Consider the following 69,736-nt stretch of genomic DNA (forward strand, 5'->3'; position numbering starts at 1 on the left):
TTAACTAACTCTGGAGTAAATCTTTCATAGGGCCTGAGTTTCTGGATATCAGCCAGGGGCGTCTGGCTCTGAGAGAGGCCTTGCCCATCCATTCTCTCTGGAAATCCATGCCGGGGAACAATGTGCTGACTCCCAGCCCCTCTTCCTTTGACATGGGGAGGGGAAACTCCCAAGGGGGCAGAAGAAGACACCTGAGACCAAGAGGACAGCTTGGAGCCAATGCTTTATTATGGAAAAGAAGGGTTTGGGGGGAGGGTCTCCAGGGTGGTCCAGGAACAGAAGGAGGCTCTTCAGGGTCAAGGGCGAACAGTAGTCCAATTATGGTGGGTCGTCCCCGTTGCTGATCCTGTAAAAACAACATTCAGATGTGAGCTTTCTGCCCAGAATTGCCTCCGGTGCTTCCCCTGACTCATCTTATAACTAGGGAGACCCAAAGCTGAAATCAGGAGGAAGCAATGGGGGCCACCTCCCCCCCCCCCGGTGTTATGGGGCTCCATCAGTGGACGTTTCAAGTAGAATACAGGATACAGTCTAACAAAATTGGAAGGGACCTCAGAGAACTTCTAGCCCTCAGGGTCCTTCCCTCATCCTCTCTTCCTAGAAGACCTCAAGGCCACCCCTTGGGCATCTTCACAAGAGCTTCCTAACTTGGACAGGGAGCATTTCCTACACTCAGAAACACGAGCTTCTCTTTGCTATGAAGCTTTCAGGTGAAGCTATGGACCTTCCTGCCACCTGTACATGGTGCCAGGCCTGCAGCCCTCTTTTCTTCTGGATCTTTGGCCTGCCACACTTTCTATTATCCTGCTATGCATTTTCTATGGTGGGAAAATGGGAGCGGAGATTGTACGGAGTTAGATGCTATGTAGCCATAACAACATTCTTTCTAGAAAGCCAAGGTCATCCTTTGTCTCTGCACCTCTGCACATGACCGGAACTGGATGGGTGGAAGCTGCCAGTGTGGCAGTGGGAGATTGGATCATGGGTGGGCTTGTGGGTGTGGGGGGCAAGATCTTGACTTTCACTGGGTGGGGAAAACCAGGAAGCTTTCAGATTCGGGTTTTCCCAGATGGGCCAACATGGCTCTCTTCATCAATTGGGACTTTGAGTAACACTTTTGCCTCGGACTCTGATTTAATTTTGGATGCTATTTGGAACCTGGCACATGGACCAGTCATGGCTCCCCAGAGCATGACTGGACAGGGTGAGGAAGGTGTTTTGTCCTGGCCTCTGCTTCTCCTGGAAGTCCTCATTGCCCGGGGTCTTCTGGCTTCCTGACCAGGCTGGCAGGAGGGCCATCTTCTCCAACACAGTGCCCAGCAGCAGATGAACTGGGGGGTGGAGGGGGCAGCACCATTCTACCAATGGTTGTTCAGGAGGAGGAGAAGTCAAGAGACAGTGAGAGTGGGAGGCGGGGGTGGTCAGCCCGAGAGCTTCCACAGAGTGGGGGTGGATACTATTAGGAAGAAGGGCTCTACTAGACCAAACCAAGGTATGCTGGAGCATCAGAGCAAGGTCCTTTTTTTATATCTCCTTTGATGGACAAGAGGAGAGCCTGGAGCTGAAGCGGCCTGAAAGGCCCCAGAGAAACCTGAATGTGCCTAGTCCATGTCGACCCCACACAGCTGTTCCTTTGTTCTAAGCGACAACATACGGCACCTGCCATGCTCCCTATAGACACACTCCACGTTTCTTCTGCAAAATAGAAGACCCCAAGACTGAGAGAATCCTCTGGAATTGGAATCCCAGATCACGCAAGATCCCATCTCTGGACCTTTCAGGAGCGGAACCCCCTCCCTCTGTCCAGATGATACCTGACCTCCTCCCTCTCCCCGCAAAGCACAGCGATTCCCTTTTGGGTCGACCTCTCAGGACCCTGGACCTCTCAGAACCCTGGACTTTATTCCTGGGTTCCTCTCTCTTAACTCAGGAGGCTGGGGGTGCAAATGTCCTTATCCCATTCCCCCCCCCTATTTCAACCCAAGAATTCCACCAGCATGTCAAAGACCCCCTTCTATTGAATCAATTGAAGCCTGTTTGTGAGAACCAGGATATTACATTAAACCATCTTATGCTTAATGGTAAGAGACATCAGTCCTTGTGTCAATGAAGAGACCAGTTCAGGGGTGACACTCAGCAGGTTCTGGAAAACCCGTAGCAGAAATTTTGAGTAGTTCAGAGAACTGGCAAATACCACCTCTGGCTGGCCCCTGCCACGCCCACCAAGCCACGCCCACAGAACTGGTAGTAAAACGAATGTCATCACTGAAATTCCCTACTTACTCCTTCCCTACTTACCAATACAGGTCTTTTGGCATTCATCTTTGGTCTTAAAATTGTTGGCATTGCCCTTGCATCCACCGTAAAAAAAAAACAGGCATTTATTTGAAGCCGGGTTGTAGTAGAAGCGACGTATTATGGCTGTACATGGTCCTTGGACAGGAGGAAGATGACAAAAATCTGTGACAAATGGAAGGGAAGGTGTTATTTCATTGGGTACCACAAACACCTTCAACATATTTCCCCAACCACCAGTATTTGCTCTGGGGGTTGGGGGGGGATGGGGATTGGGGGGTGGAGGGAAGGGAAAGGTTATATTGTAAAACTTATTAAAACTTTAATAAAAGAAACAATATATCCCCAACCTGGGACCCTCCTAGCATGCTCAGATTGCCAGCAGTTAAGAGGATATCTGAGATGTTTCATTGGGTTTCCTTGCTCTGGGATTGGAACCAGTGACTGACTGGATTGTTCCTGTAGCTTAAAAATCCTGATTCTGCAGCCCTTAGTAAGAGAGCTCGGCCTTCCCCTAAAACTGCATCTCTCTTTTCTTGGGTCCCCTCCCATTTCTGTCTCCTTTTCAGCTGACCCCCAACCCCCTCTCCAGAACCTTCCCAGAAGAAGCCCCACCAAGCCAGAGGTTTCAGACTGGGGGTCTCTGGTTTCCCTTCCCTGGGGGAGAACTCTGACCACTTCAGCCCCTCCCTGCCAAGGGTCCCAAGATCATTCAGAAAGCCCTACCTGGCCGTTTCTGGCTGGAGACGGGGGTCAGCTCTGCCCAGAGGGTGAGCAGTCCCAGCAGGAGAAGAAGACCTCCAGAAGACATGCTGAATCCCTCTGCCTCACACTCGGGCTGCTGGCTCTATTTATTCTCCCCGCTGGGAATTTCACACCTCCAGATCCAGGAATCAGGATGGCTTAATGAGCGAGAATCCAAATTATTTCCTCTTTCACAAGATGGGCGAAGAAGAGGTGGGGAATCTGGGAATCTGGGAATGTGGATATATGGCCACTTTGGGGAAGGCTAGGCAGGGCCCTGTTGTCCTGTTCCCTGTTATCACATCTTCCTGAATGTGATCCTTTAGCATTCCTTTTCTATGCAAATAAAATGGGATCCATTGGAAATCAATCAATCAGAATAAAGCTGGAAGGGTCCTTGGAGGCCTTCTAGTCTAACCTCCTGCTCAAGCAGGAGACCTTTTACAATTTCAGTGATGAAGCAGCCATGAGATTTGAAGGAAAACGGTTTCACGGGTTAATTGTTCTCACTGGAGTTTGCTGGGTGTCGTTTTTTCCCCTTTCCTTTTTCCACAGCAGCTCTTTTCCAATCCTCGGGTAGTTTCCCGGTGTGCCAAGATGTTTTAAATAAATGGTGCAAGGATTCTGAGAGAACATCTGCCAGCTGCTCCAGAACTCTGGGTTGTAATCTGTCAGGTCCTCATCATTTATATTCCTCAAGGTCAGACAGGTATTCTCTGACCATTTTCTTGCTTAGTTTAATTTTCGTTTCTAGTCTGTCTTTTGCACTTATGTTTTTGGTAGGTTGAGCTAGAGTTTCATTTTGCATACAGACCAGGGGTGGCTTTCTCCCGGTTCTCACCGGTACGCCAGAACCGGTTCGTGAAATTTAGTGTACCTTTTGGAACCTGTTCCAAAAGGAAGGAAGGAAGGAAGGAAGGAAAGAAGGAATGAATGGAGGGAGAGTGAGAGAAAAAAGAGAGAGGCAAAAATAGAAAAAGAAAGAAAAAAGAAAGAAAAAGGAAGTGGGAGAGAGAGAAGAAAGAAAGAAAGAGGGGGAGAGAGGCAAAAGGAAGGAAGGAAGGAAAGAAAGAGTGAGAGAGAGAAAGAAAAAGAAAGAGAACTTATGATCACAATTGAGCCCAAAATTTTTTTTTTTAATGAATGTTTTTTAATTTTAATTTAAAACAGGTACAGCATCTTTCTTTACATCTGTAGAAAATGTGTCAATCAGTTACAGATAAGTTTTGGTACATCTCCTCCACAGTCAACTAACATAACTCATATTAACTCAAGCATTATTATATATCCATTTTCATTTAACTGTGATTATTATTTAGAAATATTAATAAAAGTAATAATCTTGAACAATACCTGCCCACACCGGTGGGAAAAAAAAGGGCAAATAAAAATAAAAATTAAAATAAAAAATAAAAATAATACAGAAAAAGACAAAAACGACAAGAGACAAGGCAGGAAAACGAAACAAAACACAGGTGTCTATTATGAGAAAAAAAAGAGAAGTATATCAACTGGTTACAACATGCTTTGGTGCTTCTCTTCCATTAGCTCATATTAATTCAAATATCTTAACTCGAATATTTACCATATCAACATCATTATACCTCCAGTTTTAATTACCTATGGTTATTTAACATCCTTCATCCTTAGCTATGCCAAGAATTAATCCATAACACATGCTGACAATTCATTTACTTATTTGTAAAATCCTCTATTATCATCAAATCCTCATGTCCTATTTTAGCTGGACATCCATAATATTTAATTATATCATATATCATAACATTTTCCCAGTATTGATTAACATTTGATTGTATGTATTTTATTTAATTTTTTTAGTAGTGATAATTATTGTAGTTAATACTCTTTATGTATAATCTAAAAATGTTTTCTCATATCCAATTGTTAGTTATCATATCAACTCCACATTATATACATTACTATCAATATCAATTATTATTCAACTATATCTGTTACAAAAAAGAGCAATTAGGTTTAGCTAGTTTTCAATTGTATTCTTCAATCTATCAGCCAGTTCCAAATTATATATATTACTATCCATATCAGTCATTATTCAGCTATATCTATTACACATTAAGGTAATCAGATTTAGCTAATTTTAAATTGCGTTCTTCCATCTGTCAGCCAGTGTCTCTCCAATAGCAAAATCTTCTCAAACCAATTGCCACACGTTGGATAAATTTACCAAATGTTTTCATAAGCAAATCCAGACAAAGATATCTTCACACCTTTGGACTCTGAATGTCAGTGATGAAATAATAATGTTGTCCCAGGCTTGTAAAATTTTCCAAATTAACTTTAATTCTCAAGGGTGGATTTTCCATTCCTCCTGCACTCTGTCTCTTTAAATGAGTCTTCTTTATAGCTCCCCCCCTCCTTTCTTCCTCTGAGATAGACCAGACACCATTTCTCACATTTTCCATTTGTATTTCAGGAACATTTAGACATTCAACGATCTCAGTTTTTACTTCATATTTTAAAATCAGATGATCCAATTTTCTTTCCAGCCTTTGATAAGAGTCAAAAAGCTGTCTACATGCGGAAAAAAGAATCTGGAATGAAATCTTAGAGGTATTTTGAGATGCCATGATGTGTCGCAGTTAAAAATTGCAAGCTCTTTTTTTTCCACAGACTTCGAAGCACTTTTCTTAGTCTCTTGCAGGCTGTGCAATCTTATCTGATCGTAAACAGAGCCAAGTAATAAAGTAATAAAAGTGTCGAATCGTGATGGGCTAATTAGTAGAAAATAAATTTTACGATCCACTTAGGGAGAGTCAGAGGGGGGAGGATGTCGAGGAGTTTCTTGAAGCATTTAAGAAGTAAAGTAGCCACCAGCCATAAATCCATTTAAAAAAACCAATTCGCCGCTAAATTTTCCTATTCTTTGGTTTCAGTTATCTTAAGCTTTTAACGCGGACAGTCTCTCTTGGATAATAAAATCAGCTTACCAGATGACATCACTTCTACTATTCTTAGGGGCAACCTGCAGTTTCAGTTAGCACGCAGCTAATCCAGAAAGGAATTGGCATGAGGAGTTAATACCCCCCCCCCAGAGACTTGCGGGTGTCTCTGAGGTCCTGGGTCTCTCCTCACCTTCACTGTCGTCTCCGGGACAGCTAGAGTTCAAAGAACCCGTCCAAAAATCCTTCGGTATAGAGGAATTTCAGGAGTAGCCTGAAACTCCATCTTCTCACTGCTAAGCCCCGCCTTCTTCCCAATTGAGCCCAAAATTTTGATTGCTAAGCAAGAGCATTGTTAAGTGACTTTGCTTTCCTGACTTTGACGCTAAAGCGGGACTAGAACTCCCCGTCTCCGGGTGATTGGCCCAAAGTTGCCTTTCATGGCTAAGATGTAACTAGAGTTCCCCATCTCCTAGTGATTGGCCCAAGGCCCATATTTTTCAGTGCCGTTGTAACTTCAAACCGTCGCTAAAGGGGCTGTTGTATGTCGAGGGCTAGGTGGCGAGAAGAGCCGAGGTGATGCAGTGGTTAAATGCAGCACTGCAGGCTACTTCAGCTGACTGCAGTTCTGCAGTTCGGCTGTTCAAATCTCACTGGCTCAGGGTTGACTCAGCCTTCCATCCTTCCGAGGTGGGTGAAATGAGGACCCGGATTGTTGTTGGGGGCAATATGCTGACTCTGTAAACCACTTAGAGAGGGCTGAAAGCCCTATGAAGCGGTATATAAGTCTAACTGCTATTGCTACTGCTATTGCTACTTCAGCTGACTGCAGTTCTGCAGTTCGGTGGTTCTAATCTCACCGGCTCAGGGTTGACTCAGCCTTCCATCCTTCCGAGGTGGGTGAAATGAGGACCCAGATTGTTGGGGGCGATATGCTGACTCTGTAAACCGCTTAGAGAGGGCTGAAAGCCCTATGAAGCGGTATATAAGTCTAACTGCTATTGCTATTGCTATTGTGTGTGTAGTGGAAGTGTTGGGGTGAAGAGAGAGGGAGAGAGGGAGAGGGAGAGAAAGAGAAAGAGAGAGAAAGTCACAGGAAGGCTGAAAGAAAGAAGAGTGCAGAGAAGAGCAACAGAGAGGATCAGGGGACTGGAGGCTAAAACATACGAAGAATGGTTGCAGGAACTGGGCCTGGCTAGTCTAGGGAAGAGAAGGACCAAGGGAGACACGATAGAAGTCTTCCAATATTTGAGGGGCTGCAACAGAGAGGAGGAAGGGGGTCAAGCTATTCTCCAAAGCACCTGAAGGCCAGACAAGGAAGAAGGGATGGAAACTGACCAAGGAGAGATTCAACCTGGAAATAAGGAGGAATTCCCTGACAGTGAGAACCATCAACCCATGGAAGAGAAGTTCCCTTCGGAGGTTGTGGGAGCTTCATCCCTGGAGGCTTTCAAGAAGAGACTGGACTGCCAGTCAGAAGGTGTAGGGTCTCCTGCTTGGGTGGGGGGTTGGACTAGATGACCTCCAAGGTCCCTTCCAACTCTGCTAATCTGTTAAGAATATGAAGGACAGTTGCAGGAACCGGGCCTGGTTAGTCTAGTGAAGAGAAGGACCAAGGGAGATATGATAGCATCTTCCAATATTTGAGGGGCTGCTACAAGGAAGAGGGAGTCAAGCTATTTTCCAAAGCATCTGAGGGCAGGACAAGAAACAACGGATGGACACTAATCAAGGAGGGAAGCAACCTGGACCTAAGGACAAACTTCCTAACAATGAGAACAATTCACCAGCAGAACAGCTTCCCACTAGAAGTGGTGGGTGCTGTCAGCACCTCTCCATTAGATAATTAGGAAAGAAAGACCACGAGTCTCCATGTGTGGAAATCAAGTGTACTTTTACTAATTATAAATGATTAAAGGCATAGCAAAGCGAAGTCTGATTATTTAGGCGCGAAAGCGATTGATATATAGAATAGCCCATTCCCCTCCCCTTGGCATCACAGTTACAGTCCAATCATAATTCTCCCAAGTGTCAGGTGCGAGATAACTTCAAAAGGCATCACGAAGATGGAAGGTCGGTGCCGTTAGTCCTGGCGGGAAACTCCCACGCATTCGTAGTCCGATCAGCAGTTGAACTCCAGAACCTTCCTCCAGCACAATGAGTAACCCCTCCCAAATACCATGCCCTCCCTCCCCATTTCATGGCAGCCGAAGCAACAGCAAAGCAGAGGCTGACAGATGCTTTATCACTGCAAGTTTTTAAGAAAAGACTGGTCAGCCATTTGTCTGAGATGGTATATGGTCTCCTGCTTGAGCAGGGGGCTGGACTAGAAGACCTCCAAGGTCCCTTCCAACTGTATTCTGATTAGCTGAGAAGTCCCAGCTGAACCGTTGGCCTCACCATTATGCCTGGCTTTGTTCACACAAAACCCTTGACCTGCTTTTAATCTGCTCCCTCCCTTCCCTCTCCATGTTCAGGAGATGAAGCTACTGGTGACTTATCAACAGGTGTCAGGCAAAGGAAATTTTGCATGGACAGCTATATTGACATCTGTTTATAATGGACAAATATCTATAATGTTGAATGTTTGAATGTTTATTTCATTTGTATGCCGCCCTTTTCCCCCGAGGGGGACTCAGGGCGGCTCACAACTCAAACAAGGGAAGGGGGATACAGACAATTTGACAACAACACAAAACAGTACATAATTTAAAAAGCGTAACAATCATACCATTCGAGATAGGGGCACGGTTCTTTAGCCCCAGGCCTGTTGGAACAGCCAGGTTTTAAGGGCTTTGCGGAAGGCCTGGAGGGTGGTGAGGGTGCGAATCTCCACGGGGAGTTCGTTCCAGAGGGTCGGAGCAGCCACAGAGAAGGCTCTCCTCCGGGTAGTGGCCAGTCGACACTGGCCAGCGGATGGAATTCGGAGGAGGCCTAGTCTGTGGGATCTAATCGGTCTGGTGGAGGTACAAGCATGAGAATCCCTCATTTATCTAATATCTTTCCTACCATTCTGTTTTCTTTTCCTGTTTTTTTTCTACTACTCTCCTTTCTCTTTTGTTCTGCTTCATGAAATAAAGGCAGAAAACTTTCTGTGAGTTTCCTAATTGTCTCCAGCCAGATCATCCACGTGGAACCATCACAGGTCAGCAGAGTCTCTGTGTCCGTCCCAGAATTAACTCTGGAGTAAGGGACTGAGTAAGGGACTGAGTGGCCTGGAGAGAGGCTTCCCCTGCACATTCTCTCCGGAAAGCCACACTGGGGAATGATGTGCTTCCTCTCGGCCCCTCTTCCTCTGGGATGGGGGGGGGGACACGGGTCAAGGTGGGGAGAGAAACCCCCAAAGGGGCAGAAGAAGACACCTGAGACCAAGATTGCAGCTGGTATCAAAGCTTTATTGCAGAACTGAAGGAATGAGCCCAAGGTGGGGTTTGGGGGGAGGGTCTCCAGGGTGGTCCAGGACAGAAGGAGAATCTTCGGGTCAAGTTGGAACAGTAGATCCAGCGGTGGGATTCAGCGAGGTCGCACCAGTTCGCACAGAACTGGTGGTTAAATTATTTGAATCCCACCACTGAGTAGATCCAATTGTGGTTGGTCTCCCCGTTGCTGATCCTGTAAAAGCAAACATTCAGATGTGAGATTTCTGCCCAGAATTGCCTCCGGTGCTTCCCCCTGCCTCATCCTACAACCACGGAGACCCAAACTCAAACTCAGGAGGAATGACCCCATTGAGAGAGAGACAGCCAGGAAACAATGGGGCAGCCTCCCTCCATGGAGTTTTGGGGCTCCATCCATGGGGGTTTCAATCAAAGGTCAGACAGAATCTTTCCAGGATGCACTGAGGATTTCTGCCCTTGAAGGAGGATGGGCTAGATGACCTCCAGTGCCTTTCTCCAATCCTCTCCTTCCAGGAGACCTCAAGGCCACTGCTTGGAGCACAGAGAAGGACATGAGCTTTCTAACTCTGCCATGGAGCATTTCTTACAGCTAGAAATGTGGGATTGTCACCCTAACCCCCTGGTGAAGCTCTGGACCTTCCTGTCTCCTGAGCTTGGACCAGATTTGGCCTGCCCAAAGGATGAAACTTGGCAAAGATTTCCTGTCCTGGCCTCTCCTTCTCCTGGAAGCCTTCATTGCCCAGGGTCTTCTGGCTTCCTGACCAGGCTGGTAGGAGAAACATCTTCTTCAACACAGTGCCCAGGAGCAGCTGAACTGGAAGGCCACCATTCTACCAATGGAGGTTCAGGAGGAGGAGAAGTCAAGGGAGACTGGGAGGAGGGATGTGGAGGGTCCGTCTCATGGCTCCCACAGTGAGGGGGGAGGGTTAATCTATCAGGAAGAACGGCCCCACCACAGCTAGTTGTTGTTGTTGTTGTTGTTGTTGTTGTTCTTCTTCTTCTTCTTCTTCTTCTTCTTCTTCATCATCATCATCATCATCATCATCATCATCATCATCATCATTCTGTGGTTAATCTTTGGGGCTGGTTGGTAGCTCAACAGCTCGAGTCCTAACCAAGGACCTAGGAACTGTTAAGGTAACGTCGGAGGATATAAGCTGTTCCAAGTAGGGTGGTTTTTTGTAGAATCAGAATGTTCAAGTCTGATAAATTTAAAATTTCCAAATAGCGAGGTAGCCCTTTGGGTATTGCTCCAAGGGCTCCGATTACAATCGGGACAACACACAATTTCTTTTTCCACAGTCGCTCAACTTCAATTTGCAAGTCCCGGTACTTTGTGATATTTTTTTCTTGCTGTTTATCTTCAATCCGTGCATCTCCAGGTATTGCAACGTCAATGAACCATACTTTTTTCTCTTCTTCTTCTTCTTCTTCTTCTTCTTGATGAACCGAGGCCTTGAGGCCGTTATGGACTGGATGAGGGTTAACAAGCTTGTGCTCAACCCAGAAAAGACCGAGTGGCTGTTGTGTTTCCCTCCCAAAGATTCGATCAATATTCCATCACTCAGGCTGGGGGGGTCAAATTCTATACCCCTCAGAGAGGGTTCGCAACTTGGGAGTCCTCCTAGATCCACAGCTATCGTTTGACCACCACTTGACGGCTGTGACTAGGGGGGCATTCGCCCAGGTTCGCCTGGTGCGCCAGTTGCGACCCTACCTGAATCGGGAGGCTCTCACAACAGTCACTCGGGCCCTTGTGACCTCTAGGCTGGAATACTGCAATGTGCTCTACATGGGGCTGCCCTTGAAGAGCATCCGGCGACTTCAGCTAGTCCAGAATGCAGCCGCGCGAGTGATTGTGGGTGCACCGCGGTTCACCCACATAACACCTATCCTCCGCGAGCTGCGCTGGCTACCTGTCGATCTCCGGATGCGCTTCAAGGTGCTATTAGTCACCCATAAAGCCCTGCATGGTAGTGGATCTGGATACTTGAGAGACCGTCTCCTGCCAATCACCTCCCTGCGACCAACTAGATCACACAGATTGGGCCTCCTCCGTATTCCATCGGCCAGCCAGTGTCGGCTGGCAACTACAAGGAGGAGGGCCTTCTCAGTAGTAGCCCCGACCCTTTGGAACGAACTCCCCGTGGAGATTCGTACCCTCACCACCGTCCAGGCCTTCCGCACAGCCCTCAAGAACTGGCTAGCCCGTCAGGCCTGGGGACAAGGATAGTGCCCCTCCCGAATGATGAATGTATGTTGCTTATTGCTTTTATTATATGTGTCTATGTTACTGTTTGTACTCCCCCCCCCCCTGATTTTATGTGAGCCGCCCTGAGTCCCCTCAGGGAAAGGGCGGCCTACAAATGTTAATAAAATCAAAAAAAATCAAAATCACATTCTTCTTCGTCTTCTGCTTCTTCTTCTTCTTCTTCTTCTTCTTCGCCTGCTCCTTCTCCTTCTCCTTCTCCTTCTCCTCCTCCTCCTCCTCCTCCTTCTCCTCCTCCTCCTTCCTTCTCCTCCTCCTCCTCCTCCTCCCCCTCCTTTCCTCCTCTGTTTCTTCTTCTCCTCCTCCTTCTCTCCTCCTCCTCCTCCTCTTCCTCCTCCTCCTCCTCCTCTTCCTCCTCCTTCTCCTTCTCCTTCTCCTTCTTTTCCTTCTCCTTCTCCTTCTCCTGCTCCTCCTCCTCCTTCTTCATCATCATCCCCAGAGAAACACCTTCATGTGCCCAGACCTTGTCTAAGCCTTGGAGACCCCATACAACAGTTTCTTTGCTCTAATCAAACGGCACAAGGACAACATAGAGCACATACCATGCGGCACATAGACAGGATCCTTGCAGGCAGACAGGCAACCGTAATGGCAACACTTCTGCTCCCCAGGACACTTCCAGTCATTTTCACACTTCTTGACACAGGGAGGGGATGGAGGGGCCCTGGGGACACACTCCAGGTTTTTCTGCAAAGGAGAAGACCCCAAGGCTGAGAGATTCCCCTGGAATTGGAGTCCCAGACCAAGTCCCATATCCCACCTCTGGACCTTTCATCTCCACACATCCAGGATGGTACATTGCCAGAATCCCACCTCCTCACCCCCCCTCCCCACAAAGCACAGATGTTTCCCTCTGGGGTCAACCTCTCTGGACCCTGAGGGGAGGGACACTATAATTGGGCCCCCAAATCTTGGCTGGGGGTGGACATGCACAACCCCAGTTTCCACCAAGAGGAAGGAGGAATTGCAGGGAATGGGAGGCAGGGACTTTCTGTGCCGGTTCTGCACACTCCACAGCCCCCTCCCCAAATACAGAGGGGGTAAGAGAGGACCCTCCCCCAAGCAGAGCCTGGACACCAGGGGAGGTCTTTCTTCCTTGGTCCTCTGGAAGATGCCTGAAGTTCTTAAGCTAATGGGGAGGTTGAAGATCTGAGTGGGTCCCTCAGCACAGGCCCCTGGGCTCCCTCGGAAGGGGGCAGGATGGAGCCATCAGGCCAACATCCACATAATTGGGACAAAACTCCCCCCCCTCAAATAATTCCCTACTCAAAAAGAAACAACTAAGCTCAGAGAGCACCAGGGACTACATAGTCTTTCTTTCTTTCTTTCTTTCTTTCTTTCTTTCTTTCTTTCTTTCTTTCTTTCTTCTTTCTTCTTTCTTTTTTCTTTCTTTCTTTGTCAAGGTGGCGCAGTGGTTAAATGCAGCACTGCAGGCTACTGCTAGATCAGCAGGTCAGCGGTTCAAATCTCACCGGCTCAGGGTGACTCAGCCTTCCATCCTTCCGAGGTGGGTATTTAAATGAGGACCCAGATTGTTGGGGGCAATATGCTGACTCTCTGTAAACCGCTTAGAGAGGCCTGAAAGGCCATTGAAGCGGTATATAAGTCTACTGCTATTGCTATTGCTATTGCTTTCTTTCTTTTCTTTCTTTCTTTCTTTCTTCTTCCTTCCTTCTTCCTTCCTTCCTTCCTACTTCTTTCCTTCTTCCTTCTTCCTTCCTCCTTCTTCTTCCTTCCTTTCTTTCTTTCTTCTCCTATTCTCTGCAAACCCCACTCTCTTCTAGCACTGATGTCATTCCCTAGTTGGGTAATAAGCATCTGCAGCAAAATAATCCTCCCCCTCCTCTCCTCTCTCTGCGAACTCCACTGCCTTCTAGTATGATGATGTTGCCTACTTCGGTCATGAAATGTCTGCAAGAAAACAACCCCACTCAGAGAGCGCCAGGGACTGCTCTCCCCTTCTTCTCTTTCTCTTCTCCCCCCTCCTCCCCTCCTCCAAGCTCAGAGAGCACCTGAAATTCCACAGTTCAACCGAGTGACAAAGATTCCCTTCTACGGAATCCATCATAGCTGTTGTGAGAACCAGGATGCTTCATTAACCCACTTATGCTTAACGTTAAGAGAAGCAGGTCTTGTTTACGAAGAGGCCACTCCGCAACTCCTTCTACTCACCAACACAAGTGTTGCGGCATTCAGCTCTGGTCTAAACCTGTTAGCATTGCCCCGGCATCCACCATAAGTAAATTCTTCACATTTGTTTAAAAATGGGTCGTAGTAGAGAGTTGAACATTGGCCGAGCATGGTCCACGGTTAGGACGAAAATAACACAACTCTGTGACAAATGGAAGGGAAGGTGTTATTTCATTAGGTACCACAAACACCTTTACATATTTCCCCAACCTGGGGCCCTCCTAGCATGCTCAGAGTGGAAGCAGTCGGGAGCCATTTGGGACATTTTAATTTGGTTTCCTGCTCTGGGGATTGGATCCGATGGGTGGACTGGACTGTTCCTGTGGCTTAAAATCCTGATTCTGCAGCTGCCTTGAATAAAGACTTCCCTAAAACTGCATCTCTCTTGGGGTCCCCTCCCATTTCTGTCTCCTGTTCAGCTGACCCCCAACCCCCCTCTCCAGAACCTCCCCAGAAGAAGCCCACCAAGCCAGAAGTTCTAGACTGGGGGTCTCTGTTTTCCCTTCCCTGGGGGAGAACTCTGACCACTTCAGCCCTCCCTGCCAAGGGTCCAGAGATCATTCAGAAAGCTCACTTGGAGGGTCCTGGCCGGAGACGGGGGTCAGCTCTGCCCAGAGGGTGAGGAGTCCAGCAGGAGAGAAGACCTCCAGAAGACATGGTGAAGCTCTCTGCCCCACACTCAGACTGCTGGCTCTATTTATGATCCCCACTAAGAATTTCACATCTCCAGATCCAGGAATCAGGATGACTTAATGAGTGAGGATCCGAATTCCTTTCTTTCACAACATGTGTAAAGAAAAGGTGGGGAATCTGGGAATTGGGTTGACTGGCACTTTGGGGAAGGCTAGGCAGGTCCCGTTGTGCTTTTCCAGACCCTTCATGCACACACAAGTGTATAAAGTGTCAGGACTTTATTGAGGTACTCCCAGGCCCAATGTTATTTCCCAAGTCCCCCTTTGCAGCAGATGAGAAGTCCTCTTGAGCTGGTCCTGCTCAGTCTAGGCACACAGTCAGAAGAGTGAAGTCACAACTGCACAAGGTCACACGGACAACATCCGAAATCCAGTCACAGTCAAAGTCCACGCATGGTCACCAAGCCAAGGCTCGAATCCAGAATCCAACAAGCAACTCCCAGGTAGAAATATGTGGTCAAACGAAGCAGAGGTCCAGACTCAGGAAACAGAAGCCATGAAGTAGGGGTACACGCATAGCAGGAAAAAATGGGCCGTTGTTTCCAACATCACCTTGCTCTTCCTCTTCTTCCACTCCTATTTTAATCCCCTTCCCTTTAGCCCTGATGTTACCTCCTTGAGTTGGTACATCTGCAATAGCAATAGCAGTTAGACTTATATACCGCTTCATAGGGCTTTCATCTCTAAGCGGTTTACAGAGTCAGCATATCGCCCCCAACAACAACGGTCCTCATTTCACCCACCTCGGAAGGACGGAAGGCTGAGTCAACCTGAGCCGGGAGATTAGAACCGAACTGCCGAACTAGCAGTCAGCTGAAGTAGCCTTCAGTGCTGCATTTAACCACTGCGCCACCTCGGCTCGCCACTTCGGCAAGAAAAACACCAAGCTGAGGAGGGCATTACCTGAGAGATCCTTCAAGCAACAAATTGAGGAGAGAAGTCTATAAAAACCTTATAAAGGAGGTAAAAAGAAGACTGACACCACAATTGGCAAGAGAGATAAGACTGCTTTGTTACGGGAAAGATACAGGTTGACAATGAAAGTTGATAATAAAAATTAGTTAATTTGGTGATCAATAAGTAGGAATTTAGTAATTTTTAGATTGTTTTAGATTGTTACTAAATGTTTATTCGTTAATAAATAATTAATTATAAACAATAATGAAATGATAATGGCTACAGCTTAATGATATATAGATGTACTGGCAAACTAGTAAAAGAAATTTGGACATAAATTGCAAATTGCAATCGGGAAAAGACCTAAATTTTATTAACCAATTTTATTCACCTCTTGTCATAAAGGTGTAATGTTTTTGGGTTTGACGAGAGGAGGTTGGATATAAATAGTAAATGATTTTTAGCCAACTATAATAACAACAAGGAAATGTCAATGGATACACACCACACCACACACACACACACACACACACACACACACAGGTTTTGGAAAAAGAAACTTGGATACAAACTTTAAACAACGAGTTGAAAAAAAAAAGAAAAAAGGTTTAGAAACTTTATTAATTGACTTTTAATTGATTTTTGAAATAGCTAATGAATTCCATTATGTGGTTGTGTCTTTAAGTATGAATTATTTGAGGTAAAAGCGCATTCAAATAATTGTAGTCAAATGAGAATTGTAGTACATTGATAGTAGATATACAAAGGTTTTTGACTTAAAGTATATAATCTAATATGAACTATAAGTAATGACTGTGGAAGAAATGCATGAAAGTCACCTGTAACTAATCAACACACTTTCTACAAGATGTAATGAAGGATGATTCTTTTTCTGTTTTGTTTAATTAAAATAAAAAAAACTTTTTTTTAAAATGAAGAAAACCACCAAGCTCAGAGAACACTAGGAATCCAACACACACACCCTCCTCCTCCCTCCTCCTCCTCCTCCTCCCAAACCCCATTCCCTTCTAGCTCTGATGAGGTTCCTTAGTGATTCGGATGAGGGAATAAATGGGGAACTCATCAAATTTGCAGATGACACCAAGCTGGCAGGAAGAGCCAACACTCCAGAAGACTTAAGGCTTAAGATACAGAAGGATCTGGACAAATTTGAACATTGGGCATATCTAATAAAATGAAATTCAATGGAGAAAAGAGTCAGGTTCTACATTTAGGCAAGAAAAACGAAATGCACAGGTACAGAATAGGTGGTGCCTTGCTCAATAGTAGTAACTGTGAGGGGGATCTTGGAGTCCTAGTGGACAACCATTTAAATAGGAGCCAGCCGTGTGCAGCAGCTGCCAAAAAAGCCAACCCAGTTCTAGGCTACATAAACAGAGGGAGAGAGAATCAAGATCTCGTGAAGGGTTGATACCACTTTATAATCCCTTGGAAAGGCCACACTTGGAATCCTGCATCCAGTATTGGTCACCCGATGTAAAAAGATGTGGAGACTCTGGAAAGAGTGCAGAGAAGAGCAACAAAGAGGACTAGGGGACTGGAGGTTAAAACATATGAAGAACGGTTGCAGGAACTGGGTATGTCTAGTTTAACGAAAAGAAGGACTAGGGGAGACATGATAGCAGTCTTCCAATACCTCAGCAGCTGCCAAAAAAGAGGGAGTCAAACTGTTCTCCAAACCACCTGAAGGAAGGACAAGAAGCAACAGATGGAAACTAATCAAGGAGAGAAGCAACTTAGAAACAAGGAGAAAACTTTCTGGCAGTTAAAACAATTGACCAGTGGAACGACTTGCCTCCAGAGGTTATGAATGCTCCAACACTGGAAGTTTTAAGAAGAACCATTTGTCTGAAGTGGTGTAGGGTTTCCTGTCTAGGCAGAGGATTGGACTAGAAGACCTTCAGGTTCCCTTCCAACTCTGTTATTCTGTTCTGTTCTGTTTGTTCTATTCTATTCTATTCAAAATGTTTGCAAGAAAACAACCAAGCTCAGACAGCATCAATGACCCATAGTTTTCCTCCTCCTCTTCCTCCTCCTCTCCTCCTCCCCCTCCCCCCCTCCTCCCTCCTCTCCATAAACCCCACTCCTTGCAGCAGTGATGAACTACTTGCATAATGAAATGTGTGCAAGGAAACCACCAGGCTCAGAGAGCCCCAAGGACCCAACTCTACAACACGGAGCTACCAATTTTCTCTTCCCCCTTTGCAGGATTTACTCAAAGCGGCAACCCGGCCTCCATCCCCACCTCTGCACTGCAGCTGAGCAGCCCCACCACACCAGTTGCAAAACCCTGCAAGATCCCAGAAGTCGTTGTTATTTGGATGCTGCTTTTAATGTTGGTATCGATGAGACTTCTTGCTTTGCAACGGCTCCTAGGAATCCTCCTGCATTCTCAGACCTTGCCTAATCCACATCCACTCCCTGCAGCTGCGGTTCTCTCCGGGTTGAGAAATCTAGAAGTTTCCGTTGGTTCTTTGACTGCCAGTTGGCAAGGCTAATCAGCAGAGAACCCTGCTCAGCCCAGGGAGCCCCTCCCTCAACGCCCACCTCTTAACCAACCTGGTTAAGGAGGAACAAGGGCAGATCAATGAACAACAGGTAATACCCCAAGCAGGTAGAAGAAGCTGCAGTGTGTCAACCTTTCCTATTCATAGATTTTATTGCACTGATGTCATTACCAAGAATGGCAGTGAAAGGTGATCAATATGCAAACCAAGTTCTCAGAGCACCAAGGATCCACCAGGATATATCAAGGGTGGGGCCACAAAGAGAGAAGAGCAACAAAGAGGATTAGGGGACTGGAGGCTCAAACATATGAAGAACAGTTGCAGGAACTGGGTATGTCTAGTTTAATGAAAAGAAGGACCAGGGAGACAGGATAGAGGTCTTCCAATATCTCAGGGGTTGCCCCAAAGAAGAGGGAGTCAAGCTATTCTCCAAGGCATCTGAGGGCAGAACAAGAAGCAGTGGGTGGAAACTAATCAAGGAGAGAAGCAACTTAGAACTAAGGAGAAACTTCCTGACAGTGAGAACAATTAACCAGTGGAACAACTTGCCTCCAGAAGTTGTGGATGCACCAACACCAGAAGCTTTTAAGGAGAGATTGGACAACCCTTTGTCTAAAGTGGTGTAGGGTTTCCTGCCTGAGCATGGGGTTCAACTAGAAGACCTCCAAGGTTCCTTTCATCTCTGTTATTCTAAGGTTTCTCCTGGGTTCTCTGCTCTTTGATGAAGCGTCTGAATCCTTGGATGGAGGAAATGCAATTGTTTCCGTGGACAGGGAGTCCTCTGGAAGAAGGAAATAAAATCCCAAATTACCTCTGTAGAAATTTAGCACCCAACCCTCTCCTAGAAGAATGAAATATTTTGGGAAATATTTAAAAAGGCAGAATATTATATTTCCCTAAAGGAGAAACATGTTTTTAAAGACAGAAAGCAGCCCCCGAGTCTTCCTTGATAGCCCCAGCAGGACTGGGCCAGTCTATGTACAAGACATGAGACCTTCAGCTCCAGGGTGATGGGGTTAAGACATGGCCCCTCGGGACATCATGGGACCATTTCGCAGAAGACACAGAGCCCCCTGCATTGGAACCTCCTAAGGACATTGCATCAGCTCCAAACTTCAACCAAACCTATCTCAGACAAACCTGACCACACATGGCCCCATGGGAGTCTGAGAACAGCCAATGGAAGACATGTTCCTGCACAGGGACAGGAAGCTCCAGTGCAAAGCCCAAGAGAAGTTTAAAAAGCCACACTCTCTCAACTCCATGGGGTCGGCTACCCAGGATCACATGTGCTCCGTGCTTCTGCTTCATCAATAAACGGACCCTCTCTCCAATCTGCCTCCAGCCTCCATTTTGTCTCCAGTGCCTTTCTCCAGCTTGGAACTGAACCAGATGGATATTTCTTCCCACCCCTCATTACAGGAAGAAATGGGTGGAGCATTAAGAGAGATACAACTTAGAACTAAGGAGAAATTTGGTGACAGTGAGAACAATTAATCAGTGGAACGACTTCAGAAGTGGTGGGTGCTCCATTGCTGGAAGTTTTTTTTAGAGAAGATTGGACAACTATTTGTCTAGAATGGTGTTGCCAGGCCTGCAGTCATATTTTATTGTGGATCTTTGGCCTGCCACACTTTCTATTATTCTGCTATGCATTTTCTATGGTGGGAAAATGGGACTGTGGGGATTGTACGGAGGTAGATGCTATGCAGCCACAACAACATTCTTTCTAGAAAGCCAAGGTCATCCCTTGTCTTTGCACCTCTGCACCTGACCGGAACTGGATGGATGGAAGCTGCCATCATGGTAGTGGGAGATTGGACTATGGGATGGACTTGTGGGTGTGGGGGCAAGATCTTGAACTTTCAACTGGGTGGGGAAAACTGGGAAGCTTTCAGATTCGGGTTTTCCAGGTGGGCCAACATGGCTCACTAATAAATTGGGACTTTGAGGAATCCTTTGCCTTGGATTTTGATTTAATTTTGGATGCTATTTGGAAACCTGACAGGTGTAGGATCTCCTGCGTGGACTAGAAAATGTCTCCTAACAATGAGAACCATTAACCAGTGGAACATCATCTCTCCAGATGTTGGGGGTGCTTCATCCCTGGAGGTTTTTAAGAAGAGATTGGACAGCCATATGCCGGAAATAGTATAGGATCTCCTGCATAAACAGGGGGTTGGACTAGAGGACCTCCAAGGTCCCTTCCAACTCTGATGTTCTATGTTTTCCCAGGATCAGGCAAGAAGCCTCCAACTCTCACTGTCTGGAAGGGCTCTTTGCCACAGCTGCAAACACAGCTGGACCTGTGGGAACACAGCCTTGGATGAATCTGAGCACGAAACCTGGGCAGGTAGTGCCCCCTGCTGACAAAATGAAGGCAGGACTTGAGCAAGCACATCTGGTACATAAAACAGGAGAAATAAAAGTTTTGGCTCTGTTTAAAGTTATATCATCAGGAATGCATAGAGGTATATTAACACTCCAGGAACTGGACTTAGCTCTTCCCTCCACAACAGCCCTGTGAGGGAGGATGGGCTGAGAAAGAAGGCCTCTCTGAAGTCCGTCCAGATACTCCAGGTGGGAGACTTTAAGTACCCAGATGTCAACTGGGAGACAAACTCTGCACCAATGGGGGATTGAACAGATGCCTAACCATTGGAATGGTGGTCCTAACTTCAAATCCCATCATGTTACTCGAAAGATATGAAAGAGAGGGGCATTAATAGGGAGTTGATGGCAATAGATAAGATCCTTTTGAGGACAAATGATAAATTGATAAAGAAGATTTACAAATTTTATTAGAATATAAGTTGGAAGAAGAGCCGGTTGAGGAGACAATGGTAGAATGGGTGATAAACTTTGGCTATAATATACATCTGGATAAATGGCAGGAACTATGGGAAAGGAATAGGAAAACAACGTCGGCAATACCGTATAAAGAAAACTTATATAAAATGTTTTATAGGTGGCATCTCCTACCAGGGAGAATAGCCAAAATGTTTAGAAATTTAGCGCCAAATTGTTGGAAATGTGATTACGACTCAGGCACGTACTGCCATATGCGGTGGTCGTGCCAAAAAACAAAAGAATATTGGTGGAAAATTCAAAGGTGGCTGATAGAGATAAACGAAGAGTAATAGAATTCAAACCAGAACTATTTCCTTTCGGGAATCATAAACGATAAAGATAAAAGGGATAATCATTCAACAACACATATATTACAGCAGCAAGAATGGTCTTTTGCCCAAAACTGGAAAACCAGGGAGATTCCACCAGAAGAGGAAGTAATTAGGAAATTCTGATTTGTGCTGAAATGGATAAATTGACGTGGGAACTGAAGACCAAAGACGAATCAGGATATTATAAGATCTGGGATAAATTTATTGATGGTTGGAACAAAAGGAAAGGCCCAAAATAAGGAACGTGTCAGCGTTCCAGTTTTGGCCACCATGTTATAAAAAAGATGTTGAGACTTTGGAAAAAGTGCAAAGAAGAGCAACAAGTTTGCAGGAATTGTGTGTAGCTAGTCTAGAGAAAAGACGGACATGGGGTGATGTCATAAGAGGGTTCCAGTATTGGGGGGGGCTGCCACAAAGAAGAGGAGGACAACTTATTCTCCAAAGGACCCTGGAATTAAGGAGAAGCTTCCTAACAGCGAGAACAAGACCGAGTGGCTGGTGTGTTTCCCTCCCACTAATGGCCTTGTACTCCATCTTTCAGGCTGGGGGGTGAAATATACGCCCCTCAGACAGGGTTCGCAATTTGGGAGTCCTCCGGGACCCACAGCTGACTTTCGACCACCATTTGTCAGCTGTGACCAGGGGGGCATTTGCCCAGGTCTGCCTGGTGCACCAGTTGCGACCCTACCTGAACCAGGAGGCTCTCACAACAGTCACTCGTGCCCTTGTGACCTCTAGACTGGACTACTGCAATGCGCTCTACATGGGGCAGCCCTTGAAGAGCATTCGGAGACTTCAGCTTGTCCAGAATGCAGCTGCGCGAGCGATTGTGGGTGCACCTCGCTTCACCCACGTTAACCTATCCTCCGCGAGCTGCACTGGCTGCCTATTGGTCTCCGGATACACTTCAAGGTGCTAGTCGTCACTTATAAAGCCCTTCATGGTATTGGACCTGGGTATTGAGAGACCGCCTGCTGCCAATTACCTCCCAAAGACCGATTAGATCCCACACATTAGGCCTCCTCCGAATACCATCCACTGGCCAATGCCGATTGGCTACCACCCAGAGGAGGCCTTCTCTGTGGCTGCTCCGGCCCTCTGGAACGAGCTCCCCGTGGAGATTCGGACCCTCACCACCCTCCAGGCCTTCCGCAAAGCCCTCAAAACCTGGCTGTTCCGACAGGCCTGGGCTGATGAGTTCCCGTCCCCGCTCGAATTGTGTGGCTGTTGATTGTTTTTAAATTGTTGTGTTGTTCGTCCATTGTCTTTTTTCCCTATTTGTATTCCCCCCCCCGCTCCTTTACTTGGTTTGTGAGCCACCCTGAGTCCTCTGGAATAGGCGGCATAGAAATACAATAAAATCAAAATCAATCAATCAAATCAACAATTCACCAGTGGAAGAGATCGCATTCAAAGGTTGTGGCTGCTTTGTCACTGGATGGTTTAAAAGAGAGAGCGGACATCCATTTGCTGGATGATGTAGGGTTGGAATAGAAAACCTCTCCAGGGGGTGGGGGGGGGGGTAGAAGACCTCCAAAGTCCTTCCAGCTCTGTTTTGATTAGCTGAGAGGTCCCAGCCTCCCGTTGCGCCTTCCTTCACAAAACCCTGATCCTGCTTCAATCCCCTCCCTCCTCCCTCCCTCTCTCCATGTTCAGGAGATGAAGCTACTGGTGACTTACCAACAGGTGGCAGGGAAAGGACATTTTGCATGGAGAGCTACAATGACATCTGTTTATAATGGACAAATATCTGCAAGCATGAGAATCCCTCACTTCTCTAATATTTCTCCACCGTTCTCTTTTATTTTCCTGGTTTTGTTTTCTGCTGGAACCACAACAGGTCAGCAGAGTCTCCCTGTCTATCCTAGGCTTACTCTGTAGTAAACCCTGTGTAGTGACTGAGTGTCAGGGGTTTCTGGCTCAGAGAGAGGCATTCCCTGCGCATCTCTCTGGAAAGCCACAATGGGGAATGATGCGCTTCCTCTTGGCCCCTCTTCCTCTGGCATGAGGGGGGACCCGGGTCAAGGTGGGCAGGAAAACCCCCAAAGGGGCAGAAAAAGACACCTGAGACAGAGGGATGGAAGGACCAATGCTTTATTGCAGAAACCGAAGGAATGAGCCCAGGGGGGTTTGTGGGGAGGGTCTCCAGGGTGGTCCAGGCCAGAAGGAGGCTCTTCAGGTCAGGTTCAACAGTAGTTCCAATTGTGGTTGGTCTCCCTGTTGCTGATCCTGTAAAAACAAACATTGAGATGTGAGCTTTCTGCCCAGAAGGGCCTCCGGTGCTTCCCCCTGCCTCATCTTACAACCACGGAGACCCAAACTCAAAATCAGGAGGAATGCCTGATTGGGAGAGAAGGGAAGCGATGGGGGAATCTCCCCCTGTGGAGTTACCCCGCCTCGTCACTGGGGGTTTTCAAGCACAGGTGGGATAGAATCTCTCCAGGATGCTCTGAGGATTTCTGCACTGGAAGGAGGGTGGACTAGATGACCTCCAGCTTCCCCACCCCATCCTCTAGGAGGCCAGAAGGCCAGGGCTTGGAGCCCAGACAAGGGCACGCTCACTTGAGCTTTCTGCACTTGGAAAGGGGGAATTCTTACAGTCAGAAACCGGAGCTTATCTTTGGCTGCCCAGATGAAGCTCTCGACCTTCCTGTCCCCTGAGCTGGGACCATTCCTGGCCTGCCCAGAGGACGAGCTGACCAAAGTGGGCAGAGATGTTCTGTCCCGGCCTCTCCCCCTCCTGGGAGTCCTCACTGCCTTGGTCCTTTGCAAGGCTGCCAGGAGAAACATCTCCCCAACACAGAGCCCACCAGCAGCAGCTGAACTGGGAAGCCTTCTTCCAATGGAGCTTCAGGAGTAGGAGGAGTCAAGAGACGGTGGGAGGGGGATGTGGAGTGGCAGCCAGATGGGCTCCCACAGAGTGGGCTGGGGTGGGTGCCTACCAGGAAGAAGGGCCCCACCACAGCTAGCCCTGTTTCAGCATCCGGGCAACTTCCTGTTTTTAACATCAGGTCCACCTTTGATGGACATCAGGAGAGCCTGAAAAGACCCCAGAGGGACCTTCAAGTGCCCAGACCAATGTCGACCCCACACAGCCCTTCCTTTATTTATTATTTATTTATTTATTTATTATTTATTTATTTATTATTATTTATTTATTATCAAAATTTGCTCTAAGCAAACGGCACAAGGAAGAACATTCGGCACTTACCATGCGTCACATAGAGAACATCCTTGCACTCAGTCGCGCAACCGTAACGGCAACACTTCTGCGCCCCGGGACAGGCCCCAGTCGTTTCGACACTTCTCATGACAAGGACGTTTTGGGCGCCCCGGGGGACACATCCCTGGTTTTTCTGCAAAGGAGGAGACCCCCAAGGCTGAGAGATTCCCCTGGAATTGGAGTCCCAGATCAGCAAGATCCCATCACTCAGTCCTTCAGGACCCAAAACGTCTCCACACATCCAGGAAGGTAGGTTGCCAGAATCCCACCTCCTCATGCCCCCTCCCCCAAGGCACAGACGTTCCCTCTGGGGTCAACCTCTCTGGACCCTGAGGGGAGGGATGCTATAATTGGGGCCCCCCTCTCTAGGCTGGGGTGGACACACACAACCCAGTTTCCACCAAAGAGGAAGGAGGAATGCTGGGAATGGGGAGGCAGGGACTTTCTGTGCTAGTTCTGCACACCCGCACAGCCCCCTCCCCAAACACAGAGGGGACAAGAGAGGACCCTCCCCCAAGCAGATCCTGGACAACCAGGGAGATCTTCTCTGCTCAAGAAGATTTCCCTACTCAAAAAGACCACACCCCCACCAAGACTTGCAGGGGAAGCTGAAGTATCTAAACAGGGAGCAAACCCCAGGCTTAGCTGCACTGATGATGTCCCCTAGTTGGGGTCTGGAACGTCTGCAACAAAATAGCCATCCTCCTTCCCCTCTCCCTCCCCATCCTCCTCTCTGCGAACTCCACCACCTCCTAGTACTGATGACGCTCCCTAGTTGGGTCATAAAACAGTCAGCAAGAAAACCACCCAGCTCAGAGAGCATCAGAAATTGGAGAATTCAACCTGAGGACAGATTTCTTTCTACGGAATCCATCATAGCCTGTGGTGAGAACCAGGATGCTTCATTAACCCATCTCATGCTTCAGTGAAGAGGCCACTCCGCTACTCCCTTCCCTACTCACCAACACAGGCGTAGCGGCATTGATCTCTGGTCCTAAACCTGTTAGCATTGCCCCGGCATCCACCGTAAATAAACTCCTGGCAGTCATTGAAAGTCGAGTTGTAGTAGAAGTGAGGCATATAAGCTAGACATGGTCCGCTGTCAGCAGGAAGATAACACAACTCTGTGGCAAATGGAAAGGGGAGGGGGGTGTCATTCGATTAGACAGCACAAGAGTCTCTAAGGATCTTCCCCAACCTGGAGCCCTCCTAGCAGGCTCAGATTGGAAGCGCAAGAGCCATTTGGGACGTTTTAATTGGGTTCCTGCTCTGGGGATTGGATCTGATGGGTGGACTGGACTGTTCCTGTGGCTTAAATTCCTGATTCTGCAGCTGCCTTGAGTAAAAAGAGCTCGGACCTCGACTAAAACTGCATCTCTCTTTCTTGGGGACCCCTCCCATTTCTGTCTCCTGTTCAGTTGACCCCCCAGGCCCCCTCTCCAGAACCTCCCCAGAAGAAGCCCCACCAAGCCAGAGGTTCCAGACTGGGGGTCTCTGGTTTTCCTTTCCTGGGGGGAGAACTCTGACCACTTCAGCCCCTCCCTGCCAAGGGTCTCAAGATCATTCAGAAAGCCCTACCTAGCCGGCCCTGGCTGGAGATGGGGGTCAGCTCTGCCCAGAGGGTGAGGAGTCCCAGCAGGAGAAGAAGACCTCCAGAAGACATGGTGAAGCTCTCTGCCCCACACTCGGGCTGCTGGCTCTATTTATTCTCCCCGCTGGGAATTTCACATCCAGGAAGCAGGATGGCTTAATGCAGAGAGAATTTGAATCTTTTCTCTTTCATAACTTGGTGACGAAGAGGTGACAACATTCAGAGTTGCGTTGCATTGGGTTTGCCAGGCAGGTTCCTGTTGTGTTCCAGTCCCTCCCATCACCACGCGAGGAACTCCAAGACCCTGGAGGTTTTAAAGAAGAGATTGGGCAAACATGTGCCTGAAATAGTATAGGATCTCCTGCATAAACAGGGGCATAGAATCAAAATCATGGGATGTATTAGTACCGCTTTATAAAGCCTCAGTAAGGCCACACCTGGAATACGGCATCCAGTTTGGCCACCATATTATAAAAAAGCTAAGGAGACAATGTAGAATGGGTGATAACTTTGGCTATAATATACATCTGGATAAATGGCATGGACTATGGGAAAGGATCAGGAAAATAACATTGGCAATACCGTATAAAGAAAACTGATATAAAATGTTTTATAGGTGGCATCTCCACTCGTGAGAATAGCCAAAATGTTTAGAAATGTAGCGCCAATTGTTGGAAATGTGATTATGAATCCGGCACATATTACCATACGTGGTGGTCAGGCCAAAAAACAAAAGGATATTGGCGGAAAATTCAAGGGTGGCTGATAGAGATAACCGAAGAGTAAATAGAATTCAAACAGAACTATTTCCTTTCGGGAATCATGAACAATAAACATAACAAGGGGGTAATCTATATAACAACACATATTATTACAGCAGCAAGAATGGTCCTTTGCCAAAACAGGAAAACCAGAGACATTCCACCAGAAGAGGAAGTGATTAGGAAAATTCTGATTTGTGCTGAAATGGATAAATTGACATGAGAATTGAAGAACAAAGAGGAGTCAGGATATTATAAGATCTGGGATAAATTTTATCAATGGTTGGAACAAAAAGGAAAGGCCCAAAATAAGCAACACGTCAGCGTACCAAACTAACTATAAATCTAAACTAAGATTTAACCAATGATAGGATATTGAATATTGAGGGATATGATCTGGTATATGGTTGGCACGCCTACCTGTTATTCAACAAAAACTGGACAAGAATTTTAAAAGTCATATTTTAAGAAGTGCTTTACTGCGGGTCTGGAAAAATACCAATATAAATTAAATGACGAGATACCCATGTGGGCAATTCCTAGACATGCAATTGAAAATATGAATATAGCACAAAAACAGGATAGAACTACTTATAGACAGCTCCTCATCTTGGAAGGGGGGCACTACAACTAAAATCTTTAGAGGTATTGAAAGAGGAGAAGGTAGTTCAAATATGGTTCCAATATGGGCAATTACAGGCCAGGTGGAAAATAGATCAAAAAATTGGTTTTGTCCAAGTTGAGGATAACCTATTTAAACAATAAGAGATCAAAGCTTAATGCATATAAAGAGGATATATAATGTAATAATACAGATGGATTCGGAAACAGAACTAGTTAAAGATTGTATGGTAAAATGGGCTCAAAATATTGAAGAACCCAATGGCATGAGGGGGGGACCCGGGTCAAGGTGGGGAGGGACACCCCCAAAGGGGCAGAAAAAGACACCTGAGACAGAGGGATGGAAGGACCAAAGCTTTATTGCAGAACCGAAGGAATGAGCCCAGGGTGGGGTTTGGGGGGGAGGGTCTCCAGGGTGGTCCAGGACAGAAGGAGGCTCTTCAGGTCAGGGTTCAACAGTAGTTGCAATTGTGGTTGGTCTCCCCGTTGCTGATCCTGTAAAAACAAACATTCAGATGTGAGCTTTCTGCCCAGAATTGCCTCCGGTGATTCCCCCTGCCTCATCTTACAACCACGGAGACCCAAACTCAAATTCAGGAGGAATGGCCTGATTGGGAGAGAAGGGAAGCGATGGGGGAGCCTCCCCCTGTGGAGTTACCCCGCCTCATCACTGGGGGTTTTCAAGCACAGGTGGGATAGAGTCTCTCCAGGATGCTCTGAGGATTTCTGCACTGGAAGGAGGGTGGACTAGATGACCTCCAGCTTCCCCCACCCCATCCTCTAGGAGGCCAGAAGGCCAGGGCTTGGAGCCCAGACAAGGGCACGCTCACCTGAGCGCTCTGACTTGGAGAGGGGGAATTTCTACAGTCAGAAATCGGAGCTTATCTTTGGCTGCCCAGATGAAGCTCTCGACCTTCCTGTCCCCTGAGCTGGGACCAGTCCTGGCCTGCCCAGAGGACGAGCTGGACCAAAGTGGGCAAAGGTGTTCTGTCCCGGCCTCTCCTCCTCCTGGGAGTCCTCACTGCCTTGGGCCTTTGCAAGGCTGCCAGGAGAAACATCTTCGCCAACACAGAGCCCACCAGCAGCAGCTGAACTGGGAAGCCTTCTTCCAATGGAGCTTCAGGAGGAGGAGGAGTCAAGAGACGGTGGGAGGGGATGTGGAGGGGCAGGCAGAGGGCCCCCCACAGAGTGGGGCTGGGGTGGGGTGCCTACCAGGAAGAAGGGCCCCACCACAACTAGCCCTGTTTCAGCATCCGAGCACCTTCCTGTTTTTAACATCAGGTCCACCTTTGATGGACACCAGGAGAGCCTGAAAGCCCCCAGAGGGACCTTCAAGTGTCCAGACCATGTCTGACCCCACACAGCCCTTCCTTCCTTCCTTCCTTCCTTCCTTCCTTCCTTCCTTCCTTCCTTCCTTTATTAATTAATTATCAAAATTTGCTCTAAGCAAACGGCACAAGGAAGAACATTTGGTACTTACCATGCGTCACATAGAGAATATCCTTGCACTCAGTCACGCAAACCGTAACGGCAACACTTCTGCGCCCTGGGACAGCCCCAGTCGTTTCGACACTTCTCACGACAAGGACGTTGTGGAGGGCCCCGGGGACACATCCCTGGTTTTTCTGCAAAGGAGGAGACCCCCAAGGCTGAGAGATTCCCCTGGAATTGGAGTCCCAGATCAAGCAAGATCCCATCACTGAGTCCTTCAGGACCCAAAACATCTCCATACATCCAGGATGGTATGTTGTCAGAATCCCACCCCCTCACCCCCCCTCCCCACAAGGCACAGACGTTTCCCTCTGGGGTCAACCTCTCAGGACCCTGAGGGGAGGGACGCTATAATTGGGCCCCCCTCTCTAGGCTGGGGGTGGACACACACAACCCCAGTTCCCACCAAAGAGGAAGGAGGAATTGCAGAGAATGGGAGGCAGGGACTTCCTGTGCTGGTTCTGCACACCCCCACAGCCCCCTCCCCAAATACAGAGGGTGTAAGAGGGGACCCTTCCCCAAGCAGAGCCTGGACAACCAGGGAGATCTTCCCTGCTCAGAATATTTCCCTACTCAAAAAGACCACACCCCCACCAAGACTTGCAGGGGAAGCTGAAGTATCTAAACAGGGAGCAAACCCCAGGCTCAGCTGCACTGAAGATGTTCCCTAGTTGGGTCATGGAACGTCTGCAACAAAATAGCCATCCTCCTTCCCCTCTCCCTCCCCATCCTCCTCTCTGCGAACTCCACCGCCTCCTAGTCCTGATGACGCTCCCTAGTTGGGTCATAAAACAGTCAGCAAGGAAACCACCCAGCTCAGAGAGCATCAGAAATTGGAGAATTCAACTTGAGGGACAGATTTCTTTCTACGGAATCCATCATAGCCTGTGGTGAGAACCAGGATGCTCCATTAACCCATCTCATGCTTCAGTGAAGAGGCCACTCCGCTACTCCTTCCCTACTCACCCACACAGGTGTAGTGGCATTGATCCTTGGTCGCAAAGTTGTTGGCATTGCCCCGGCATCCACCATAGTCAAACTGTTGGCATTCATTTGCAGTGAAGTTGTAGAAGTAGGCGTACGTAAGGGCTAAGCATGGTCCTCCGTCAGCAGGAAGATAACACAACTCTGTGGCAAATGGAAAGGGGAGGGGGTGTCATTCGATTAGACAGCACAAGAGTCTCTAAGGATCTTCCCCAACCTGGGGCCTTCCTAGCAGGCTCAGAGTGGAAGCACAAGAGCCATTTGGGACGTTTTAATTGGGTTTCCTGCTCTGGGGATTGGATCCGATGGGTGGACTGGACTGTTCCTGTGGCTTAAATTCCTGATTCTGCAGCTGCCTTGAGTAAAGACTTCCCCTAAAACTGCATCTCTCTTTCTTGGGGTCCCCTCCCATTTCTGTCTCCTGTTCAGCTGACCCCCAACCCCCCTCTCCAGAACCTCCCCAGAAGAAGCCCCACCAAGCCAGAAGTTCTAGACTGGGGGTCTCTGTTTTCCCTTCCCTGGGGGAGAACTCTGACCACTTCAGCCCCTCCCTGCCAAGGGTCCAGAGATCATTCGGAAAGCTCACTTGGACGGCCCTGGCTGGAGACGGGGGTCAGCTCTGCCCAGAGGGTGAGGAGTCCCAGCAGGAGAAGAAGACCTCCAGAAGACATGGTGAAGCTCTCTGCCCCACACTCAGACTGCTGGCTCTATTTATTCTCCCCGCTGGGAATTTCGCATCCAGGAAGCAGGATGGCTTAATGCAGAGAGAATTTGAATTCTTTTCTCTTTCATAAGTTGGTTGACGAAGAGGTGACAACATTCAGAGTTGCGTTGCATTGGGTTTGCCAGGCAGGTTCCTGTTGTGTTCCAGTCCCTCCCATCACACGCGAGGCACCCCAAGACCCTGGAGGTTTTAAAGAAGAGATTGGGCAAACATGTCCCTGAAATAGTATAGGATCTCCTGCATAAACAGGGGCATAGAATCAAAATCATGGGACGTATTAGTACCGCTTCATTAGTTCAGCCTCAGGAAGGCCACACCTGGAATACGGCATCCAGTTTTGGCCACCATATTATAAAAAGCTAAGGAGACAATGGTAGAATGGGCGATAAACTTTGGCTATAATATACATCTGGATAAATGGCAAGAACTATGGGAAAGGATCAGGAAAACAACGTCGGCAATACCGTATAAAGAAAACTTATATAAAATGTTTTATAGGTGGCATCTCCTACCAGGGAGAATAGCCAAAATGTTTAGAAATTTAGCACCAAATTGTTGGAAATGTGATTATGATCCGGCACATATTACCATACGTGGTGGTCAGGCCAAAAAACAAAAGAATATTGGTGGCTGATAGAGATAACCGAAGAGTAAATAGAATTCAAACCAGAACTATTTCCTTTCGGGAATCATGAACGATAAACATAACAAGGGGGTAATCTATATAACAATACATATTATTACAGCAGCAACAGAGGTGGGTTCCTACCAGTTCGCACCTATTCGGTAGAACCGGTTCGTCAAATCTACCCAACCGGTTAGAAGAGGTTCCACCAGTGGACCCGGAAAGCAGGCCACACCTACAGAAGAGGTTCTAACATTTTTTGAAACCCACCACTGGTCCTTGGATATGATTATTCTGCACTGTCATGCTCCTATTTACAAAACTCAGTGCCTCTGTGAAAGGCAAGGATGACTACTGCGTTTGTGGGGCAATCGGAACATTGCGTGTGTTGAAGTTGTTTTAACGCAAACCAAAGATGCCTTTTGAAAAACAAGTTTACATCATATTCTTATGCGTGCCAGTGCTGTGTGTGAAGTAATTTAAGGTAGTTCTGACAAGTGTCATCGGCATCTTCATATCCAGTTACATGGGTGGCAAGCCACTCCCACAAAGGAGGCCACACCCACAGAGTAGGTTCGAACAATTTTTGAAACCCACCATTGAGCAGCAAGAATGGTCTTTGGCCCAAAACTGGAAAACCAGAGACATTCCACCAGAAGAGGAAGTGATTAGGAAAATTCTGATTTGTGCTGAAATGGATAAATTGACGTGGAAATTGAAGAACAAAGAGGAGTCAGAATATTATAAGATCTGGGATAAATTTTATCAATGGTTGGAACAAAAAGCAGAGACCCAAAATAAGCCACGTTTCAGCGTTCCAAATAAACTAAGATTAATAGAACGGAGATTTGAATTATGTATAAAATCACAACCAATGTTCCCTCTAATTTTTTTTTCAGTGTGAGTGGAAAAGTATAGTGTTTGAGCGGTACATTTTCATGCCTGAGCACCTGAATTTTTTTCACTTATGTCACCTAAGACAACAACAAAATTATTTGAAACTCAAAGTTGTGTTTATTCAAGGGACCCGCTTAATTAAAAGTGTTCTATAATATCAGTATGACTTATAATACTGCAAGTCTGCAATATTAAAATACTTGTATAGGGGATCCCCTGGATCCCCCTGAAGAGATCAAATCACAACCAGTATGCCACCTTCTTGGTATATTGTTTTTATTTTCATTGAGTTTTTAAAAATGAGCATTATTTCATCCTTTTTCTTTATTTTTGATTGGTATCTGCAATTTGTTTTAATTCTGTTCATACATATAATATAAATGAAAAACCCAGCTCTCTTAAAAAATATTTTAAGTTCTTTCTGGTGCTCTCTTTTAGAATTGGCCAACTAATATTTCTGTTCCCCCAACTAATGCCAGGCAGAGTTAACTGAAAAAGTAATTTTTCATGAAGGGACATTTTCCTAGTATTTATGAATAATAATTCATATTTATATCTGCTAGGTTCAGCAGAGGATGACCAATTATTCTAAAGCTATTATTGTTGCTTGTATCTCCTAATTTCAATATTTTTCTTGACACTCAGTATATCTTGCAACTATTTGCATTTGGCAAATAAATAGGGTAAGTGATTATGCTTTTTAAAGGCATTTAGGTAATGGATAATAATTAGTATTTTGCACGTTGTGCGCAAAAGTATTGCAAGAGTATTCCATACTGGGGGAGACATTCCCCAAAACACAGCAGGAACAAAAAAGATAACATTCCCTCCCCCTCTCCTAAAAATCTTTCAACTGGAAAGTTCACAATAATTACATGCGCTAACCTCTTAAAGGAGCCGTTGCAAATACCCATTTTTTTACCGTTTTACTGAAATGTGAAAACTCAAGATAAATGTTTTTAATTCATTGCTAAGGAGGGGGCAGGGGGTGTTTATTGTTTACTACTTTATTGAGGGCTCCAAACCGTCACCCTCTGTTTTGCAAAAAGCATGATCTCACACCCACTAAAATCTCCCCCTCCGCCTCAGTTCATTATCCCTTTCCGCAGCCACTTTTCCTCCTCCCTCCCCAAGATTCACCCACCAACACCAAGAGGAACAGGGAAAGAGGCGCCTTCTCTGCCCGCTGCCCCATACCACTGTGCCCCGAAAGCCAGCCGGAACCCCCCAAAGCGGCCAGTTAATGAGCTTCCCCACTTCAGTCAAGTGAAGCCTCTGCCAGGAGGAGGTGGACGCAATCCAATCCGAATGGGAGCCAACACCCGTCACTCATTCCCTGCTGGCTTTAGATTTTCCTGGGAACCGGCAATTGTGAGCAAGAGAGGGCGGGAGACGCCTGCTTTCTCTCCCCGCCGCCTAAATCCGGCAGCGCAACCAACCACAGACCAAAATTTTCCCCACCTCTGCCCCGAGAGTGAAGAGGTATAACGTCTGTGACAGAAATCAGCCTGGGTGCTTCGCAGCTTGGAGCAGAATCGGCAGGGACTCCAGCCGTCAGGCAAAGGAAGCCCAGGAGCGCAAAAGTTAGCGCCGGGAGCGGAGAGTGGCCTCTAATCTAACTGGAAGTGTAGCATTGAAAATCATGCGCGGCACTTGGAAACTGCTGCGCGGTGTTTCCATATTATGTGCGCGGCCGCGCAAGCGCGCACCTTAGAGGGAACACTGATCACAACAGTGAAAATGTATAAGAGAAGAACAAAGCAACATGGATGGAAATACAATATCCTTATATTGGCAAATACCGAGTAGGCCAATTGTAAATAAGGACGGTGGTTATAATATTTAACTTTATATTCTAAGGCGTTTGGCAAAGACATCGCCAGGACGGTTACGCTGTGTCCAATGTTTTAATGTGGGTTTAATAAAAGAAACTGTTTAAATTAAAAAAAATAAAGGATTCCTAACCTACTTAGCTGACAACTTTGTCACCAAAAAGATAGAGGAGGGAACTAGAAGTAAAGCTCTACTGGACCTAATTGTTACTACTACAACCAGCAGTCAGCATGGGTTTGTTAAAAAGAGATCATGCTACACCAATCTTATTCCATTCTTTGACCAAGTGATGGAATTAGTAGACCAGAAAAGTGCTGTGTATCTAGTATACTTAGACTTCAGCAAGGCGACATTTGACACAGTGGACCACAACCTACTTCTTGGTAAGCGAGGAAAAAAGGGGGATAGATAGCACTAAATGAGATGGATTCGTAACTGGCTGACAAACCGTACTCAATGAGTAGTCCTTAATGGGTCTACATCTACATGGAGGGAAGGAAGCAGTGGGGTACCAAGAGGTTCCATCTTAGCCCAGGACTCTTCAACATCTTCATCAATGGCTCAGATGAGGGAATAGAGGGGGAACTCATCAAATTTTCAGATGACAGGCAGGAATAGCCAACACCCCTGAAGACAAGCTTGGGATCCAAAAAGATCTTGACAGAGTTGGACCTTGGAATCCTGCCGAGGTGGCGCAGTGGTTAAATGCAGCACTGCAGGCCACTTCAGCTGAGTGCAGTTCTGCAGTTCGGCTGTTCAAATCTCACCGGCTCAGGGTTGACTCAGCCTTCCATCCTTCCGAGGTGGGTGAAATGAGGACCCGGATTGTTGTTGGGGGCAATATGCTGACTCTGTAAACCGCTTAGAGAGGGCTGAAAGCCCTATGAAGCGGCATATAAGTCTAACTGCTATTGCTATTACCCAACAGCATAAGATTTAATGTGGAGAAACGCAAGGTTTCAGGGAGGAAGAACCAAAGGCACAAGTAAAAATTAGGTGAAACCTGGCTCAAAAACTGTCGCTGTGAGGGGGACCTTGGGGTCCTAGTGGACGATCCCTTCAACGTGAGCCAGTCGTGTACAGCAGCACCCAAAAAAGCTAATAGGATCCTCGGCTGCACAAACAGAGGCATAGAATCAAAATCATGGGACGTATTGGTACCGCTTCATAAAGCCTCAGTAAGGCCACACTTGGAATACGGCATCCAGTTTTGGCCACCATGTTATAAAAAAGATGTTGAGACTTTGGAAAAAGTGCAAAGAAGAGCAACAGGTTTGCAGGAATTGTGTGTAGCTAGTCTAGAGAAAAGAAGGACATGGGGTGATGTGATAAGAGGGTTCCAGTATTGGGGGGGGGGCTGCCACAAAGAAGAGGGAGGACAACCTATTCTCCAAAGGACCCTGGAATTAAGGAGAAGCTTCCTAACAGCGAGAACAATTCACCAGTGGAAGAGATTGCATTCAGAGGTTGTGGATGCTTCGTCACTGGATGGTTTAAAAGAGAGAGCGGACATCCATTTGTCCTGGATGATGTAGGGTTGGGCTAGAAAACCTCTCGGGGTGGGGGGTAGAAGACCTCCAAAGTCCCTTCCAGCTCTGTTTTGATTAGCTGAGAGGTCCCAGCCGCCCCATTGCGCCTTCCGAGGTGGCGCAGTGGTTAAATGCAGCACTGCAGGCTACTTCAGCTGACTGCAGTTCTGCAGTTCGGCTGTTCAAATCTCACCGGCTCAAGGTTGACTCAGCCTTCCATCCCTCCGAGGTGGGTGAAATGAGGACCCGGATTGTTGTTGGGGGCAATATGCTGACTCTGTAAACCGCTTAGAGAGGGCTGAAAGCCCTATGAAGCGGTATATAAGTCTAACTGCTATTGCTATTGCTATTCCTTCACAAAACCCCTGATCCTGCTTTCAATCTCCTCCCTCCCTCCCTCCCTCCCTCCCTCCCTCCCTCCCTCCCTCTCTCTCCATGTTCAGGAGATGAAGCTACTGGTGACTTACCAACAGGTGGCAGGGAAAGGACATTTTGCATGGAGAGCTATAATGACATCTGTTTATAATGGACAAATATCTGCAAGCATGAGAATCCCTCATTTCTCTAATATTTCTCCACCGTTCTCTTTTATTTTCCTGGTTTTGTTTCCTGCTGGAACCACAACAGGTCAGCAGAGTCTCCCTGTCTATCCTAGGCTTACTCTGTAGTAAACCCTGTGTAGTGACTGAGTGTCAGGGATTTATGGCTCCAAGAGGTGCTTCCTCTGCACATTCTCTCCGGAAAGCCACATTGGGGAATGATGCGCTTCCTCTTGGCCCCTCTTCCTCTGGCATGAGGGGGGGACCCGGGTCAAGGTGGGGAGGAAAACCCCCCAAAGGGGCAGAAGAAGACACCTGAGACCAAGATTGCAGCTGGTATCAAAGCTTTATTGCAGAACCGAAGGAATGAGCCCAGGGTGGGGTTTGGGGGGAGGGTCTCCAGGGTGGTCCAGGGCAGAAGGAGGCTCTTCAGGTCAGGGTTCAACAGTATATCCAGCGGTGGGATTCCGCGAGGTCGCACCAGTTCGCACAAAACTGGTGCTTAAATCATTTGAATCCCAACCCTGAGTAGATCCAGTTATGGTTGGTCTCCCCGTTGCTAATCCTGTAAAAACAAACATTCAGATGTGATCTTTCTGCCCAGAAGGGCCCCCGGTGCTTCCCCCTGCCTCATCTTACAACCACGAAGACCCAAACTCAAGTTCAGGAGGAATGGCCTGATTGGGAGAGAAGGGAAGCGATGGGGGAGCCTCCCCCTGTGGAATTACCCTGCCTCATCACCGGGGGTTTCAAGCACAGGTGGGATAGAATCTTTCTTTCTTTCTTTCTTTCTTTCTTTCTTTCTTTCTTTCTTTCTTTCTTTCTTTCTTTCTTTCTTTCTTTCCTTCCTTCCTTCCTTCCTTCCTTCCTTCTTTCTTTTTCTCTTTCTTTCTCCTTCTCTCTCTCTCTCTCTTCCTTCCTTCCTTCCTTCCTTCCTTCCTTCCTTCCTTCCTTCCTTCCTTCCTTTCTTTCTTTCTCCTCTTCTCTGCAAACCCCACTCTCTTCTAGCACTGATGTCATTCCCTAGTTGGGTAATGAAACATCTGCAGGAAAACCACCAGGCTCAAAGAGCACCAAGGACCCCACAGTTCAGCCCGAGTGACACAGGTTCCCTTCTACGGAATCCATCATAGCCTGTTGTGAGAACCAGGATGCTCCATTAACCCATCTTATGCTTAACGTTAAGAGAAGGTAGTTCTTGTTCTACGAAGAGGCCACTCCGCTACTCCTTCCCTACTCACCAACACAGGTGTTGCGGCATTGACCTCTGGTCCTAAACCTGTTAGCATTGCCCCCGCATCCACCGTAAATAAACACCTGGCAGTTATTGAAAGTCGAGTTGTAGTAGAAGTGAGGCATATAAGCTAGACATGGTCCGCTGTCAGCAGGAAGATAACACGACTCTGTGGCAAATGGAAAGGGGAGGGGGTGTCATTCGATTAGACAGCACAAGAGTCTCTAAGGATCTTCCCCAACCTGGAGCCCTCCTAGCAGGCTCAGATTGGAAGCACAAGAGCCAATTGGGACGTTTTAATTGGGTTTCCTGCTCTGGGGATTGGATCCGATAGATGGACTGGAGTCTTCCTGTGGCTTAAATTCCTGATTCTGCAGCTGCCTTGAGTAAAGACTTCCCCTAAAACTGCATCTCTCTTTCTTTGTCCCCCTCCCATTTCTGTCTCCTGATCAGCTGACCCCCAACCCCCCTCTCCAGAACCTCCCCAGAAGAAGCCCCACCAAGCCAGAGGTTCCAGATTGGGGGTCTCTGGTTTTCCTTTCCTGGGGGGAGAATTCTGGCCACTTCAGCCCCTCCCTGCCAAGATCATTCAGAAAGCCCTACCTGGCCATTTCTGGCTGGAGACGGGGGTCAGCTCTGCCCAGAGGGTGAGGAGTCCCAGCAGGAGAAGAAGACTTCCAGAAGACATGTTGAATCCCTCTGCCTCACACTTGGGCTGCTGGCTCTATTTATTCTCCCCGCTGGGAATTTCGCATCCAGGAAGCAGGATGACTTAATGCAGAGAGAATTTGAATTCTTTTCTCTTTCATAAGTTGGTTGACGAAGAGGTGACAACATTCAGAGTTGCGTTGCATTGAGTTTGCCAGGCAGGTTCCTGTTGTGTTCCAGTCCCTCCCATCACACGTGAGGCACCCCAAGACCCACGCCCTCCTCCCCAGGACCCCACTCCCACCCAATGGGAAGTTCTCTTGAGTCTGGTACTGTCCAGTTCAGGCCCAGGGTCACAAAGTCCAAGAGGGAAGGCAAACATCCACACATTCTGAAGTCCAGGCATGATAACCAAGCCAAGCTATGAGTCTTCTTCCTCCTCCTCCTCCTTCCTCCTCCTCCATCCTCTCCTCCTCCCAAGGTTCTGACTGAGACCCTTCCCGGCTGGAACCTTGGAAGTCCCAAGCCATTTAGCAGGAATAACAAATCCATTTGTTTATCAGGAGCGCCATGTTGGCACGGGCCAAGTCAAGCCAACTCTGACTCCACCCACTCCGCGTCTTGCCTCTCACCCTACTTCCCCCTCCCCCCAAGGTGTCTCCCCAGTCACATTCCCCAACAAAGCAATTTCCCGGCTCGCGGGAAGTCACTCCCTCCAATCGTTGTGGGTCTCCATGGAGATGGCCTTGAGTTTGGTGGCTAGAATGTGTTTTGTTTTGATTGCAGTGTGAATTCCTCACTGAGGCCGCGAGGCACGATTTCCCATCCCCCTGCCTTTGGCAACTCAGGAGCAGGTCAGGAAAGCTTTGCGAGTTGACCACCCCCTCCCTTCTAGCACTGACGTTGTTCCCTAGATGGGTGATGAAACACCCTGCAAGAAAACAACCAAGCTCAGAGAACAAGAAAATGGAATGGCAGAAAAAAAATGGTTAGATACACGAGACCCTCTTATGCATGTAGAATGTATATTTTTTACCCATATGTTATTATAATTGTCCATGAAATATCTCCTTTGCAAGCCTTCTGTTCGTAATTGATCGATAACATCCACAATGGGAAGGAATCAATTTCTCAGCAGATGAAAAAGCTTCCATTTCAGGGTGAAATTCAGCAGGTTCTGGAGAACCGGCAGCGGAAATTTTGAGTAGTTTGGAGAACCAGCAAATGCCACATCAGGCTGGCCCCGCCCCATCTATTCTCTGCCTCCCGAGTCCCAGCTGATTGGGAGGAAATGGGGATTTTGCAGTGACCTTTGCCTTCCACACCCAGCAAGTGACGCCCACAGAACCATTAGTAAAAACATTTGAATTTCACCACTGCTCCATTTCCACCCTCTGACCATCAATTTCCACGGCAGAAGTGGAAAAGAAACCCCTCTTCCAGAGTCCACTGAATGCCCTCCAGGCTGCAGGAGGCAGAAGGACCCTCAGAATTTGCAGCTGGGACCCTGCGTGGGGAGCACGTCCCTCTCAGTATGGCCCTTCCACTCCCTTTTGCCATGGTGCACTTTGTGATGTCAACATGCAAACAGGCTTTGTAACCCAGGATGCTGTTGTGTAAGCCAGGATCCAGGAAGGAGCAGCAGCCCCAGGGCTCACCAGTTCAAGCACAAGAGTCCTCCCTTGATACAGATGACAGGTGTTACCTCATCTGTTGGCCCTTCCTGACATGGGCAAAGCCAAAGGTTTGTTGCGGTTGAGAAAGAAATCTCGACATCCTTCCATTTCCTCTTGTTCCTGCCAGGGATCTTCTCACCTCCTCAAAGCAGGACTTTAGGGTCCATCCATCCAACCCAGCTTGCCATTCCTGCTATTTGGGCATCGTGAAGGCTGTGCAGGGTCTCCTCCTCCTCCTCCTTCTGGGTCTCCTCCCCTTCCCCAGGCCCCCCACTCCCTCCAAATGTGAAGTTCTCTTGAATCTGGTAACGTTCAATTAAGGCCCAGGGTCACAAGTCCAAGGATGAAGGCACAAGTCCACAAATCCACACACACAAAAGCTGAAATCCAGGCACAGTCCAAATATCAATAGCAATAGCAGTTAGACTTATATACAGCTTCATTGGGCTTTCAGCCCTCTCTAAGCGGTTTACAGAGTCAGCATATCGCCCCCAACAACAATCCGGGTCCTCATTTCACCCACCTCGGAAGGATGGAAGGCCGAGTCAACCTTGAGCCGGTGAGATTTGAACAGCCGAACTGCAGAACTGCAGTCAGCTGAAGTGGCCTGCAGTGCTGCACCCTAACCACTGCACCACCTTGACTCTTATTATCAAATCCACGTATGGTATCCAAGCCAATGTCCAGAACCCAACAAGCCACACCGAGGTCCAAATATGCAGTCAAAGGAAGCACGCGAGTGGCATCAGAATAGAATGGAATTCTTTATTGGGCAAGTGTGATTGGACACACAAGGAATTTGTCTTCGGTGCAGACGCTCTCAGTGGACATAAAAAGACAAGATACATTCCTCAAGAATCTTAAGGTATGAAACTTAATGATAATCAAAGGGTACAAATAAGCAATCGGGAAACAATATAAATATAAATAATGATACAAGCAACAGAGTTACAGTTCTGCAGTCATAGGTGGGAGCAGATGGGTGATAGGAACAATGAGAAGACGAATAGTGATAGTGATAGTGATAGTGATAGTGATAGTGATAGTGATAGTGATAGTGATAGTGATGGTAATAGTAATAGTAATGGTAATAGTAATAGAGCCTTAGTGAATAGTTTGACAGTGAGGAGGGAATTCTTTGTTTAGCAGAGAGATGGCATTCGGGTGAAAAACTGTCCTTGTGTCTAGTTGCCTTGGTGTGCCGTGCCCTATAGCCTCGTTTTGAGGGTGGGAGTTGAAATAATTTATGTCCAGGATGCGAGGGGTCTGTAGATATTTTCACGGCCCTCTTTTTGACTCCTGCAGTGTGCAGGTCCAAACCAGACAGTTATGGAGGTGCAAATGACAGACTCAACAATTCCTCTGTAGAACTGTTATCAGCAGCTCCTTGGGCAGTTTGAGCTTCCTGAGTTGGTGCAAAAAGAACATTCTTCGTTGTCCTTTTTTGATGACGTTTTTGATGTTAAGTATCCATTTTAGGTCTTGAGATATTATAGAACCTAAAAATGTGAAGGTCTTCACTGTTGATGCCGTGTTGTCCAGTATTGTATGAGGTGGTAGAATGGGAAGGTTTCTCCTACCACCATTTCTGCAGTTTTGAGTTTGTTCAGTCCCAGATTGTTCTGGTCGCACCACAAAGTTAGTTGTTCAACCTCTGTAGGAGGCTTCATCATTGTCTCAAAGAGACCAGTCACTGTTGTATCATCTGCAAACTTCAGTAGCTTAACAGATGGATAGTTTGAGATGCAGTCATTGGTATATAGAGAGGAGAGAAGTGTGGAGAACGCACATTGCCCTGGGGGGGCTCCTGTGCTCATTGAAGAGGTAACTGATGTGGTGCTGCCTAGCTTCACCTTCTGCTTCCTCTCTGTTAGGAAATGGAAATCAAGGGAATGGAAGACACAGAATGGGAGTGTAAGCAAGAGAGGGATAATGCGCAGTTTTTTCCAACATCCTGTTGGTCTTCCTCCTCCTCTCTGCAATCCCCTCCCTTCTAGCACTGATGACGTTCCTGGTTGGGGTTCAGGAAACAGCTGTTAAGAAAACCACCAAGCTCAGAGAGCACACGGGACCCCACAGTCCTCCTCCTCCTCCTCCTCCTCCTCTCCACAAACCCAACTACCTTCTAGCACTGATGATCCCAGCTAGTTGCGTAATGAAATGTGTGCAAGGAAACCACCAGGCTCAGAGAGCCCCAAGGACCCAACTCTACAACACGGAGCTACCAATGTTCTCCTCCCACTTTGCAGGATTTACTCAAAAGGGGCAACCCGGCCTCCAGCCCCACATCTGCACTGCAGCTGAGCAGCCCCTCCACACCAGTTGCAAAACCCTGCAAGATCCCAGAAGTCGTTGTTATTTGGATGCTGCTTTTAATGTTTGGTATCGATGAGGCTTATTGCTTTGCAACAGCTCCTAGGGATCCTCCTGCATTCTCAGACCTTGCCTAATCCACATCCACCTCTCCCTGCAGCTGCGGTTCTCTCCGGGTTGAGAAATCTAGAAGTTTCCGTTGGTTCTTCTGACTGCCAGTTGGCAAGGCTAATCAGCAGAGAACCCTGCTCAGCCCAGGGAGCCCCTCCCGCAACGCCCACCTGTTAACCAGCCCTGGTTAAGGAGGAACAAGGGCAGATCAATGAAGGAGGAAGAAACAATGCCCCAAGCAGGTAGGAGAAGATGCTGTGTGCCAACCCTTCTTATTCAGAGATCTTACTGCACTGATGGCATTAGCAAGAATGGCAGTGAAAGGTGGATCAATATGCAAAGCATCAGAGCACCCAGGATCCACCGGGAGATACCAAGGGTGGGGCCACCAGGGGTTTCTCCTGGGTCCCCTGCTCCTCAATGAAGCTCTGAATCTTTGGGTGAGGAGGGGGAGTATTTAATCCTTTGGAAGAAATAAATAAAACCCAAAATTGCCTCATTACTAGAATAAATGTGTGGGAGATCATTAAAGAAAGATGGAAGAACTAAGGAGGAATTTCCCGAGAGTGAGAACAATTAACCAGAAATTATGGGTGCTCCATCATTGAACATTTTCAAGACGATTTGAGGGCCGTATGTTTGAAATGGCGTAGGGTCTCCTGCTTGAGCAGGGGGTTGGACTAGAAGACCTCCAAGGTTCCGTGGGAAGTTTATCACCCAGCCCCCTCCCAGAAAAAGGTCTCAAGGGTCTCAAGATCTTTCTGAAAGCTCTCTCGCGGCAGGATAAAATGTGAATTAAAATATAAAACTGAGACGTGGCAGAAAGAAGATATAAAGACCTCCTTTTAAGACGTGTACAAAAACAGGAAATGTCAAAAGCCCAAAACCACAGAGTTCAGCTAAAGTTCTTACAAAGCCACGTAGCCAGTACCTGTAGCCCAAAACAAAAGGAGGAGTAAGACAGTATCTGCTTATAAGGCTTCTTTCCTCAAGATAACCAATAAGAAATGGGTTAAGTGTTTCCATGTTGCGCTGCTTTTGAGAACGTATAAGAATGCGTGCTTCCATGGGAAGAATTGTTCAGAAGTTACATGACTGGCTTTTCTGAACCTGGCTGCCAATAAACTTCTCCTTGATCCTGAGACATCTAAGCCCTGTTATTTTCTGCAACAATTGGGGCGACCACAGCAGGACCTAGAGTGATATTTCGCTGAGGATGGAACGGATCAACCGGTGTCAAATCGAGGCCGTCTCCCCCAACCTTCAGGTGCCACAGAGAGTTTCTCTGTAATGGGGCAGAGGACTCCCCTCGGGCATCCGGTAGACGCCGGTGATCCAAGAACTGGACCGGGATCAGGACAAGTCAATAAATTACCCCGGCTGAGAAAAGAACAGGCAAGTAGATTAAGGCTGGGAGCACCACTCTTTTCATCACAGTAGTCATTGCATCCAAAGTGTTTCCTTCTGTCGTGGGCAGATGTCTGGGTGAGTAAGACCCAGAGGCAAAGAACCGATGCCCACCTCAAGCCATGAGACTTTATATAAGGAGGGGGCCCAGCCCAGCAATTGGCCGACAGTCACCCGATCTTCCATCACAGCTCCAGGGCCCCCCATGAAAGCAAGGACTTCAATATTCGGGGGAAGAGGAGAAGGAGAAGCAGAAAACGGAAGTGCAAGTTTTTGATGTAACAAAATTGTTACATGCACCGCAAACGGAGGAAAGTATTGAGAGATTTCAACAAATTAAAGAATGAAACTCCTTCCAAATTCACAAAAGCGACAAAAAGTCAATAAACATGATAATTTTTTTCACCTTGTGAACTTAGCCAGGGATAAAGTGCCAAAAAAAGAGCGATAATCCAAAAGGGAAAAGAATGATTGTTTATTTTCTCAAATCCCACCATGGTCAGTGCAGAAGACCACCAGAACTCCAGCAGCCTGGCTGATTTGTGGACAGATTACGCTGTCTGTCATCCACCCGAATATGGATGGATGCTCTGTCACCTATCTGTGTCTCAAATTTTCATTTCAATGCAAACTTTTACAAATTCACATTTAAACATATAAATACTGCAAAGAGCTGAGTTCCAACATGCATATTAAGGTCACCACAATGAAGGAAGGAAGGAAGGAAGGAAAGAAGGAAGGAAGGAAGGAAGGAAGAAAGGAAGGGACCTTGAGGTACAGTATATGGGAAAAATGACAACATGGAAGATTGATTCTCTCTCTCTCTCTCTCTCTCTCTCTCTCTCTCTTTCCCTCTCTCCCTCCCTCTCTCTCTCCCTCCCTCTCTCTCCCTCCCCCCCCTCTCTCTCCCTCTCTCCCTCTCTCCCTCTCTCCCTCCCCTCTCTCTCTTCCTCCCTCTCTCTCCCTCCCCCCCTCTCTCCCCCCTCTCCTTCCCTCTCTCTCTCCCTCCCTCCCTCTCTCTCTCTCTCCCTCCCTCCCTCCCCCCTCTCTCTCTTCAATACAACTTTACACCAACCTATGCAAACTTTTCTTCAAAATTTTCTCCAGGATTCTTAAAACAAGGAAGTTTGCCATTTACCTACTGCGTATTAATGCCTCTGGTCGAAAGTTCATATTAGTTGCACAGGAATCTCCGGTGTCAGAAGGCACCATCCCAACATAGAACAAGACCAGCAAGCCAACCCAGGGCCTCTTGAGGACTAGATCCATAGTGACTGAGTGCTCCTTCTAAGCAACAGGTTGACCGAAGGTCAGAAACAAATCCCTGGCTGTATAAAATTGGAATAAGAAGACCAATATTTAGATTCCCGTGGATCGGAGCTGATGGGGCAAATGGAGCCATTTCCCTCAGCCTGAAACTAGAGGTTATCTCAAATAAATAATCATGTTACTATCTCACATTTTCTAAGGGAGGGACGGAATGATTAGCAGAATTATATGGATTGGAGAACTGGAAAGAATATGAATAGAAATACCCTAAATTTATAAATAATCATGATTGATACTGAAATTGTATAAGGAGATATTGAAAAATGGAAGAATGAAGGATGGAACTTTGATTTAACTAAGGAAATATGAACAACAAAATAGGTGGAAAACACGTCTTTGAATATCAGAACGATATGAAAGGGGGGTGGAGTTAAAATAGGGATAGAAAATTGTTGTGGCCCAGCAGGAGCTGTTGGAGCTGCCACCAGACTCCGACAGCGAGGGGCCCTCTGAGTCGGCTTTGGAGAATGTGGAGGACCCTGAACAGGGTTCCGACTCTGAGCAGGGCGCAGAGAGACTCATTGGCCACCAGGTGGCGCCTGAGCCTTGGACCAGTGGGGAGGAGACAAGGGAGAGTGATCAGGACATCAGCAGTGGGGAGGGAGCCAAGGAAGTTGTTCCTAGATGCCCGGCACCGAAGAGCTAATAGGCGTAAAAAACAGATGAGAAATGAATTCCCATGGAAATGTTCCAAGGTAAATATTTTGACTGACATCTTGAAACTGAGCGACAATCTTCAGTGCCAGAAGATTCATGTGATTCTTCTGCGTGATCTGCCAAAGCAACATCTTCGCCTAAAACAGATCGGTGGTCCACCAAGACTCAGAATCACAGAGCAAAGGGGAAGGGGAGAGCTGGTACATTCAGATGACTCGTCTGGTTTGGCTTAGTATGTTGTGTGACACATTAGCAAGTTCCCAATAGTCTAAGGATGACCTCCAAATTGTACAGGTATGCTACCTACTTACCAAGAAAGTGTTCTTTCCCCCTCCCTCCCTCCCTCCCTCCCTCTCTCTCTCTCTCACTCTGTCTCTCTCTCTGTCTGTCTCTCTGTCTCTTTCTCTCTCTCTCCCTCTCTCTCTCTCCCTCCCTCCCTCTCTCTCTCTCACTCTGTCTCTCTCTGTCTGTCTCTCTCTCTCTCCCTCTCTCTCACTCTCTCTCTCTGTCTCTCTCTCCCTCCCTCCCTCCCTCTCTCCCTCTCACTCTGTCTCTCTCTCACACTGTCTCTGTCTGTCTGTCTGTCTCTCTCTCCCTCCCTCTCTCTCACTCTCTCTCTGTCTCTCTCTCTGTCTCTCTCTCTCTCTCCCTCCCTCCTTCTCTCTCTCTCACTCTGTCTCTCTCTCTGTCTGTCTCTCTGTCTCTCTCTCTCTCTCCCTCCCTCCCTCTCTCTCTGTCTCTCTCTCTGACCCCCCCTCTCTCTGTGTCTCTGTCTCTGTCTCTCTCTCTCTCCCTCCCTCTCTCCCTCCCCCCTCTCTCTCATTAGGACCACCTAGAGGTCAACTCTCATAAGGAAGAGTTCTTGGTCTGCAGCTCTGAAGGAGAACCAACTGGAGTCCAATCCTACTGCTTAAGGCTTTGTTCAGCCATGTCTGTTTTTTAAAAAAAATTATTTTATTTTTTATTTTATCAATTTCATATATACATTCACAATTATATGATCTCATAACTGTTATTAATAATATGTATTTATAACAATTTTTCCCTACAGTTGATAATATACTTGAAGATTGCTTTCTTAACATCCCATAGATCCATCTTATCTTACAACGGTCCTACTTCTTCTTCCCTCCCTCCCTCTTTCCTTCCCTCGTTTCTTCTCTCCTACTCCCCTTCCTTCCCTCCTTCCTTCCCTCCCTCCTTCCCCCTTCCCTCCTTCTCTCCTTCCCTCCTTCCTTCCCTCCTTCCTTCCTTCCCTCCTTTCTTTTCTCCTTCTCTCCTTCCTTTCCCCCTTCCTTTCCTCCTTCCTTCCCCCTTCCTTCTCTCCTACATTCCCTCCTTCCTTCCCTCCTTTCTTCTCTCCTTCTCTCCTTCCTTCCCTCCTTCCTTCCCTCCTTTCTTCTCTCCTTCTCTCCTTCCTTCCCTCCTTCCTTCCCTCCTTGCTTCCCTCCCTCCTTCCCTCCCTCCTTCCTACCCCCTTTCTTCTCTTTCTTCTCTCCTTCCTTCCTTCCTCCTCTCCTTTCCCTCCTCTCCTTCCCCTTCCTCCCCTTTACCCTTCCCCTCTTCTTCCCATTCCTCCCCTCTTTCCTACTCTTACATTCCCTCCCATTCTTCCTCTGCCACGTCTTTTTATAAAGCAATTTGGCTGTGACTCACATTGTTATCCAGAACAAGGCATGATAACACCACAGACAAGAGGAATCATAGAATGTATGTGACGACATCAAGTTTCATCTGACGTCGCTCCTCTCCTTCCCTCCCTCGTGTCCTCCTGCAGGACACGTGAACTCAGAATCCTTGCTTGTTCCTAAAGGATCCCTTGGGAACGCCACTCCTCCTGTGGGGTGCATTTCCAGAGGTCCTTGGGTTTCTGTGAAAGCTACAAAGTCGTCCTTATCCTGTGAATCTTGAATCTTGCTGATGTGTGAACATGCATTCTCCCGGCTTCAGCTGCGCCTTATACAATCTCCGAGTCAGCAACACTTTGCTACCCGCCGTTTCTCTCACATACACACTGCGCAACGCCTCCCAGCTCTCTTTCGCAGACTGGAGACCTCTCACGCGCATTAGCTGACTGTCTTCCAAGGCAAGAATTATGCTCTCTGATGCCTTTTTATTATGTCTCTGGTCTCCATCTTCCAGGACTGCTGGTGGAATAGTAACAATCGTCCACAACTCCTCCTTCTGCAGGTACATCTCCATCTTCACACTCCAGAAGAGATAGTTCCTCTCATTCAGCCGAGACACCAGGAAACCTCCTCCCATTACGCCAACAGAGGCCATGCTGTTGCTAACCACGATTTAAACCAAGGAAGAGAAAGAAAGAGAAAGAAAGAGAAAGAAAGAAAGAAAAAAAGAAAGGGAGGGAGGGAGAGAAAAAGGAGAGGAAGGAAGGTGTTGATGTTGATGTTTAATAAATTTATAGGCCGCCCAATCCCGAAGGACTCTGGGCGGCTTACAACAATACATTTAAAATAGAAGTTAAAAAACACAAAAACATAGTTAAAAGGAGCACAACATACACCCAGTCTAATCGGGGCTGGAACTCAATCGTGAGTTCAACAGCCCGGGGCCTGCCGGAATAGCCAGGTCTTAAGAGCCTTACGGAAGGCCATGAGAGTGGGCAGGGTCCGGATCTCTGGGGGCAGTTTATTCCAGAGGATCGGAGCGGCTACAGAGAAGACCCTCCCCCAGGTAGTTGCCAGCTGACATTGTCTGGCTGACGGCACCCGGAGAAGGCCCTCCCTGTGTGATCTTATCTGTCGTTGGGAAGTATGTGGCAGAAGACGGTCTTGCAGATATCCGGGTCCTGAGCCATGTAGGGCTTTAAAGGTGATAACCAGCACCTTGAATTGCGTCCAGAGACCAATGGGAAGCCAGTGCAACTCACGGAGGATAGGTGTGATGTGATGTACCAAGGTACACCCAGTATCGCTCGCGCGGCTGCATTCTGGACTAATTGTAGTCTCCGAACGCTTTTCAGGGGCAGCCCCATGTAGAGTGCATTACAGTAGTCAAGCCTTGAGTAACAAGGGTGTGAGTGACCGTGTGAAGTGCCTCCCGATCTAGGTAGGGCCGCAACTGGTGCACCAGGCGAACCTGGGCAAAGGCCCCCCCTGGTCACAGCCGACAGGTGATGCTCTAATGTCAGCTGTGGGTCCAGGAGGACTCCCAAGTTGCGGGCCCTCACTGAGGGGAGTAGATTTCCCCCCCCCCCCAGGCATAAAGATGGACTAATCGAACTGTCCTTGGGAGGCAACATCCATAGCCACTCGATCTTGTCAGGATTGAGCGCGAGTTTGTTCACCCGCATCCAGACCCTGACAGCTTCCAGGCACTAGCACATCACTTCTACCGCTACACTGAGTTGGCACGGGGCGGACAGATACAACTGTGTATCGTCCGCATATTGGTGGTATTTGATCCCGTGCCGGCGAATGATCTCACCCAGTGGCTTCATGTAGATGTTAAATAGGAAGGGGGACAAGACCGAGCCCTGTGGCACCCCATATTTAAGGGGCCTAGGGGGTCGACCTTTGTCCCCCAACCAACACCGACTGCGACCTGTCGGTGAGGTAAGAGGAGAACCACCGCAAGACGGTGCCTCCCACTCCCACCTCCTCCAGCCGTCGCAGAAGGATACCATGGTCGATGGTATCGAAGGCCGCTGAGAGATCAAGGAGCACAAGGATAGAGGGGTGTCTTCCATCCCTGGCCCGCCAGAGATCATCGATCAGCGCGACCAAAGCGGTTTCGGTGGAGTATCCAGGCCTGAATCCAGACTGAAAGGGATCCAGGAAGGACTACAAACCTGGCCCTAGATGCAGCTTCAGAGGATAATCCAGGGCTGGAAGGGACCTGGAGGTCATCTAGTCCAACCCTGCTCCAGCAGAACATTGTGAAAGGGAGTTTCGGTCTCTTGATCCCCCCAGTCACATGACTACATAGCCATGCTCTCCCAGTCACATGACCCCGCCAAGCCATGCCCACAGAACCCTTAGTAAAATATTCTAGATTTCACCCCTGCATCAGCCTTCCAGTTGCATCAGCTCTTAAATCTCAGTGCCTTAACAGAATGGACTCTTCAGCCATGACCCTTGAATCAACCAACCCCTTTCTAAGAGCCTGGGGAGGGTGAAAACGGCTTTCCCCACCACCCCCTGAGACCGAAAACTGTATTTATTTCTTTTCTCATATTAATATATAATGTATATTGGAGGTGGTGACCCTTTGAGAGCTACATTCAACGACATTTCATTTTAATGTATTCCGATTAGTGCACATTCAAAGTGACAATAAAGGTAGTCTAACTTAGGGGTCAGGAACCTTATATACTCAAAGAGCCACAAAGGTCCTAACCAGAAGCCCCCTGTTCGATTCTGGAGCCGACCGGAAGTCAGGTTCTCCCATCATAGTATGGCATACTTTTTCCTCTACCTGTCCTAACCGGAAGCCCTATCAATTGTGGAGCCGACTGGTGACAGGGAGCCGCAACAGAGGGATGAAAGAGCCACATGCGGCTCCAGAGCTGCAGTTTGCCAACTCCTGGTCTAACTCTAAGAGAGAGGATTTCCCTGCACATTCTCTCTGGAAAGCCACATTGGGCAATGATGCGCTTCCTCTCAGCTCCTCTTCCTCTGACATGGGGGAGCGGGAACACAAGTCAAGGTGGGAAGGGGAAACCCCTAAAGGGGCAGAAGAAGACACCTGAGACCGAGAGGGGCAGCTACAACTGATGCTTTATTGCAGAGAAAAAGGAATGAGCCCGGGGGAGGGGGTTGGGGGGAGGGTCTCCAGGGTGGTCCAGGACAGAAGAAAGGTCTCTCGATGAAGTTGGTGAATTAGGTCCAATTCAGGTGGGTCTCCTTGTTGGGGATGCTGTAAAGACAAACATTCATACATGAAAGCTCTTCCCATAACTGCACCCAGTGCTGCTGGGAGTTCACCCTGCCTCATCTTACCACCACGGAGACCCAAATCTGAAATCAGGAGGAATGTCCTGATTGGGAGAGAAGGGGAGCAATGGGGCAGCCTCCCCCTTGGAGTTATAGAGCTCCATGACTGAGGGTTTCAAGTAAAGGTGGGGCATTCCAGGATGCTCTGAGGATTTCTGCCCTGGAAGGAAGATGCGTGTTAGGCCTGCAGCCATCTTTCCTTTTGGGTCTCAGGCCTGCCACACTTTCTATTATTCTGCTATGCATTTTCTATGGTGGGAAAATGGGATTGTATGGAGTTAGATTATATGTAGCCATAACAACATTCTTTCTAGAAAACCAAGGTCATCCTTTGTCTCTGCAACCGACCGGAACTGGATGGGTGGAAGCTGCCAGGGTGGCAGTGGAAAATTGGACCATGGGATGGACTTGTGGGTGTTGGGGGCAAGATCTTGAACTTTCAACTGGGTGGGTGGGGGAAAGCTGGGAAGCTTTCAGATTCAGGTTTTCCCAGATGTGCCAACATGGCTCTCTTCATAAATGGGAACTTTGAGCAATACTTTGCCTTGGAATCTGTTTTCCTTTTGGGTGCTATTTGGAACCCTGACACAGCATCTTTTCCCAATCTCCAGGAGACTTCAAGACTGCCGCTGCTTGGAGCATAGACAAGGGCACCTTCAGAGGCGCTTTCTAACTCAGACTGGGAGCATTTCTCACAGTCAGAAATGTGAGCTACTGACCCTAATAGACTCCCTGGTGAAGCTATGGACCTTCCTGTAAGCTGAGCATGGGTTAATTGTGGTCTGCTCAGAGGAGGAACATGGATGGGACTGCAGGTGCCCAGACCAAGCCTTGGTTTAGGAGGTCCCACACAGCAGTTGTTTTGGTCTAAGCCAACTATTGGTCTAAGTGACAACACAAATTACTGTCAAGCTTGAAGCACGCTTCTGCTGTTGTAACCATTATCGCATTTCAACTTGCCAAAGAACTAAGCGGGCCATGAGAGACAAGGTCGCATCGGCAGGTGTCTGCCAAGCCTAGAGACCTTTTCTCATAACAAAATAATGGCACTCAATTGGAGAATGTGACCTGCACTAACAGGGAGAGGGGAGTTCTATACTCTATGTGGGTTTGCCTGGGACATAAGCAGAGCTGGTTTTGCCTTCTTCAGTGCTGAAATGAGATACTCAATGAAGTTTGCATCCAACCTTTGGAAATCCTCAAAGGTGTTTGCTTCAGTTGGGATAGTTATTCAGAAGGTTGACAGTTACCTTAGATTGGGTCCGCGCAGTCTGTCCTGCAACCATAAGGGCAGCACTTCTGCTTCCCGGGACATTTCCAGTCATTTTCACAATTTGCAAGACAAATAGTATTGGTGCCTGGAGGGGCCCTGCGACACACCCCGGGCTTTTCTGCAAAAGAGAAGATCCCAAGGCCGAGGGTCAGGCTATGCAGGCAGAGCAGGCAGGAAACCGATTCTGCTTTATTGTCCAGCTACTTTAACAGAATCTTGCAGGTCTGAAAGGACGAATCTCCTGCTGTCTCCTATGCAGCCTAAGAAACTAGGGAAGGTCTCTTCTCTTCCCCTCTTCCCTTCCTCCCTCTCCCCCTCCCTTCCCTTCCCTTCTCCTCTTCTCTCATGCAGCTGTGGGCTACGCCATCTCTTATCTGACGGTTCCTTTGGAAGCATCTCCTCGCCCAGTCTCCCAAAGTCTTTCACACACCCCATTCCACTGGGAGATTTCCTCTTGAATTAGATTCCCAGAGCAAAGAAGGTCCCATCTCTGGTCCTTTCAGCAGCCAAAACATCTCCGTGCATCCAGGATGAGAGAGGCTGGCTGGAGCACGACTCTACCTCCCAGCTCCTTCCCCCCAGAGGATGGGAATTCCTCCTGAGTCCTCGGTTGCTTCTCTCCTTGGTTGGTTTCTGCCCATTGTTTGAAGGTCCCCAAGGAGAGAATCAGCCTGAATTGAGGAGAAACCTTCTAACAGTGAGGACAATTAGCCAGTGGAACCGCTTGCCTCCAGAAGTTGTAAATGCTCCATCATGGGAGGTTTTTAAGAGGAGGCTGGACAGCCACGTGTCTGAAATTATATAGGGTCTCCTGACTGAGAAAGGGGCTGGACTAGAAGACCTTCAAAGTCCCTTCCAACTCTCTTATTCTGTTAAAACAAAGCCATGAACATGGACTGAGGTTCAAGCCAACATCCAGATAACAAGGACCAACAACCAAGTAGAAAATAACATTCTCCATATGGAGCTACCAAGGAGAAAACCCTCAGCCACACTGGCAGGGAGAAAATGACACACTCATTTGCACTGTTGGTGTTACCCAATTGGATAGTGAAACATTTGCAAGAAAACAACCAGGCTCAGAGCGAACCGCGGATCCCACACTCCTCCTCTTCCTTGTCCTCCTCCTCCTCCTCCTCCTCCTCCTCCTCCTCCTCCTCCTCCTCCTCCTCCTCCTCCTCCTCCTCCTCCTCCTCCTCCTCCTCCTCCTCCCTGCAAACTCCACTCCCTTCTAGCAGTGTATTTGGGTCATAAAACGGTGTGCAAGAAAACCACCCAGCTCAGACAGCACCAGAAATTCCACAGTTCAACCTGAGTGACAAAGATTCCCTTCTACGGAATCCATCATAGCCTGTTGTGAGAACCATTAACCCATCTTATGCTTAACGTTAAGAGAGAGCAGGTCTTGTTCTATGAAGAGGCCACTCCGCTACTCCTTCCCTACTCACCAACACAGGTGAAGTGGCATTCATCTTTGGTCTTAAACCTGTTGGCATTGCCCTGGCATCCACCGTAAATAAACCCTTGGCATTTATTTGAAGCCGGGTTGTAGTGGAACCGAGGCATTCTGGCTTTACATCGTCCGGTGACAGCAGGAAGATAACACAACTCTGTGACAAATGGAAGGGAAGGTGTTATTTCATTGGGTACCACAAACACCTTCAACATATTTCCCCAACCTCCCCGCCCCCACCAGCATGTTCAGAGTGGAAGCAGTCGGGAGCCATTTGGGACATTTTAATTTGGTTTCCTGCTCTGGGGATTGGATCCGATGGGTGGACTGGATTCTTCCTGTGGCTTAAATTCCTGATTCTGCAGCTGCCTTGAATAAAGACTTCCCCTAAAACTGCATCTCTCTTTCTTGGGGTCTCCTCCCATTTCTGTCTCCAGCTGACCCCCAACCCCCCTCTCCAGAACCTCCCCAGAAGAAGCCCCACCAAGCCAGAGGTTCCAGACTGGGGGTCTCTGGTTTCCCTTTGCAGCCCCTCCCTGCCAAGGGTCTCAAGATCATTCAGAAAGCCCTACCTGGCCGGCCCTGGCCGGAGATGGGGGTCAGCTCTGCCCAGAGGGTGAGGAGTCCCAGCAGGAGAAGAAGACCTCCAGAAGACATGGTGAAGCCGTCTGCCCCACACTTGGCCTCCGTGCATTAAATAGTCTCCCCACTGGGAATTTCACATCCAGGAAGCAGGAGGACGTAATGCAGTAAAAACAGAAATTCTTCCCTCTTTCACAAGATGGTGGAACAAGGGGTGGGGAACCTGAGGGTTGGATTGGCTGAGCAGTTTGCAGGTCAGGCAAGTTGATGTCAATAGATAATTTCTCTGATCAAGAAAAACTTGCCTTTCCAGAGCTGCAGCAGAGCTGGGAAACTCCGGTATTAAGGAGTTCAGGGGTGGGGGATGTCCATGGTGGAGGGTGGAATATGGGGGCTGGACACCTGGGGGGGATGACATCACTTCCTTGTCAGGGCTGCCCTGGGGTTCTGATGGCAAAGGTGAGGAGAAATCTCCTCTGTGGTTTGGGGCTGCAGAGAGATTTCGGACACAGAGACTCTGGTATTATAGGCAGAATATAACAATATAATGTAATGTAATGCAACACAACGCAATGCAATGCAATATAATCATAGCATAGCATAGCGTAGCAGTTGGCTTGAACGCCACACATGTGGATATGGTCACTTACACCTGACATTCCTGGGTCATTGAGGACGTAAACACAGATTTACAAGGAGAGAAAGAACTTGGAACTAAGGAGAAACTTCCTGACAGTGAGGACAATTAACCAGTGGAACAGCTTCCCCCATGAACTTGTGAGTGCTCCATCTCTGGAAGTTTTCAAGAAGAAACTGGACGGCTATTTGCCTGAAATGGTAATTAGTGATTGGATCAATTTAACCAATGATGGGATATTGAACCTTGAGGGATATGATCTGGTATATGGTTGGCGGGCTTACCTGTTATTTAACAAAAAACTAGACAAAAACTTTAAAAAGTCATGTTTTAAGAAATGCTTTACTGAGGGTCTGGAAGAAATATCAACATAAACTAAATGACAAGATACCCATGTGGGCAATTCCTAGACATGCAATTGAAAATATGAATATAGCACAAAAACAGGATAGAATTATTTATAGACAGCTTGGAAAGGGAGGCACTACAACTAAAATCCTTAGAGGTATTGAAAGAGGAGAAGGCAGTTCAAACATGGTTCCAGTATGGGCAATTACAGGCCAGGTGGAAAATAGATCAAAAAACTGGTTTTGTCCAAGTGGAGGCTAATCTATTTAAACAAATAAGAGACCAAAGTTTAATGCATATAAAGAGGATATATAATGTATTAATACAGATAGATTCGGAAACAGAATTAGTTAAAGATTGTATGGTAAAGTGGGCTCAAAATATTGAAGAGCCAATAATGCTGGATACGTGGGAAAGAATATGGGTAAGAAACGTGAAATTTACACACGCTCAAAACCTGAGAGAAAATTTTTACAAGATGTTCTATAGATGGCATTTAGATCCTAAAAAGCTGGCTTCTATGTATCCGAACTTACAGCCCAAATGTTGGAGATGTGGTTCTCTCGATGCTACATATTTCCATATATGGTGGACTTGCCAAAAGGTTAAGGCATTTTGGATAAAAATATGGTGGATTATGGACAATGAGCTCTCCCTCAGACCTTTTACGCACGGGAAAGATTAAAAAGCTAAATTTACTGCCACGCATGCCTGGAACGCCTGCAAAGAAAGAAGGGGAATACGGGCAAATGTGTGAAGGAGAAAGAGCAAAAACCAACCTATCCTTGCGCCATTCCGACGATACAGCCACGCGCTGCCAGACTCCAAATAAGTTCTAACTAGGTTACCCAGCCCATGCGAGCGGCAGCGGATGGGCGGGGGAGCGAGCGAGCTGCGAGCACCACTCCCTTCTAGCAGTGTATTTGGGTCATAAAACGGTGTGCAAGAAAACCACCCAGCTCAGACAGCATCAAGGACCCCACAGTTCAACCTGAATGACAAAGATTCTTTATTTTAAACCCAGATACTTGGCCATATTGATTAATCATATTCATTAAAACCTTGGTAGATTTCTGTGGTTGGGTTAAAGTTATAACCAAGTCATCCGCAAATGATTGAAAAACGCTTAAGCTTCTTGTGACCATTGTTGCTTTTCAAATTGCCAAAGAACTGTGGGGAGGGAAGGGTGGGAGGGAATGTGGAGGCTACGAACTTCAACTGTGGGGGCCAAGGACACGGCTGCAGGTATCTGCCAAGAAGGGAAGTGTTATCAAAACAACACTGTTCCTAACTGGACAGTGTGACCCATTCCATGGGAGGAGGGGATGAAATTCATGTTTAGTTATGCAAGGTTGCACGGAAGTTGGTTTTGCTTTCCTCAGTGCCAAAATGATGAACTCAATAAAGTTTTGCTTTTGAGAATATTAAAATTCCTGAAATTGGCTACTTTTGTTGGGTCCGTTAGTCGGAAGAATGACACACAGAAAATTCCAGAATCCCCACCCTTTCAGAGATCCCTCATTTGACCAGCCCCTCATCCTCAGACATGGGGAGGACATGCATAAGTGGGAGGGGGAGAGCCTGGTGCGCCAGTTGCGACCCTACCTGAATCGGGAGGCACTCACAACAGTCACTCGGGCCCTCGTGACCTCTAGGCTGGAATACTGCAATGTGCTCTACATGGGGCTGCCCTTGAAGAGCATCCGGCGTCTTCAGCTGGTACAGAACGCAGCCGTGCGAGCGATTGTGGGTGCACCGCGGTTCACCCGCATAACACCCATCCTCCGCGAGCTGCGCTGGCTGCCTGTCGATCTCCGGATGCGCTTCAAGGTGCTGTTAATCACCCATAAAGCCCTACATGGTAGTGGATCTGGATACTTGAGAGACCGCCTTCTGCCAATCACCTCCCTGCGACCAATAAGATCACACAGATTGGGCCTCCTCCGTATTCCATCGGCCAGCCAGTGTCGGCTGGCAACTACAAGGAGGAGGGCCTTCTCGGTAGTCGCCCCGACCCTTTGGAACGAACTCCCCGTGGAGATTCGTACCCTCGCCACCGTCCAGGCCTTCCGCACAGCCTTGAAGAACTGGCTAGCCCGTCAGGCCTGGGGATGAAGATAGTTGCCCCTCCCGAATGATGAATGCATGTTGGTTACTGTTTTTATTATATGTGTCTTTGTTATTGTCTGCATTTCCCCTTCCCTGATTTTATGTGAGCCGCCCTGAGTCCCCTCAGGGAAAAGGGCGGCCTACAAATGTCAATAAAATAAAATAAAATAAAAAATCAAAATCAAATCAAAGAGCCTCGAAGGGACAGAAAAAAAAACAAGACTCAGCGGGAAGTAGGAGCCCAATGCCTTTATTTTGAGGAAAGAAGAATAGGTCCACCGTGTATTTGAGGGGAAGGGTCCCCATGGTGCCTAGTCGGCCTTTGGTCCAAGTCGAGGCACCAGACACAATTCGGAAAAGTCGAATGGTGAATCTGACGGGAACCTGTAGAAAGAGAATCCGTTAGGGGGTTTCTGCTCAGACCTATTTTTCACACTCTGCTTAAATCTTACAACCAGGAGGCCCCAAGCCTTGCGCTGCCTAATTTTACAACAACGTGGAATTCAAAAGGTTGTTGGACCATCAGTGACAGGCCTGGAGGACCTCTCTGAGTGCTGGAGTTTGTAGGAGGCTCACCCGACCAAGCCATTGGCCTTTATGTCCCCTAAGGGTCACCAGTCCAGAGCCCAAGGGCTGTTCATCTGTGCAGGTGAGCTGGATAACAGTGGGTGGGGTCTGCCTTTCTTCTCTCTCAAAAACCCTTTTGCCCGCAATTTTAATTGGATGTCCACCCTTCCAGGGGAAAGGAAGGACTTTCAGGAGAAGAAATAGAAGGCAAGTGAGAGGGAAGGTGGCCAACACAAGAGACACGGGGCTACTAAATAATAAGGACCATCCTTGATTGAAGTAGAGATCTTCTCTGACAGTCCGAAATAAGGAATTGCATGATCAAGCCATAAATATTCATGACACCTGAGTGTAAACCTGTGATAGTCCACAGCCAGGTAGCTGTAGATCTGCACAGTGGACAAAATGGGTGGAGTCTTTTGCTCCTGTGTCTCTTTCTATCAAATGTCCCCATTCCAAAAGCATTCAAGTGTGGGTCAGTATTCCAGAAAGAATGGCAGAGGAGGAGGAGGAGGAGGAGGAGGAGGAGGAGGAGGAGGAGGAGGAGGAGGAGGAGGAAAGACCTGGAAAACTCAGTCAAGTTGCCTACTAGTTAGGAAGAACTTTGTCCTCTGTTCCACCAGCTGTCCTTCCCTGCATCAGGAGACCTTTCTCATGTCTTAATCTCTTCCTGGTGGACTATTGCCATCCACTCTATGTGGGGCTGCCCTAGAAACTGCTCCAGAAGGTGAGGACAGGTGCTCTTACGATGCCCATAAGGCTCCACTACTCTTAGGGCTGCAGTGGCCCCGTTCAACATTCGTTCTCAAGAGAAGACCTTGATGTTCTCAAGAGACCTTCTCCTTTCCTCCACATCCTATTTGGGGCTTGGCTCATCCAAGGTCCATTCTGGGGTCTCTGAATCCCTACAGAGAAGTATAAGGGCTCAGGGCTCTTACCTTAGACAGGATCCATGCAGTCAATCACGAAACCATAATGGCAGCACTTCTGTTTCCCCTCACACTCCCAGTCACTTCCACACCTTACGACAGTAATGGTGATGATGACTGGAGGGGCCGTGGGACACACCCCGGGCTTTTCTGCAAAAGAGAAGATCCCAAGGCCGAGGGTCAGGCTATGCAGGCAGAGCAGGCAGGAAACCGATTCTGCTTTATTGTCCAGCTACTTTAACAGAATCTTGCAGGTCTGAAAGGAGAAATCTCCTGCTGTCTCCTATGCAGCCTAAGAAACTAGGGAAGGTCTCTTCTCTTCCCCTCTTCCCTTCCTCCCTCTCCCCCTTCCTTCCCTTCCATTCTCCTCTACCCTCCCTTTTCCTCTCCCTCTCCCCAATCCTGCCCCCTCCCTTCCCTTCCCTTCTCCCCTCCTCTCATGCAGCTGTGGGCTATGCCATCTCTTATCTGATGGTTCCTTTGGAAGCATCTCCTCTCCTGGTCTCCCAAAGTCTTTCACACACCCCATTCCACTGGGAGATTTCCTCTTGAATTAGAATCCCAGAGCAAAGAAGGTCCCATCTCTGGTCCTTTCAGCAGCCAAAACTTCTCCGTGTATCCAGGATGAGAGAGGCTGGCTGGAGCACGACTCTACCTCCCAGCTCCTTCCCCCCAGAGGATGGGGAGTCCTCAGTTGTTTCTCTCCTTGGTTGGTTTCTGCCCATTGTTTGAAGGTCCCCAAGGAGAGAATCATCCTGAATTGAGGAGAAACCTTCTAAGAGTGAGGACAATTAGCCAGTGGAACCGCTTGCCTCCAGAAGTTGTAAATGCTCCGTCATGGGAGCTTTTTAAGAAGAGGCTGGACAGCCACGTGTCTGAAATTATATAGGGTCTCCTGCTTGAGAAAGGGGCTGGACTAGAAGACCTTCAAAGTCCCTTCCAACTCTCTTATTCTGTTAAAATAAAGCCAGGAACATGGACTGAGGTTCAAGCCAACATCCAGATAACAAGGACCAACAACCAAGTAGAAAATAATATTCTCCATATGGAGCTACCAAGGAGAAAACCCTCAGCCACACTGGCAGGGAGAAAATGACACACTCAGTTGCACTGTTGGTGTTACCCAATTGGATAGTGAAACATTTGCAAGAAAACAACTAGGCTCAGAGAGTACCACGGATCCCACACTCCTCCTCTTCCTTGTCCTCCTCTTCTTCTTCTTCCTTCTCCTCCTTGTCTCCTTCTCCTCCTCCTCCTCCTCCACCTCCTCCTCCTCCTCCTCCTCCCTGCAAACTCCACTCCCTTCTAGCAGTGTATTTGGGTCATAAAACGGTGTGCAAGAAAACCACCCAGCTCAGACAGCACCAAGGACCCCACAGTTCAACCTGAATGACAAAGATTCCCTTCTACGGAATCCATCATAGCCTGTTGTGAGAACCAGGATATTACATGAAGCCACCCTATGCTTAATTTTAGGAGATAGCAGTTCTCATTCTATCAAGGGGTCACCCAACAACTCCTTCTCTACTTACCAACACAGGCGTAGTGGCATTCATCTCTGGTCACAAAATTGTTGGCATTGCCCTGGCATCCACCATAAATAAACTCCTGGCAGTTATTGAAAGTCGAGTTGTAGTAGAAGCGAGGCATATTGGCTTTACATGATCCGATGGCAGCAGGAAGATGACACAACTCTGTGACAAATGGAAGGAAAGGTGTTATTTCATTAGGTACCACAAACACCTTTACATATTTCCCCAACCCGGGGCACTCGTAGCATGTTCAGAGTGGAAGCAGTTGGGAGCCATTTAAGATGCTTTCATTTGGTTTCCTGCTCTGGGGATTGGATCCGATGGATGGACTGGATTGTTCCTGTGGCTTAAAATCCTGATTCTGCAGCTGCCTTGAGTAAAGAGAGCTCGGCCTTCCCCTAAAACTGCATCTCTCTTTCATGGGGTCCCCTCCCATTTCTGTCTCCTGTTCAGCTGACCCCCAACCCCCTCTCCAGAACCTCCCCAGAAGAAGCCCCACCAAGCCAGAAGTTCTAGACTGGGGGTCTCTGGTTTCCCTTCCCTGGGGAGAACTCTGACCACTTCAGCCCCTCCCTGCCAAGGGTCCCAAGATCATTCAGAAAGCGTTACCTGGCGGGCCCTGGCCGGAGACGGGGGTCAGCTCTGCCCAGAGGGTGAGGAGTCCCAGCAGGAGAAGAAGACCTCCAGAAGACATGGTGAAGCCGTCTGCCCCACACTTGGCCTCCGTGCATTAAATAGTCTCCCCACTGGGAATTTCACATCCAGGAAGCAGGAGGACGTAATGCAGTGAGAACACAAATTCTTCCCTCTTTCACAAGATGGTGGAACAAGAGGTGGGGAATCTGGGGGTTGGAGGCCAGGCAGGTCCCTGTTGATGTCAATGGGTCATTTCTCTGGTCAAGCAAAACTCGCCTTTCCAGAGCTGCAACAGAGCTGGGAAAGTCCCGTGTTAAGGAGTTCATGGTTTGTGTGTGTGTGTCCATGGTGGAGGGTGGAATATGGGGGCTGAACGGCTGGGGGGGATAATGTCACTTCCTTCTCAGGGCTGCCCTGGGGTTGTGATGGCAGAGGTGAGGAGATTTCTCCTCTGTGGTTTGCAGAGAGACTTTGGACAAAGAGGCTCTGGTATTATAGGCAGAATATAACAATATAATATAATGTAGTAGTTCAGTGCAATGCAATGCAATGCAATGCCATGGTATGGAATGGAATGGAGTGGAGTGGAGTGGAATGGAATGGAATGGAATAGAATAGAATAGTATAGTATAGTATAGTATAGTATAGTATAGTATAGTATAGTATAGTATAGTATAGTATAGTATAGTATAGTATAGTGTTCTGACCCCGACCTTGTCCGTTCAGAAACGAAAGCCAAACAGAACGTTCAAAGGAATGTCTTTTCATCAGTCCTGGCTCTTGCTGGCTGCGAGCCCAAAATAAACAGAGATAATTGCTCTGGCAAAAGTCCTGTAACTCATAAACTACTACAAAACAGGACTATATAAATCAAGTCACTTATCCAAGTGGGCTTTTCTCGATGTTTGCACGCAAACGGGGAACGTTGACTTCTGCAACCAGGGCATGGCACCATCAGTCTCTGTTGCTTGTTAGGAGATCCTAATGAGCAACAGCTGCTCGTTATCATCTCCTATAAGTACTCAGTTGCTCTTTACACTGGTCAGCCCTTCTCCTGTGTGCATCCCCTAAACAACTCACAGGAGGTTTCTGTGTCAGTCTTTCTTATCTCCTCCCCACTGATCCCAGGCTCAGTCGTCACCTGGGGACCAACTAATCTCTGCGCCCTGCTCAGAGTCAGAACCCTGTCCAGGGTCCTCCGCATCCTCCAGGGCTGACTCATATGACCCCTCGCTGTTGGAATCTGGTAGCAGCTCCAAAGGCTCCTGCTGAGCCACAACAGTATAGCATGGCATGGCATGGCATAGCATAGCATAGCATAGCATAGCATAGCATAGCATAGTATAGTATAGTATAAAAAGCATAGCATAGCATAGCAGTTGTCATAAACACCACACATGTGGATATGGTCACTTAGACTTGACATTCTGGGTCATAGAGGACGTAAACATAGATTTACAAGGAGAGAAACAACTTGGAACTAAGGAGAAACTTCCTGACAGTGAGGACAATTAACCAGTGGAACAGCTTCCCCCATGAAGTTGTGGGTGCTCCATCACTGGAGGTTTTCAAGAAGAGACTGGACAGCTATTTGCCTGGAATGGTAGAGGGTCTCCTCCTTTGGGTAGAGGGTTGGACTAGAAGACCTCCAAGGGCCCTTCCAAAAGTTTTATTCTATGCTTCTCAATCACCTAAATGAGAGGAAGCCTTGTGGACTTCAGCTCCCAGAATTCCCCAGGCCTGCCTAGCTATCTGGAGAGGTCTGGAGGCCCCTGACCTAGGTGGTTGGGAGTTGGAGCAGTTCTTCCTAAGTGGGTGGTCCAGTCAGGGATGGTGATAGACCAGCTCCAGCCTCGGTCCTTTCTCTCTCCTGTTTAATAAGCTCTATGGAGGAAGAGACCAATCATCAGCCTGTGACGGGGGAGCATGCAAACCACAGAGTAAGCTCTGCTCTGACTTGGCTTGAACCACACAACCCACAGAATGGGGAAACTGAAGCGTTTGTGGGGCAGATTCCTTGTAAATATGTTTCATTTTCATTTTCATTTCATACAGTCACATATATACTGTGCATAACCGGGGCCATATAACATTGAGCAATAAACACAGCCATCCTTGTCAGCAATACCCCCCAAAATACAAACCCAATATACCACTTCAACCCTCCCTACACCCTTTCTTTCACCCCCCTCCAACTTTCCTTTCTCCCCTCCAACATTCCCCTCTACCCTACTTCCCCTCCCCCTCTATCACTCCTCTCTCCCAATACACTCCCACTCTTCCATCTCACCCTCCCTCTGATCCTCTCTCCCACCCTCTCTACCCCTCTTTCTTCTTTCCCTCTGCTCCTCCCTTCGGTGTATTTCTACTATCTATCAATATATTCAGCTTGTCCTATTTTTACTCTAGAATTAAAAAAGCAACAGTATACAAGTGCAATCATGTTACTTTAAAATCTAGCACATACTATATTTCCCCCTCCCCCTCTCCCCCCTAGGACCCCACCTCCCTTCCCCCCCCCGACCTCCCAGAGCCCGTACATGGTATAGCTTTTTATCAAACACAGTCTAAAATATATTAAAACCAAGAAAATTAAAAAGAAAAAAGAAAAAAAGAAAAAAAGTCAGTAAAATCTCTGCGTTGAACTCAGCTTCTTGCTGTTACACAAACTTTAAGCAGTTTACATTATTCCTAATCTTAGTTGTTTGATTACCTGCAGGATTTCCCCAGAGGTTATTTGTTGGTTCAACTTTTGCCTGCACTCTTCTCTAACTAGGGATATTATCTCTTTATCTAAGTATCTGTCTATATCTAAACCTTTCATTTTGCCCCCTTTGTACAATTCTGTAAAAGAAAAAATTCCCGGAATGCCTTCTAAATCTCCTCCTGTTGAAACACCTCCTTCCCTCTATAACACAATTTGGATACATTTCAAATGTTTCTTTTAATTTCCTCTTCCAATTCTTTTCGTTTTTGCCCTTGTTTACGTCTATGTATTTTGTTTATATTCATCAGTACTCCTCTCATATACGTTTTACTTGCATCCCCTACAAATTCCATGAATGTAACCTTATTCGTATTCAGAACAAAGTATTCAGATAGTAATTTTTTACAATCATTAATATACTTTTCATATCTAAATAAACTCTCATTCGACCTCCAAGACCTTCTTGCCTGCACTACCCTTCCCAATTCCATCCAAACTGGGTTATGATCCGAAAGGACCCTCGCCGCAATCTTTGTCTTCTTCACCCTAGAAAGTAAATCATTAGTGATTTGTATAAAATCAATCCTTGAAAGGGATTGGTGTCCATCAGAAAAAGGGGTGAAGTCATATACCTCTGCGTTTCTTGCTCGCCAAACATTTCTCAATTCGAAGTCGTCCATCAAGTCTTTTCCCCTTCTAGAATTAGGTCTAATGCGATATATCTTCCAAAGGGATCTGCTTCAATTAGTTCAGCCTTAATGTCTTTTCTTAAGTATACAACTATAACATTTTTCTTTTCCGTAGCAGAGGTCACAAAATATTGACCAAGTTCGGGATTGAACAAATATTTTTGATCAGTTGATTTGATATGAATTTCTTGCAGACAAATTATATCGTTCTTGAACTGTTAGAGATAGTGAAATATTTTTTTCCCTCTTCTGTAAAGAGTTCAGACCACAACTCCTTGATCAATAGCCGGTGATTAGGTTGTTGCAATGTACCTTGTTTTCCCATTCCTCTGGTAGTCATACGGCTAGATCTTTGTTCCCTGACCCCTTGCCCTTCCAGAAGGAGGAAATGGTGCTTTTTGTCTGGTAGTTGTGTGATTTGCTGTTTATCTTGTCCTTCTCGTGGTCTTTCTCCAGATCCAGATGATTCAGGGTGTCCCACCTTCAGGATCTTGTGATAGAAATCTCGGGCTTCCCATACAGAGTTGAGACGATATTTTTGCTTATCAAATGTAATTATAATACCAAATGGCACATCCCACCTATACTGTATCTGACGGTTTCTGAGTTCTTCCACTAGAAAAGCATAATCTCTCCTGGCTCTTAGCATTTGGGGTGGTATTTCTTTCAAGACAATCAAGTCCTGTCCGCCAATTTGAAGCCTGGTATTATAAGACTCTTGTAGTATCATGTTCCTGAACTCTCTTGTAGCAAAGTATATAATTACATCTCGGGGGAGTTGCTTCTGTTTTGCCACCCAAGAGTTAGCGCGATAAATTTTTTCGATCTGCCAGTCAAAGTTGGACCCCGGTCTTTCCACCAGACGGTTAAAAGCCTCTGAAAAAATCTGCTTCAAGTTCTCCCGTTTGTCTTCGCGCAGCCCCTGACTCTTAATGCAAGCTCCATCTGTCTGTACTGTATCATAACAATTTGTTTTTCAGCGTTTTCAACTCTTTGTTGCACCACCTCAGTTTTGGAAGTCAAATTAGTGTTGGCTTCATCAAGAACCTCTAGCTTATCTTCCATTCCAGAAACATATTCTGTCAATACAGTTACAAGTCCCAGCATATCATCATTTGTTTTGGCAATCTTAGTATCAAGCTTATCATATAAGTCTGCTTTAAGTTTCTTTATCTCCTGTCTGAATTCTCTGAAAGTTTTAAAAAAAAGTTCTTTCGTTAGCAAATCTCCAGTAGGGGGCATAGAAGGTGGAAGCTGCGACTTTGTGCCAAGTGTGTGAGATGTAGTCCTAAGAAGAGGTTTCCCTGGATTTAATTTTGATGCCATTATGTCTTTTCTTCAAACAATTATTCAACAATTATTCAAACTCTACTGGCCCGCTGTGTAGCTTACGAGGAAAGAAAGTATTAAGTCCTCCCTTTATTTGTTCTTAGATGTTTTTCAAAAGGTTTCAGAAAAGGGCATTGTAACAAAGCAGGTTTCAAAAGATTAGCATTGTAACAAAACAGTTCAGCATATTCATCTCTGTTTGGAATGTCTCTATATTAACGAGGAGTCTTTTAAAACTTTTAAAAGTTGATAGGAAAAAAAATCTTTTAAGCTCTTCAGAGAAGTGAAGCTAATTAGTAAGAGATTGCTAGCTGGCTGTTCCTTTGATCTTTTTTATCACTGTTCTTTGCCGGATAGTTAGGAATGTCATTCGCCATTTTGGGAGCTTATTTTTTAAGAAAAAAAAACCCGTGCACGAAGGAAGCTCTTTGTAAAAATGAAGCTAGGAATTTTTGTTTTAAAAAAGGCAGATAAGGTTTTCAGGTACGGACTCTGCTTGTATTAATCTCAAATAAATATATCAAAAATTGTTCTAAGTGGAGGGTCCTTACTTTGCGCGCTGTAATAGATACAGCAGAGGTTTCTGACACGGAGATGTGATTCAGCCTTCGGTTGCCCCCCCCCTTCCATTCGCAGCAAAAAAAAAAAGCTGCAAACTTCAAAGAAAAGCTCTTACCACCTGGATCTCTCTCTCACTCTTCTTTGCCTGAAGAATGAGTTTATCTACCAGGTATTTAGGCAGATAACGCGACCAGAAACCCGGGGGCAGCTCGTTAAGCTGCCGCCATCAGCAAGTTCCCGCCCCGGAAGCCAGGGCAGATCCCTCAAGATGTGCTTCAATGCCCAGTTTGCTCAATCTCTGGGCAAACGGTTCATCTCCTGTTCATAGCCCCTCCTTGCACAGAACATGTGAATAAACTACTATGGAGTTGTTGCAGCACCTGACTCATCCTCCTCCTCCTCCTCCTCCTCAGGAATCACAGACTAGACCTCCTCCGAATTCCATCTGCCGGCCAGTGTCGACTGGCGACTACCCGGAGGAGAGCCTTCTCTGTGGCTGCTCCGACCCTCTGATAGATGACACAGAGAAGATTCCTGAATCCCCACCCTTTGAGAGATCCCTCATTTGACCAGCCCCTCATCCTCAGACGTGGGGAGGAGACGCATAAGTGGGAGGGGGACAGCCTCCAGAGGACAGAAAAAAACACCACTCAGCGGGAAATAGGGGCCCAATGCCTTTATTTTGAGGAAAGAAGAATAGGTCCACTGTGTATTTGAGGGGAAGGGTCCCCATTGTGCCTGGTCGGCCTTTGGTCCAAGTTGAGTTCGGAAAAGTCGAATGGTGAATCTGACAGGAACCTGTAGAAAGAGAATCCGTTAGGGGGTTTCTGCTCAGATTTATCTTCCACGCTCTGCTTAAATCTTACAACCAGGAGGCCCCAAGCCTTGCCCTGCTTAATCTTACAACAACGTGGAATTCAAAAGGTTGTTGGACCATCAGTGACAGGCCTGGAGGACCTCTCTGAGTGCTGGAGTTTGTAGGAGGCTCACCCGACCAAGCCATTGGCCTTTATGTCCCCTAAGGGTCACCAGTCCAGAGCCCAAAGGCTGTTCATCTGTGCAGGTGAGCTGGATAATAGTGGGTGGGGTCTGCCTTTCTTCTCTCACAAAAATCCTTTTGCCCGCAATTTTAATTGGATGTCCACCCTTCCAGGGGAAAGGAAGGGCTTTCAGGAGAAGAAAGTAGAAGGCAAGTGAGAGGGAAGGTGGCCACCACAAGAGACACAGGGCTACTATATAATCAGGACCATCCTCGATTGAGGTATAGATCTTCTCTGAAATAAGGGCTTATAATTGGCTCGCATGATCAAGCCATAAATATTCATGACACCTGAGTGTAGACCTGTGATAGTCCACAGCCAGGTAGCTGTAGATCTGCACAGTGGACAAAATGGGTGGGGTCTTTTGCGCTGCCTCATGGGACATTCTTCTCCCAACCTAGAGGAACCTGACTCTTCCCAGGGTCTTGGACTCGCGATGTGCCAGAGCCTCCGTTAAAGGATGATGGGCTGTCATGGGAGTGATCTAATATTTCCTGTTGATCTGTGCCCTGATGGGGTTTTTTTTACATTGTTTTGTTAGGTTTCCTGGCATTTTGTTCTTCTAAGCCGGCCAGAGTCACCCGGGTTGAGTAGGGTGGTCCTATCAATGTTTGAGAGAAAGGAATCCATCCGTGCTTGGGCATGGAGCGTGACACGGTGTGACTGATGGATTTACACATCAATGTCTCTTCCTTTCAGCACCGAGAAAAAATGGGCAGGCCCCATGTGCTGGGACTGTGTGAGGACTCTTCCCACGGTTGGGGGGTCATGCTCCCACGGGCCTGCGCTCCCAATGGAGTGGCCATCGGTCAGCATCTGCTGTCCTCCAGAGCTCTCTGGCCCTTTCACACCCATCCCCCCCCCAGGGCTTCCTCCTTCCTCCTGGCCTCCTAGGAGGTGGTGAGGACGGTGACAGGGCTTCCCAAACGCCCCAGAAAATGAATGGAAGCCATGGCTCTGGAGCTTCCTGCAACCTTTGTGGCCTCAAAATAGTCAAAGGGAGGAATTTAGAAGAAGATCTGAAATGAATGGCAGGATGGGGGCCTTCTTTCAGTCAAGGAGCAAAGGAGACTGGGTCCTCTGCTCTCAAAGAGACCCCCCTCCCCAATCTTTTAATCCAAGGATCGGACCCTCTCTTCAGGCTCAGCTGAGAGAGAACTTCCCCCTCTTCCTCTCCCCCCTCTGTCTGTCCTCCTGTCCTCCAGCAGTCCCCCCTCAGAAGGACAGAGACCTTGATGTTCTCAAGAGAAACCTTCTCCTTTCCTCAACATCCTATTTGGGGCTTGGCTCATCCAAGGTCCATTCTGGGGTCTCTGAATCCCTACAGAGAGGTATAAGGGCTCAGGGCTCTTACCTTAGACAGGATCCATGCAGTCAATTATACAAGCATAATGGCAGCACTTCTGTTTCCCCTTGCACTCCCAGTCGCTTCCACACCTTACGGGACAAGGGGTGATGGTGATGGTGCCTGGAGGGGCCTTGGGACACACCCCGCGCTTTTCTGCAAAAGAGAAGATCCCAAGGCCGAGGGTCAGACTATGCAGGCAGAGCAGGCAGGAAACCGATTCTGCTTTATTGTCCAGCTACTTTAACAGAATCTTGCAGGTCTGAAAGGAGAAATCTCCTGCTGTCTCCTATGCAGCCTAAGAAACTAGGGAAGGTCTCTTCTCTTCCCCTCTTCCCTTCCTCCCTCTCCCACTTCCTTCCCTTCCCTTCTCCTCTACCCTCCCTTTTCCTCTCCCCACTCCTGCCCCCTCCCTTCCCTTCCCTTCTCCTCTCCCCTCCTCTCATGCAGCTGTGGGCTATGCCATCTCTTATCTGACGGTTCCTTTGGAAGCATCTCCTCGCCTGGTCTCCCAAAGTCTTTCACACACCCCATTCCACTGGGAGATTTCCTCTTGAATTAGAATCCCAGAGCAAAGGAGGTCCCATCTCTGGTCCATTCAGCAGCCAAAACATCTCCGTCCATCCAGGATGAGAGAGGCTGGCTGGAGCGTGACTCTACCTCCCACCTCCTTCCCCACAGAGGATGGGAATTCCTCCTGAGTCCTCGGTTGCTTCTCTCCTTGGTTGGTTTCTGCCCATTGTTTGAAGGTCCCCAAGGAGAGAAGCAGCCTGAATTGAGGAGAAACCTTCTAAGAGAGAGGACAATTAGCCAGTGGAACCGCTTGCCTCCAGAAGTTGTAAATGCTCCATGATGGGAGGTTTTTAAGAAGAGGCTGGACAGCCACGTGTCTGAAATTATATAGGGTCTCCTGCCTGAGAAAGGGGCTGGACTAGAAGACCTTCAAAGTCCCTTCCAACTCTCTTATTCTGTTAAAACAAAGCCATGAACATGGACTGAGGTTCAAGCCAACATCCAGATAACAAGGACCAACAACCAAGTAGAAAATAACATTCTCCTTCTGGAGCTACCAAGGAGAAAACTCTCATCCACACTGGCAGGGAGAAAATGACACACTCAGTTGCACTGTTGGTGTTACCCAATTGGATAGTGAAACATTTGCAAGAAAACAACTAGGCTCAGAGAGAACCACGGATCCCACACTCCTCCTCTTCCTTGTCCTCCTCTTCTTCTTCTTCTTCCTTCTCCTCCTTGTCTCCTTGTCCTCCTCCTCCTCCACCTCCTCCTCCCTGCAAACTCCACTCCCTTCTAGCAGTGTATTTGGGTCACAAAACGGTGTGCAAGAAAACCACTCAGCTCAGAGAGCACCAAGGACCCCACAGTTCAAACTGAATGACAAAGATTCCCTTCTACGGAATCCACCATAGCCTGTTGTGAGAACCAGGATATTACATGAAGCCACCCTATGCTTAATTTTAGGAGATAGCAGTTCTCATTCTATCAAGGGGTCACCCAACAACTCCTTCCCTACTTACCAACACAGGTGTAGTGGCATTCATCTCTGGTCACAAAATTGTTGGCATTGCCATCGCATCCACCATAAATAAACTCCTGGCAGTTATTGAAAGTCGAGTTGTAGTAGAAGCGAAGAAATTCAGCTCTACATGGCCCAGTGTTCTCAGGAAGATGACAAAAATCTGTGACAAATGGAATGGAAGGTGCTATTTCATTGGGT

General features: G+C 47.5%; 6 protein-coding genes across 6 annotated transcripts in view; all 6 read right to left on the reverse strand.

Moving 5' to 3' along the window:
- Positions 1-2,290: 2,290 nt before the first annotated feature.
- LOC116509496 (fused toxin protein-like) lies at positions 2,291-26,002 on the reverse strand. The gene is given in 7 exon segments (XM_032218645.1): positions 2,291-2,460; positions 3,022-3,142; positions 23,679-23,692; positions 24,328-24,400; positions 24,402-24,472; positions 25,302-25,463; positions 25,918-26,002. Coding segments are annotated over 7 exon segments (696 nt in total).
- A 116-nt stretch (positions 26,003-26,118) lies between these two features.
- Positions 26,119-30,458, reverse strand: LOC116509497 (kunitz/BPTI-like toxin). Its single transcript, XM_032218646.1, is given in 5 exon segments — positions 26,119-26,234; positions 28,793-28,826; positions 28,828-28,937; positions 29,770-29,931; positions 30,374-30,458. Coding segments are annotated over 5 exon segments (507 nt in total).
- Positions 30,459-35,159: 4,701 nt separating this feature from the next.
- LOC116509498 (kunitz-type serine protease inhibitor 4-like) lies at positions 35,160-37,856 on the reverse strand. Its single transcript, XM_032218647.1, has 3 exons — positions 37,772-37,856; positions 37,176-37,337; positions 35,160-35,164 (listed from the first exon to the last, which is right to left on the reverse strand). Exons 1-3 carry the CDS (start codon positions 37,854-37,856, stop codon positions 35,160-35,162), a joined length of 252 nt encoding a protein of 83 aa, XP_032074538.1.
- A 13,659-nt stretch (positions 37,857-51,515) lies between these two features.
- On the reverse strand, positions 51,516-53,647 carry LOC116509162 (kunitz-type serine protease inhibitor 4-like). Its single transcript, XM_032218159.1, has 3 exons — positions 53,563-53,647; positions 52,986-53,147; positions 51,516-51,655 (listed from the first exon to the last, which is right to left on the reverse strand). Exons 1-3 carry the CDS (start codon positions 53,645-53,647, stop codon positions 51,516-51,518), a joined length of 387 nt encoding a protein of 128 aa, XP_032074050.1.
- A 4,525-nt stretch (positions 53,648-58,172) lies between these two features.
- On the reverse strand, positions 58,173-60,394 carry LOC116509163 (kunitz/BPTI-like toxin). The gene is made up of 3 exons (XM_032218160.1): positions 60,304-60,394; positions 59,695-59,856; positions 58,173-58,312 (listed from the first exon to the last, which is right to left on the reverse strand). Exons 1-3 carry the CDS (start codon positions 60,386-60,388, stop codon positions 58,173-58,175), a joined length of 387 nt encoding a protein of 128 aa, XP_032074051.1. The 5' UTR covers positions 60,389-60,394.
- A 7,617-nt stretch (positions 60,395-68,011) lies between these two features.
- The window catches only part of LOC116509499 (papilin-like), a 19,718-nt gene continuing 17,993 nt past the window's right edge, over positions 68,012-69,736 (reverse strand). The window contains exons 9-10 of the mRNA XM_032218648.1: positions 69,537-69,698; positions 68,012-68,157 (exon numbers count right to left, since the gene is read on the reverse strand). Coding sequence (XP_032074539.1) covers positions 68,012-68,157; positions 69,537-69,698 — 308 coding nt within the window. The remainder of the gene's footprint in view (positions 68,158-69,536; positions 69,699-69,736) is intronic.

The sequence above is a fragment of the Thamnophis elegans genome, chromosome 5 (assembly GCF_009769535.1).
Source record: "Thamnophis elegans isolate rThaEle1 chromosome 5, rThaEle1.pri, whole genome shotgun sequence".
Taxonomy (NCBI): domain Eukaryota; kingdom Metazoa; phylum Chordata; class Lepidosauria; order Squamata; family Colubridae; genus Thamnophis; species Thamnophis elegans.

What these genes read in the sequence shown, in the direction of transcription:
- LOC116509498 (XM_032218647.1), bottom strand. Translation starts at nt 37,856, where the DNA reads ATGTCTTCTGGAAGTCTTCTTCTCCTGCTGGGACTCCTCACCCTCTGG. An exon ending in CTCCAGCCAGAAATGGCCAG is followed by an intron (nt 37,338 to 37,771) that starts GTAGGGCTTTCT and finishes CATTTGCCACAG; the next exon opens with AGTCGTGTTATCTTCCTGCT.
- LOC116509163 (XM_032218160.1), bottom strand. Translation starts at nt 60,388, where the DNA reads ATGTCTTCTGGAGGTCTTCTTCTCCTGCTGGGACTCCTCACCCTCTGG. An exon ending in CTCCGGCCAGGGCCCGCCAG is followed by an intron (nt 59,857 to 60,303) that starts GTAACGCTTTCT and finishes CATTTGTCACAG; the next exon opens with AGTTGTGTCATCTTCCTGCT. An exon ending in ATGCCACTACGCCTGTGTTG is followed by an intron (nt 58,313 to 59,694) that starts GTAAGTAGAGAA and finishes TCTCTTTTGCAG; the next exon opens with AAAAGCCCGGGGTGTGTCCC.
- LOC116509162 (XM_032218159.1), bottom strand. Translation starts at nt 53,647, where the DNA reads ATGTCTTCTGGAGGTCTTCTTCTCCTGCTGGGACTCCTCACCCTCTGG. An exon ending in CTCCGGCCAGGGCCGGCCAG is followed by an intron (nt 53,148 to 53,562) that starts GTAGGGCTTTCT and finishes CATTTGTCACAG; the next exon opens with AGTTGTGTTATCTTCCTGCT. An exon ending in ATGCCACTTCACCTGTGTTG is followed by an intron (nt 51,656 to 52,985) that starts GTGAGTAGGGAA and finishes TCTCTTTTGCAG; the next exon opens with AAAAGCCCGGGGTGTGTCGC.